We start from the raw sequence: 67,734 nt of genomic DNA, 5'->3' as shown, positions 1-67,734 counted from the left end.
CTATATGAGCAGAGCGGGATCGAAAAGATATTCGTGCATACCAATAGCCGCTATCGTTGCGCAATAATTTTGGACAGCTAAGGCCAGTCGGATAACAGTGTTCAAGTTGTTGTTTTATTGCTGGCTCCTCTCGTAGCTTTGCTGCAGAGCGGCATGTACTATTCTAGAGTGGCTATACAACTTTCGCAATGTGCCTATAGCATGCGGCACTGTAGCTGGAATCATAAGTTTTCCACGCACCGCATCCAGGGCTTGCCCTCTGAGGCACTTCTGAAGCCTGATGAGACTTTCCTCGTTGCTGAATCCACATCTCTCTGTAGATTACTCATAATTGCGGATAAAGATCAACCATTCCTCTGGCTTGCCTGTAAAAATTGGTAAATCTTTGCTGATGGCATGTCGGGCACTGACTTGCGCAGATGTCACCGATCCATTCCACGGCGTCGCAATATTACAATGCACATTGTTCAATCGATCTATTGAGCGCTCCCAGACCTTTGTGGCCCATGTACGCACCAGTACTGGGATCCATAGCCTGGTTTAACACCGCCGTATTTGTTGGATATGTACACTCCAATTTGCCGCAACCTGTTTCTGCTTGCAGATAACGGTCTGGAATCCCAAAGGGTCGAAGAATGCTTCCTCTTTCGCGGATCTTTGCTGCATCGGTGTTGAACTTTCCCTTTGGCCAGTAGCTGCAGTCGACGTAGACGGATAGCCAATATAAATTTCCATATTTGCTGCTCCGTTCGTTTTGAGATTATGGCAGCTTTGTGTGATTCAGTATGTGAGTCTAACTCTTGTACCACGTGTCAGTCTATCTCTTTGTGCGGCTCATGTTGTGAGTTTTCAAGTCGCTTGCTTCGCAGAAATCTCCATCGTAGCAGAGAATACCTCAGACACTCTCCACTGCAGAGAATATTTCAAAATGTTGGCACCGAGACTCGAGCCGGCGCGCGTATTTGGCAGGGATTTCTAGCGTCGAAAAGAAAGAACTATTTTGCTAGTACGCTGTACGCTTCGATTCGATTCGATGTACGTTGAAATCTTTAATATCTTTCCATTCTTTAACAATCTATATATTACAAGTTTATGAGACTAACATTCGTGCTCGGCATGCGCTTCTGTTCTCTTTTTCCCTTCTGCTAAGCTGCAAGCTGCAAATGACGAAAAGGTAAATTGTGCAGCTGCGTGCGATCGACTTTTGTATGTACAAACTAATTCTAACGGTGCGCTTCCAGGGTATGGAGCGAGCGCTGCTTACAAAAAAAATGCGAAACCCAGTAATGACAACAGATATACTCACTAAGATAAAAGGCCGAAATGGGATGCAAAGCAATGTGGTTTTATATAATTATAAACGGAAATTGGTGGCTTTAAAAGTAAACGAATTTTATGTGCGCTTCGTGCTGAACAGTTTCGTATAATTTGACAACTGACAACTACAAGCTACAGAGACGAAGCGAGGCGAATTCGCTCCCAGAGCGAGCGACAAAGCTCTATTTCGCTCTCGCTCCGCCCTTAACCTAACTTACACTAGACTTCAACTTTTTAACCAACATCTTCTTTTATTGAATTTTAGGGTAAAAGTAGTTGTATCGAACGTTCTTTGCATTTAACCATCTTCAGTTCGAACCACTCCTTTCATTCTCTTAAACTTTCGCTGTTTAGGTAAGATTTGTTCAGCTAATGCTCCACCGATAACGCTCTTATTGGCTCCACAATCCAATTGTGCCAAGTACGGTTGGCCAAAAATTTCTACTTTTCTGAAAGGACGTTTATTATTACTTTTATTTATCATTACATATACACAAAAGAAGATATTTGGAAACTATTCAACCGATGTATATTGTTCTAAAATGTTGGCATCCGTTCTGCGGAACATTTCCTGGGATATGCATAGTTCTTAGAGCGATCTATTTTTGAATTGAGCAAATTATATTCTTCTAAAAGTATGTACAGTGGCCTAAAGGGGCTCATTTTGGGACATGTGGTAAGTCAAGCGACATTTCAGAAATAACTGGGTTTTTTATTTTTGGTTCCGAGACTAATGATGAGCATCCGCTCTCCGAGGCCGACGAAAATCCGATGCAAAGTTTTCCGAAAATGGCTTGCATTTTACACAGGTTGGCTTGTATATGTTTGGAGCGTATTACACAAATCACCTCGACGTTCTGAGGTTCTAAGTCGAAGACTCTTTAATTTCTTCATCAATGAAACCTTCATTGGCAGCACGTTTCACAGTATTAAAACGAGAAAATTGCTTCGATCGGAGACTATTAATAAATTCTTCATGCTTATGACGATCACTTCGCAGTATGGCCACGTTTCACAGTATTAAAACGAGAAAATTGCTTCGATCGGAGACTATTAATAAATTCTTCATGCTTATGACGATCACTTCGCAGTATGGCCAGGTTTGGAGTAGCTACATGTAGCAGCTCATGTTGTAATTCAGACCTTAACTTCTATCGCTATATCGCTCTCGGATATAGACTCTTTTAAAGTTTCAGCTATAACTAACATTGCGTCTATAAAATTTTTAAAAATTAATAGCTTACGACGCCGCATAGCATTCTTTATTTCTTAAACAGTACGCTGATCTTGATATCTTTCCCTAAAAAGATATGAAGCAACCCATATTTTCTGAGGCCTGATGGATTCGCTAATAGCAGGTTTAAGCAGAATTAATGCAACATCTCCAAGTTCCCAATAAGACACTGCGAAGTTAAACAGTTAACCCTATAAATAAAATCTTCAATAGTCATATTTTTTAAATATACATAAGTTTTCGGCAACATCTAATATTTGAATCCTGGTCACACTTAAGGGTATTGTTTTTGCTTATTCATATTCTTAGGTATGTCATTGTTCTTCGCTTACGAACCATCGAACGATGAATAAAAAGAAAAACCATCGAATCCGCTACAGTTTCCTTATTAGTTCAACGTTAAAAACATTCTATAACAAACAGATTATGGGCCCAGGGCTCTACAAACGAAATTGTGCTATTCATTTTAATTACTGCCTGTTATTATAAGAAAAATTATTTAACATGAGTGGGCAATGGCTATATTACATTGAAAAGTTGGTCAGTGTAAATGAAAAGCATTTTGGTGCAAAACGATCTAGGACGATAGTGTCCGGCAGAATTGTTAAACATGAAGGTGACAGCCCAGAACTGAAGGCTCAGTTTGATACACGGGACGAAAAGGCACTAGCAGACATATTGCTGGGTGTTAAAGCGTCGCAGATTAATTTCATAAAAAATTGAGTGTCGGCCAAAAAAGCATGGGAGAAGCTAATGTGCTAGTGTGTATCAACCGCGCGTGCCAGCAAGAAAAATTGCGTTATTTAAAAGTATGCTAAGATTGAGTATGCCAGAAGGTGCAAGTGTGCAAAATTACGTGAATGAGTTTTCCAACATAGTTTTAAAATTAAAAGAAATCGAAAGAATATAAATGAAGAGATGTTTATAAATTTGCTGCTAACGGGATTAGGCAAAATGTTCGAAAACTTGTTGACAAAGACAGCAAGTGAAGAACGAAGAAGCGGGTAATGGCGTACAGCAAGCATTTGTGTCGCGTACAAATTCGCATAGGAAAGAGAAAAGTATAGAAGGCAAAGAGAGAAACGCTGATATGAAACGAACGTTAGTTATTCTTGTGAATGTGCAGAAAAGCGATAACTTGACAAAATCTACGTGGTGTCTACGTAGATATTAGAGAGCACACAGAGAATATTGCTTTCAGGAGAAAATTTCATATTTGCCGACGACATTGGTACAGTGTGTATTACTGTGGGAAATTTTTGCTTTTAACTGTTAAATGTTTTGTATGTTAATGAGTTGCAAGCAAACTTTATATCGGTATCCAAAACTGTCGAAAAAGTATACAAAGTTACTTTTGATAAACACAGAGCTGTTATGAAAGACATAGATAATCTGAATATACTGAAAGCCTACTAAAGAGGTGATTTGTTCATCATGAATGTAAAAATAAAGCAGTGTATGTACTCAAACACAAGTAGTAGTGAGTTATGGAAATGGCATTTTAAATCTAGCCAGTTTAAGGAAAATAGCAAATGTTGAGATGGTGCATAGCTTAAAATCAAACAATAAATATTTTGAAATAAAAGATGACTTGTGTGAAACCTGCGAAAAAGGTAAAATTAGTGTAAAACCATTTCCAAAAGCATCTGAAAATCGTGCAGTTCGATTATTGAGTTTGATTTACACTGACATTTGTTAACCAATAAGCAGACCGTCTGCCGGGAAGGCACGGTACTTTGCAACATCCATTGACGTTACACAGTTGTGAATTTTTAAAGTCTCGCGACCAAATATTAATCGCGTTTAAACACTTTGTTGTGATGCCGGGACCCAATGCGGCAAAAAGGTAAAAACAAATTGTAGCGATAATAGGCGCGATTACGTTAGCCATGAAAGATTCTTGCCAGAGCACGGAATTAAAAGACATTTGACAGTACCCTATACTCCGCAGAAAACGGAGTTACTGAGCGAGTATGCTAGTGCACTAGGGCGTAGATGAAAGACTAAGGGGTGAGGCAGTAAGGTCTGCGGCATACTCACGCAGCGGGTCAGAAAACAAGACTTACAAAACACCATCTGAGGTTTGGACAGGTTTGAAACCGTCTGTTTCACATTTTAGGGTTTTCAGCTCAAAAGCAATTGTCTTTAATAAGCAGCACAAAAATAAGTTTTGTCCGAAGGGAAACGAATATATAATGATTGGATATTTGACAGCAAAAGCATATCGCTTATCGAAAGCAGAGACCTATTTTTATAGAAAGAAATTTAGTTGGATTTGCAAGCGATAAAAAAGAAACAGTGTTGTTTGATGATTGTGCAACAGTTAATCGGCAGGCTGAGACTTTGCACGCAGAAAGCAGCAACAAGGAGAATGTCCTGCAGACACAGGCAGAGATTGAAATCGGAGGACAACATACTGACGAATATGACAGTGCAGTAAGCGATGATGCAGAGCCGCCCGTAAACTTTGAAACTACTATTCCAGGGCGTCCCCGAAAGATAAAAACTGTAACCGTAAGCTGTATAATTAATTGCCCGAATATAATGAAGGCAGAGGTGATCGTCATTCCTGTAAATGTTAGCGACGCCAATGAGTCAGAAATGAGCCAAGAATGGTCAGCATCGATTCAGAAGCAGATAAAGGCACTTAAAGCTAATAGGATGTGGGAGCTTGTGAACTTACGAAAAAGAAAGCTATAGGCTGCAAATAGGCTTTTGGCATTAAAGTTGACAAGGAAGGCTATGTAGAGCGATTTAAGCCAAGATAAGTAGCCAAATGGCGTGCGAACGATATGGCGTTGACTTCTGTGAGACGTTCTATCCAGTTGTGAGATACTTGTCTGTTCGACTTATTATGGCATTGGCAGTCGAACATAATTTGTTTGTGCATCAAATGAACGTGTCTATTCCCTACCTGAGCAGTGTACTCTCAGAAGAAGTTTATGTGAAACAACCGGACTGATTTGTAAGCGATGAATTCCCTGATTAAGTTTTGAAGCTGAAAAATATCTCTATGGGCTTAAGCAAAGCGGTAGAGAGTGGAACATTAGATTGGACGCGGACTTGAGAAAACTGGGGTTTACTCCATGTGTCAGCGAGCCCTACGTACATGTACGCTATAACCAGTATGTGGAGCAAATACTACATACCTGGGACATGTCGCCGGCCTGTAGGTACACCACTGGATGCAGGTCACCAAGTCAAGTGTGATGACGACAACTGCGAGATGGCTAATGAAAAGAGCTACCAATCATTAATAGACTCTGTAATGTATTTGGCCATAACAACCATGCGGGACATTTGTTAATCCAAATGGCAATAGTGTAAATTAATATAGTGGACGATTTGGAACTGTAAGTGCGGTTTTTGGCCGTGATGAGGAATCTAAGCAAATTTGCCAGAACGCATCCTTGAGGTCTGTTATCAATACGCAATACACCGGTGGTAGTCGTCTAATCCAATTCATTAACAATAAATTGCACTCATTCTTGTTGTTGTTGTTTACTAATTGCTTTTTAAAATGTATTATTTATTAGTTTAATAATACATTTTAGTATTTTCTTACTAATTGCTTTTTAAAATGTATTATTTATTAGTTTAATAATACATTTTAGTATTTTCTTAAATATTATATATATTTATATGAATATAATTTAAAATTTGTATATCCTTATATATAAAACTGTTTCTTCTGACTGACTGACTGACTAAGAGCTAGGAAGCTGAAATGTAGTTACCTTTTGTGATGTGAGGTGAAGTGAGGAAAAATTGCGAAAAACGTGTGTATGAAACTTTTTTGCTTACCATTCGTTCGGCCTCGAACTCATTTTTAAAGATCTTTGTTCAAATTATTTGAGGGGTGTTTCATATTTTACGAAAAATTCATTCCTCCTTTGTGGAAATGGGGGTCAAAGATTTGGTGAATGACGTTTCGCGCTCAAATTCATATCCAAGGATCTATATGAAAAATTATTTGAGACGTGTTTCACATTTTTCTCAAAATCAAAGCTTCCTCGGTGGAAATTGTGAATCAAAGATATTTTGAAGTTTAAAGTTTTCTCCGATTTGCTTCTAACATACTTTCAAACCTCTACATAAGAACTTAATGTATACGTGTTTCAGCGATTTCGGAAATTCCACTTACAACAGTGGTAAACTGGCAAAAAATGGTTGCATGAAAGTTGCTTGTTTACCGTCCGATCAGTTTCAAAATCATTTTCAAAAAAAAATATATATATATATATATATATATTATATATATATATATATATAAATTTACATATGAAAGATGTATCTAATGATGCTTTTAATTTATAAAAATTGTATGAATTCTATTACTTTATAAAAATTCTATTAATTTTAATAAATTGAAAGCATTGAACCCATTATATTATATATTATTGATCAGTATCAAAGCTGAGTCGATCTAGCCGTGTCCGGCTGTCTGTCCGTCCGTCCGTTTGTATGAACGCAAGGATCTCAGAACTTATAAGAGATTTGAAATTTTAGCTGAAGGTCCTCCTAGTGCCCGCGCAGATCGAGTTTGTTCCCGATATTCGATAACTTGCCCCTTAATCGACAATTTCCAAGTAATCGATATCGGAATCCTGTTTTTTGGGCAATTTTGGTAAATAAATAAGAGCTAGAGTCGCCAAACTTGATATGTAGCTTTTTAATAGCATTTACATATATATCAAGTATTTTTAACAAACAAAGCTATAAATCAAGTTAAAAACCCAACTTGTATAGCCCATCAATTTAAGCCACAATTTATATGCAATTGCCTTCTTGAGAATACACAAATATTCTATGGCGCAATAAGATGTACTGTTGAAAATTTCTTTAAGATCGGTTAAGAAATACAAAGGCTATGTGCGCACGTGTTAGCAGCGGCTAGCGCAAATTCTAAGAATTTCTGTATACATGTACACACATGCATTCATGAGCGTCTGCGTTGAATTCTATCAACAGCATTGCAATTGCGATTGTACTGTTTTCTGTTATTCTGTGCTGCTATTTCAATTTGATTTTTTCTGATTAAGACTCAATAATTGGTGAAGCTGTTGGGTAAAGGCGGCGGCAGGTAGTGCGTTCTGATGCAAGTTCGAGACCTACCGAGGACATTTTTTTTTTTTTTGGCTCGTGTAGCTGTTGAGTAGAGGCGGCGGAAAGTAGTGCGGTTAGTTGCGAGTTCGAACCCTGCCAAGAAAACTTTTTTTCTTTATTTATCTTTATTACTACTAAAGCAGACGAGCGCGTAGCCCGAGCTGCATTTGGTGTATAAGTTAACACGCGCAAGACAAACTGTGCTGACCAGGTCATTGGACCGGACGCTTGTGCAACTAAGTTGCCAACGGAACCTGACACCCGCATGCCTGCGTCGAGTGATCGCCGCAAGAACGGTCACGAGGCGCCAAGTCAACGTTCTGTTGCCGGCTCTGCCACGAGCCATGGGCTTGGCTCCGGCGCTGCCGCGAGCCATGGGTTATGTTGTCAGGAGCTGAACTATGTTTAAGTCAGTTCTAAATTGGAAACCCAAGCGCTCAGTTGAGCTCAATAAATATTTACATTTTATATCGAAACTCGGGATTTGTTACTGGCGCCCAACGGTCGAAGTACCCGCGATTAAAATCGAAAATTAGTAATAATTGCATCGTGATGCCAAGCCGCGGTGACAATTAACAAATAAACTCAAAAAAAAATAAATAAATAAAAAATCGTATTGCAAACGCCGCTATACAAACTCTAAAAAACAAAACTAAAGGAAATTTCAACATTTGACCAGCGAAGGCTTTAATCAACGAAAAACTACATAACTGCGCTGCACCCCGCATCGGCCACCAACAGCTGCTAGCATTTTGTCAGACGCGGAAATATGAAATACATGTAAGTGGAGTGCTCATTTTGTTTGCTTAAAATAAAGTATAAAAGTTGTCTAGCAACGTGTGTCCAGAATTAGGGTGAACCAGTTAAAAAAATTTTCTGTTTATTTTAACTTGGTTAGAAACTTAATGTGTGTAAAATTTTTTACAAATCAAAAATTTGCATAAGGTTTTTATAAATCAAAAAATTTGTGCAGAATTTTTATAAACCAAATAATTTTTTGTGTGAAATTCTTATAAATAAAAAATTTTTTTGTACATATTTTTATAAATACAAAAAATAGAAAATAAAAAAAAATAAATAAATTATTTTTATAAATCCCGTAAAAACATATAAAATATCATATAAAAGTTCATTGCTTGACAGATATTCTGGGACTTGATGTTTAGAGTTAGAAGACAGACAGACAGTAGCGACGAAGAACTGATACCTTCATACCGAGAAAACAGGACAAATAACAATATGAGTGAACAACAGCTAAAAAATCTGGAAGAGCAGATGCGTGCAAGCCTTGCCTGTCAAGCACAGTTATTTGAGCAAAAATTAGCAGCAGTCACCCAACAGTTAAATAGTCTTAGGGCGGTCGCGCCGGAAGTGGAAATTTACCAAGCTACCGAAATTATTCAAGGGAAAAGTTGCGACGAACCGCTAGACATAGCAAAGTCTCTTCCTGAATTTGACGGGAAACAGGACAATTACGTCTCATGGAGACAAGCGGCTATTACAGCCTACAAAGTTTTTGAATCCCACAATGGGAGTTCTAGGCATTATCAAGCCATAGCCATTATTCGAAACAAAATAAGAGGCCCAGCAGTGCTTGCATCTTTTAATACAGTACTTAATTTTAGAGCAATTATTGCAAGATTAGATTTCACGTATGCCGACAAAACACCGGTACATGTGATACAACAGAACCTTAGTATCATAAGACAGGGTGATTTGCCCCTCTTAAAATACTATGAGGACGTAGAACGAAACTTAACTCTACTAACAAATAAAACACTCATGACTTATGACCCAGCCTCAGCAGCGATTTTAAACGAAAAATATAGAATCGACGCGCTCCACACGTTCGTTTCGGGACTTAGAAAGTCATTTAAGTGGGCCGTTTTTCCGGCTCAGCCGCGCGATCTGCCAACAGCCCTAGCATTAGCACAGGAGGCAGAATCAAGTAACGAACGAGGAATTTTTATGAGGAAAAATCTCACAAATCAATCGGTCAACGTTCCCAGGGCTCACGTCAGCAGGAAAACGATTATAATTTTCAGGAAAAGAGTCCAGTTTTCCAAAAAGGGCAAAAAGAAAACCAGGGACAACAGAAAGCAGTTAGTTCAAAGCAACGCTTTCACAATCAGAAAACACAGGGACAAGGTCCTGAGCCGATGGAGGTAGACTCATCTTCGCGTTTTAGGCAGCCAACTCAGGCACAGAATGGCAAAAAATCCCAAAAATATGGTGACCAATCAATGCGAAGTCAGCAAAAATTAACCCATTTGCCTCAAGAGCGAAGTAACGATGATTACGAAAATCATTCACAATCGGAAGCAACAGCAGTTGACGATGATTTGTCTGGGGCTGAAACTTGTAATTTTTTAGGGGTAGCTCCCTGCTTCCGTACATCACACGTACAGTAGCAGGTTATACCATTAAGCTCCTTATTGATACGGGCGTTGACACACCATTTCAAGTAAAGTCCTTAAACGGACACACAAAAATTGAGCAGAAATTGCCCATTCATTTATTTAACGTAAAGACATATTTCTTTATTTTGAAAGACCTTAAGGAATTCGACGGCATAATTGGCCTCGATTTATTAAAACAGGTAAATGCAAATATCGACCTTATAAAAAATATTTTAAGGTACGATCACGGTTCGGAACCGATAAATTTCTCTAAATGCCAAAATGTAAATTTTATACAAATCGATGATGCGGACGTTCCCACCGCAGTCAGGGAATCTTTTAATAAAATGATAGACCAGACGATTAAGGCATTTGCAGACGTTAACGAGTCCCTACCCTACAACATAAACACTGTCGCCGTTATCCGTACGGATGCCGAACCAGTGTATTCCAAGTTGTATCCATACCCAATGGGCGTATCCGAATTTGTCAATGCAGAAGTTAAACAACTTCTAGCGAATGGCATTATAAGACCGTCCAAATCGCCTTACAACAACCCTCTGTGGGTCGTCGACAAAAAAGGTGTCGATGAAACAGGCCATAAACTCAAGCGATTAGTAATCGATTTCCGTAAATTGAACCAAAAGACAACAGACGACAAGTACCCGATCCCAACCATTTCGACAATACTGTCTAACATGGGTGACGCCCAATATTTCACAACATTGGACCTCAAATCTGGCTTCCACCAAATAGAATTGGCGGAAAAGGTCAGAGAAAAGACTGCATTTTCTGTCAACAATGGGAAGTATGAATTTTGCAGACTCCCCTTTGGGTTAAAAAATGCTCCAAGCATATTCCAGAGAGCAATAGATGATGTTCTCCGGGATCAAATTGGGAAAACTTGCTACGTCTATGTAGATGACGTAATAACTTTCTCCAAAAATAAGGAAGACCACATAAAACACATTGAATGGGTCTCGAGAAACCTTCGTGACGCAGGCATGAGGGTCTCCCAAGAAAAGTCTAAGTTCTTCAAAAAGAGCGTAGAGTATCTGGGATTCATTGTGAGCAGAGGTGGAATACAAACATCACCTGCAAAGGTACAGGCCATTAAGGATTTTCAGCCCCCAAAAACACTGTTCGGTCTCAGGTCATTTTTGGGACTGGCTAGTTATTATAGGTGCTTTATAGCAGGATTTGCCTCTATCGCAAGACCCCTAACGGACGTCCTAAAAGGCGAAAACGGCAAAATTAGTGCCAACCATTCAAGAAAAGTTAACCTTGAATTGGCACCAAACCAACTCGAAGCTTTTAACAGGCTGAAAGAAGTACTAGCTTCCGAAGATGTGATACTAACTTACCCTGACTTCAAAAAGCCATTCGACCTAACGACAGATGCGTCAGGCCATGGTCTCGGAGCTGTGTTGTCTCAGGGCGGGCGCCCCATTACACTGATTTCGCGAACATTGCGCGATAATGAACAAAACTTTGCCACAAATGAAAGAGAACTTCTAGCCATTGTATGGGCTTTAAAAAACCTCCGAAATTATTTGTACGGAGTCAGAAACTTGAATATCTTCACGGATCACCAACCCCTGACATTCGCAGTGTCAGACAAATACCCAAATGCGAAAATAAAACGCTGGAAAGCCTTTATTGACGAGCATAACGCCAACATTATTTACAAGCCAGGTAAAGAGAATTTCGTGGCAGATGCCCTGTCCCGCCAGAATGTAAATTCCTTTGAAGACTCTATAGATTCAGACGCTGCCACAATGCACAGCGAAGAATCTCTGACATACACTATCGAGGCAACTGATAAACCGGTTAATTGCTTTCGGAATCAGATAATCATTGAAGAGAGTAGCATACCCACAGTAAAAACGGTTATTCTTTTCAAGGAAAAGGTTAGGCACATTGTTAATTTCTCTGACCGAAACACTCTCTTGCAAACTTTGCAAGACGTAATAAAAGCAGATGTCGTCAATGCAATACTTTGCGAATTGCCTATACTAGCTTTTATTCAACACAGGCTAGTCGAACTGTTTCCCTCCACCGTGTTCAGATATTGCAAGAATATCGTCACAGATATAATCAAGAACACAGAACAAAGAGAAATCGCCACTGTAGAACATAATCGAGCTCATCGCGCAGCTCAAGAAAATGTGAAACAGATACTTCGGGATTATTTTTTCCCAAAAATGCGGCGATTAGCAACAGAAATAGCCGCAAATTGCAGAATATGCGCTATAGGGAAATATAACCGCCATCCCGTCAAACAAGCAATAGGCAAAACCCCAATACCGTCATATGCAGGCGAAATACTGCATGTTGATGTTTATTCCACAGATAGGAAATACTTTTTGACTTGTGTTGACAAATTTTCTAAGTTTGCAGTGGTGCAAGCTATTCAATCACGCGCAATCGTAGATATTAAAGCCCCGATTTTACAACTAGTAAACCTGTTTCCGAAGACAAAAACAATATATCGCGATAATGAAAAATCGCTGAAAAATAATTTTGACATTCAGATTTCAAATGCGCCTCCCTTACATAGTACTTCTAACGGACAGGTCGAGCGTTTTCATAGTACGCTTGGAGAAATAGGTCGTTGCCTGAAATTAGAAAAACAGTTAATAGACACTGTGGACATAATTCTCCTTGCGACTATAAAATATAACATATCAATACACTCCGTGACCGGAAAAAAACCAATAGAAGTTATTCACTCAACTCCCATAGAACTCGCAGCCACATTGAAAACAAAATTAAATTAGCACAGGAAAAAAGTCTTGAACAAACGAACAAAAACAGAGCCCATAAAACCTATCAAGTAGGGGAGAAGGTATTGTTGAAATCAAATAAAAGATTAGGAAATAAGCTATCACCCTTATGCTCAGAAGAAATAATAGAAGCAGATCTGGGCACAACGGTTCTTATAAAAGGGAGGGTGGTCCATAAGGACAGCCTAAAATAATCCCCTTACTTAATATTTTTTAAAACTTTACATTTTATTTTTAATTACTTTATATTTTTGGTTTTACCTTTTATTTTGACTACCTAATACTTTCTTTGTATATTACATTTTATTCTTACCTGGTTTAAAACTTAGATATATCACACTTTAATTTCGTTACAGCTTGGGATATTTGCTCGGACTGAAACTGACGTTAATGACTTTAACGACTGCAACATCAAGACTTACTGACTACTCTCACGCTGACTACATTCCCGTAACGGACGGAGACGTGACTATTTGGGACGAGTACGGCTACCTAGGACATACAACGAACATTACGTCATACGAAACCTACACCGACGAGACTAGAAAGACACTGGACTTATTCACTAAGGACCATATGAAAAACCTACTCAGCACGGACCTCGGACATATAGAATCACTAATAGACACACTGAAGGTTCACCACAGACACGCTCGTAGCATAAACTTGCTGGGAACTGCACTGAAGGTAGTGGCCGGTACACCGGATTTTGACGACTGGGAACAGATTAAGTTTCGGCAAGGACAGTTAATAGAAAACGAAAACAGACAAGTTGAAATAAATACCAAATTTCAAACACGACTTAATGAAATTACAAAGACTCTGAACTCGATTCATAAAAAGGAAGACGCGGATTATGAACATTTATATGCAACCATTTTAGCCAAAAATAGAATAATTATTACTCACTTGGAAGACCTAATATTATCCATAACACTAGCAAAAGTAAATATAATTAGCCCCCTCATTCTGGACAGCGTAGACGTCAAAGAAATAGCAAATGAGCACTTCACAAATGTTAGCGTAGCAGACATTTTAGGTGTAGCCAATATTAAAGCCTTTCAAAATACCGATATGTTACACTTTTTGATCAAATATCCTAAACCTAAGTTAGTCTGCAAAAAAATTAATGTTTTTCCCGTTCAGCGTAAAAAAATAATCTTAGATTTAGAAAACAGCACGGTAACCGATTGCGGTGTGCAAATCTTCGCCGTCTCTGGGTGCAAAGCCGCTACAAGCTCCACTTTCTGCAAGAGGTTGCAGAACAACTTGCGCCCAACAACTAATGTCCGGCTCCATTGCACACTGTGCCACTCGCCCTGGACATCTAGAACCGATAACAGTGGTTGACGAGGGCCTTATTATTATCAATGACGCGACCATCAAGGTCGAAGATAATAATGGCATCAGTCAGCTGGTTTCTGGCACACACCTGGCAACCTACGACGACTACATTACCCTGAATGGCACACGATACGTAAACCGTCGAGGCGTCCTTAGGAAAAAACCTGCGGTGTCCGTCACGTCACAAATCAATGTGACCAGCCATCGAGAACACCTGAGTTTGCCTTTCCTCCATGACCTTAGTGTGAGAAATCTTCAACGAATCGGCGATTTCCAATCTGAGCTGATGTCAAAGCCGCTGTTGAACTGCTGTCTTACTCTCGCCCTTGTCTTGTTGTGTCATCTCGGCATTTGGATAGTTCGTCGACACTTGGCCCTTAAACGCCGAATAGAACAAACAGCACATTTGGGTAAATCCGAGGACGGCTCCCACTTAACCCCGGGAGGAGTTAACACGCCCAAGACAAACTGTGCTGACCAGGTCATTGGACCGGACGCTTGTGCAACTAAGTTGCCAACGGAACCTGACACCCGCATGCCTGCGTCGAGTGATCGCCGCAAGAACGGTCACGAGGCGCCAAGTCAGCGTTCTGTTGCCGGCTCTGCCACGAGCCATGGGCTATGCTCCGGCGCTGCCGCGAGCCATGGGTTATGTTGTCAGGAGCTGAACTATGTTTAAGTCAGTTCTAAATTGGAAACTCAAGCGCTCAGTTGAGCTCAATAAATATTTACATTTTATATCGAAACTCGGGATTTGTTACTTATATAAGAATAAGAGGGTTCAGGGTATCCCCTAGTCGGGAGCTCCCGACTAGAACCTCTTACTTGTTGTACCCTGAACCCATTAAAAATGGGTAATCAGGGTTTATTGTATTTGTGCAAATGTATGTAACTGGCAGAAGGAAGTATCTCCGACCCCATAAAGTATATATATTCTTGATCAGCATCAATAGCCGAGTCGATCTCGAAATCTTGTTTTTTGAGCAATTTCGGCAAATAATATGAGCTAGAGTCACCAAACTTGACATGTAGCTTCTAGAATAGTATATATATATCAAGTATCTTTCATTTTATACCTATCGCCACCTCAGCGCTACCACCGCAAAGCTATAAATCAAGTTAATTATCCAACTTGTATTGCCCATCAATTTAAGCCACGATTTATATGCAATTGCATTTTTGAGAATACACAAATATTATTTATTCTATTCTACAATAACATGTATGGTCGAAAATTTCATTAAGATCGGTTAAAAAACACAAAAGTTATGCGCGCACGTGTTAGCAGCATAGCTGCTGCGCAAATTCCAAGAATTTCTGTATGCATGTACACACATGTGTAATACATGTAATACATGTATACAGAAATTCTAGGAATTTGCGCTTGCTGCTGCACGTGTTTGCAGGCCAAAACACATTTTCTTTCGTGTTTCTTAACCGATCTTAATGAAATTTTCAGTAGTAGATATAATTGTACTATTAAATATTTGTGTATTCTCAAAATGACAATTGCATTTAAATTGTGGTTTAATTAGGTAGACAATACAAGTTGGTTTACTAACATGATTTATAGCTTTGTATGGGTAGCGGGGAGGTGGGGATAGCTATAAAATGAAAGATACTTGATATATATATATACTATATTAGAAGCTACATGTCAAGTTTGGTGACCCTAGCTCTTATTATTTACCAATATTGATAAAAAAAAAAAACCAGGATTTCGATAACGATTTTTTTAACAATCCTAACAACAATTGTAACAATCCTAAATCTTATGAACCCCTTATATGTACCAGATTTACGTCAAAATCTCTTGTCAGTCTCAAAGATCGGTGACCACGGTTTCAATCATCTGTTTAAGAAAAATTGTGCCCAAATCAAAAGGGCATCAAATGGGCACCGTAAATAAGACTTACATTATAAAAGAAGTAAGCGAAAGTAGTCAGTTAGCCACCGGAAATCACTGTTTTGATTAAAGAATAGCGAAAGTTTCGTCACCTTACTCATACAAAAAGAAAGGATTAGAAAGGATGCAGGCATCAACATAAATGAAAATCTACCAATTTGCGAAGTATGCATTAAGGATCAGCTGTCCCAAAAGCCGTCCCCAGTGTCCACTTCCAGATCAAAAGAAGTACTTGAATTAGTACATAGTCACGTATGTGCGTGTGAATAGTAATGGTAGAAGCCGATACTTTTTGATATTTATCGATGATCATTCGAAATGGTGTAAACTTTACATACGAAACAGATGTACATCTAAAAGCCAGTATGCGGAAACACCGTTTAAGTTGTGGAATAACTTACGTGCTCGATAAGCTGTAGTAATGAGTTTCAATTTGTTGTTGTTTTATACATTGGAGCTTCTACTCCAATTGTAAACTTTATTAATTGACTCTTCGGGTTTGAATAATTCGTACAATCTTTTCTTAGGTGCTACTTAGCTAAGACCGCGCGAACGGCGCTGCCAGCGACGCCGGCAGCGAAGCGGGTATATTATATACTTATATATGTATGCAGCATTGAGAGCCGCGCTGAGAGAGAGTATGTTATGTGCACTTATGTATTGTAGTGCGCAGCCGGCTAGCGTGGGAACGCTGACGCTGCGTTGTTGCCTACACACATATATGTGTGGTCATATTACATATGTATGCACTTGAAGTGTGCATATGTAAACACTGCAACAAAGTGTTACAGTGTGACAGTTTTATATATTTTAAATACAGTGCATACTCTTATGTGCGCATATCACATCTCCCTCCTTTTGAAAAATAACTTAATATTATGAAGTTATTTTATATATTATATCATTAAATGTGTATATATTTAGAATTAAAATTTTTTTTTTCGTTTTGCGAATATGTATTTGCATGTAATAATATTTAAAAGGGTTTTCCATTTTTTTTTTTGTTTTTGTATGTTTTTTTTTTGATATTTGAATAAAAGAACATTGAATAAAGAACATAAATGTTTTATCTAAAATTGTTATATTTATATGGTTATATAGTATAGAATATATATATACATTTTTTTTGTATATTTTTTTTTTGTGTTTGTATGGCTATACTACAAAAATGATTATGTATTAAAAATTTTTAACCTATCCTTATGTACTTTTTGTTTTTTATTTTTAGTATCTGATATTACTATATTATCTCTATCCTCTATACCAGTGACCTTAAATGGTCCAATATAATTAAAATCTAGCTTATGACCTGTTTCGTTTCTTAGTAAGATCTTATCTCCTATTGATATTCCTATGTCATTTACTTTTGAATCGTATAACTGTTTATTCTTTCTTTTATTTTCTTCGATCATTACTCTTGCGCAGCAAAGGCTATATTGTATAATGGACTTATATTACTTACTGAATTAAAATAAGAATGCAAACTACTGTGTTTGCTGAAAACTAACTCATATGGACAGTAGTTATGTGCCATAGAGGGGGTCGTGTTGAAACAGTAAACAAAGTATTGGAGCCATACATCCCAATCAGTTTTATCAACTGATATATAAGAACGTATGTACTCGTTGAAAGTTCTATGACTTCTTTCTACCGTTCCAACTGTCTGGTGGTGGTGTGCTGTAGACGTTAAATTGTCTATCTTTAAGTATTTGCACAGGTCATTAATAATAGAATTTTTATATTCAGCTCCCATGTCCGAAATGAACGTCTTCATCGGATTAAACTTCAGTTTAAAAGATTCAAATATTGCTTTTGCAGCGGATTTGTTTGTTACTGGAATAGCTTCAAGATATTTCGTTAAATCGCATATCATTGTAATTGCATATCCGCTTCCATTTTCGGATTTTGGTAGTGGACCTATAGTGTCCACTATCACTCTGTCGAACGCATTTATCGGCGTTTCTGTAATGGTCAGAGGTGTTTTTGTGTGTGTCGTTGTTTTCGACTTTTGGCATTTAGGACATCTACGTATATATTTGGTTATATGACGTTATTGTGGAAATATCGCCTTGTCTTTAATTCAATTTAACCGTTAGAGCTGTGCGCGGTTTTTATAAGATTCAAACTCACAGTAAATAAAGAAAAATCTAATTGGCGCAGTCGGAAGGATAACAATAAATTGTGGATCCTGATGCAATAGCTAAGTTATTAATTCTTGTGTCCCGTTTACTGTTATCCGCTAAAACAACCAACGCGAAGGCAACCCAAGCAACGGTCAATATCGCGTCAAGTTTTTATTAAACCTCGACAGTGACGTGTACACCAAAATTCGCATATTGTCAAAGCAGCGGATTGTGCAAAAAACTTGAAAAACAATTCAAGAAGACGCGATAGAATTCGAAGAGAAAATAATTCCAGAAACTTCTGGTTATCTCAAAAGACTCGACAGTGCTATCTGTGCAAACCAATCAAACATTTTAAACTATAAGTTAACAAATTAAGTGAATACAATAAAAATATAATCAACAACTAAAAGAAACTGAACCTAAAATAAGAGAAGCTGAAGTGAAACAACAAAAACTAAGAGATAAGAAAAATTAAAAATAAAACCAAGTAAATAAAAAATAATTACATAAAAAAAAACAAAAAATTTATAATGGAAGGTAACGCAATAACACCCCTGACCGATGCCAACATGGCACAAGTGATCAACCAACTTAAAAACGTTGAGAAGTTCACTGGAGATAAGAACGCTTTGTACAAGTTCATCAACCGGATCGACTACATTTTGGCCCTCTACACCACCAACGACGCAAGGCAGAGGTCAATTTTTGGGATTGTGGAACGCTGCATCAGCAGTGAAGTGATGTTATCCCTTGGCGTAAGCAACTTGATGACCTGGACGGATCTTCGGAAGCAACTAATACTGAACTACAAGACGCAAACTAAGAACCACATCCTACTGGAGGAATTCAGGAGCACCCCGTTTAAAGGCATCGTGCGAGCTTTTCTGGAAGAAGCAGAACACCGTAGGCAGACACTAATGAGTAAGCTAGAACTAGAAAATAACATTGACGAAAAAACATTGTATGCGCGACTAATCAAAACTAGCACCTTATTCAAAAATTACCCACAAACATTTGCATTCGAATTATAAATTGCGAAATTCCCGATTTAAGATCTCTAATTAATATTTTGCAAGAAAAAAAATCGAACCCTGTCTTAATCCAACCTCAAATAAAGTAAAACAAGAAAAATATTTGAAGCCATTGTATCAACCAAACCCAAATATTCAAAGATTCCCCACTTTTCTTCAACCAAATCAACCCTATGTCCCATATCGACCCCATCAACCTTACATTCAACAACCATATCATCAACCATCACCCAACTATAGTAACAACAACACTTTTAAACCTAATAATTATTCACCTCAACCAATGCAACTTAGTCCAGTACTTAGTCCAATCAGACCAACCTACCTTACACCCAGACCAAACTTCCGACAAACCCAATTCGACAACAATCGTTTCGGACAAGTAACCCCACAACAAAACTCTTTTAATAACTCTGGCGTAGCCAACCAACCGACTAAACGAGTTAGACCTGCAGAAAGTGGACAGAGTAAGATGAGTATTGACGATGAAGCTAGAAATCAGGAAGAGCTAAACTATCATGATTACATGCAACAAGAATACTATAATCAATGCGCTGCTTATCCTGAATATTATCCACAATATTATCAAGCAGAAAGTTACCCACAAAGCACAGACTTTACATACACACAATCAGCCGAACACGAGATAGAACAACCAAATGGAATAGAAATCGAGCAAGCCGAAAATTTTCAGCTTCCAGCCTTGGAAACCAACAGTACATAGTAATCACTTATAAAGGCAAAAATCTGAAATGTTTAATAGATACAGGATCTACTGTAAATATGATGACATCAAATGTTTTCAATTTACAAGTTCATGACACCGACTGTTTCATTCAAACCAGCAACGGACCTTTAACTATCACAAAGAAAGTTAACGTCCTTTCTAATAACCTATTCAAGGGTAATAATGAATTTCTTCTACACCAATTCTCCTCAGACTATGATCTATTAATTGGTAGAAAAATGCTTTCAGAAGCACAAGCCGTTATAGATTATAAAACCCAAACTGTTACTTTATACAATAGAAGGTATAAACTAACCAACGATATTCCAATCACAAATCAGAGCCACTTCTTAGCCCAACCAAATCCTGAAACTAATCAACAGTTTAAAAATCCAATCAGAGAAATTTCCGATAACCAAGAATCTGCAAATTCAAGCCCTTACCGATTAGATCATTTAAATGAAGAAGAAAGAATCAATTTAATCAGTTTGTTGAAACAATATCAACACATACAATATAAAGAAGGCGACCAAGTTAGTTTCAGTAATCAAGAAAAACACATTATAAATACTACCCACAATTCAGCCGTACATACAAAACCATACAGTTATCCACAAGCATATGAACAGGAAGTTGAACATCAAATTCAAGACATGCTCAATCAAGGTATCATAAGGCCTAGCAATTCTCCTTATTGTAGTCCTATATGGATCGTACCGAAAAAGCAAGATGCTTCAGGTAAAAAAAAATTCAGAATCGTAATTGACTACAGGAAATTAAATGAAGTAACCATAAGCGATAGGCACCCAATACCAAATATGGACGAGATTTTAGGAAAACTAGGTAGATGCAATTATTTCACTACAATTGACCCTGCAAAAGGATTCCACCAACTTGAAATGCATCCAGATTCCATTCAAAAAACAGCTTTCTCTACTAAACATGACCACTATGAATATCTTCGTATGCCATTTGGATTATAAAATGCACCCGCAACCTTTCAACGTTGCATGAACAAAGTTTTACGACCGTTACTAAATAAACATTGTCTGGTATATCTTGATGATATAATTGTATTCTCAACATCCTTAGAAGAACATTTGCAATCACTCCAATTAGTTTTCGAGAAGCTTTCTGAAGCAAATCTCAAATTACAACTTGATAAATGCGAGTTTCTAAAACAAGAAACTTCATTCCTAGGACATGTCATAACTAAGGATGGAATAAAACCCAATCCTGATAAAATCAAAGCAATTCAGAAATATCCAATTCCCACAAAAACCAAAGAAATAAAAGGTTTTCTTGGATTAACCGGTTACTACAAAAAGTTCATTCCAAATTTTGCAGACATAGCCAAACCAATGACAGCAGTACTTAGAAAAGACTCAAAAATCGACATTAAAAATCCTGAATACATTAGAGCTTTTGAAAAATTAACACAACTAATTTCTAATGACCCAATTCTAAAAATTCCAGACTTTAAAAGTAAATTCGTTTTACCCACTGACGCAAGTAATGTAGCTCTTGGAGCAGTACTCTCTCAAGACGGACATCCCATTAGTTTTATTAGCAGAACTCTCAATGACCACAAAACTAACTACAGTGCCATAGAAAAAGAGCTTTTAGCTATTGTATGGGCAACAAAAACTTTTAGACATTACCTACTAGGACGACATTTCGAAATCAATAGTGACCATCATTATGTTGGCTGTACAAAATGAAAGAACCAAATTCAAAATTAAGCCGATGGAGAGTTAAATTATCTGAATATGACTTTGACATAAAACATATAAAAGGAAAAGAAAACCACATAGCTGACGCTCTATCACGAGTAAAAATAGAACAGACTTATTTCGGAGAAGAAACACAACATAGCGCTGACGAAGACAATAGTAATTTAATATTCACTACAGAGAACCAATAAACACATTTAAAAGACAAATTATATTTTCTAAAGGCATTTCAAACATAAAAAAAGAAAACTACTTCAAAAAATTATTAATTCACATTACATACGATAACATGACTAAAGATAAAGCCGAAAAATATTTAATAGACCATTTTTGCACAAAAACCAGTGCAATATTTATAGATTCTTCGAAGTCTCATTTAATTAAAAAACATTAACTCCTATGCCGAATTCAAAGAACATATTTTGAAAACCCATGAAAAACTCCTACATCCCGGAATTCAAAAAACAAATAAACTTTTTTGTGAAACCTATTATTTCCCTAATAGCCAAATATTAACACAAAACATAATAAACGAATGTCATATTTGCAACTTAGCAAAATCAGAACATAGAAACACAAAAATGCCAATGAAAATTACACCCAAGCCCGAACACTGTCGTGACAAATTTGTAATTGACATTTATTCTTCTGAAGGCAAACATTATCTTAGCTGCATGGACATTTATTCAAAATTCGCTACTCTTGAAAATATTAAAACAAAAGACTGGATAGAACGCAAAAATGCATTAATGCGTATATTTAATCAGTTAGGAAAACCAATATTATTAAAAGCTGACCGAGACGGTGCATTTTCCAGCTTAGCACTAAAAGAATGGCTTGAAAGTGAAGGAGTAGAAATACAATTAAATACAACAAAAACAATAAATGAAAAAATCAGAATAATTAACACTTTAAATGACGAAGAAAATAAACTCAGCAAAATAGAAACAATTCTTTACATTTACAATCACAAAACAAAACATGACACAACTGGACAAACTCCTGCACACATTTTCTTATATGCCGGACAACCAAATTTAGATACCCAAGAAAAAAAAGAAAAAATAATAAATAAAATTAACAGTGACCGACAAGAATACGAAGTTGATACTAGATATCGAAAAGGACCATTACAAAAAGGAAAATTAGAAAACCCTTTTAAAGCTAATAAAAACGTTGAACAAACAGACCCAGACCATTATCATATTACTAACAGAAATAGAATTACACGCTACTATAAAACACAATTTAAAAAACGAAAGAAATTTAATCAAATCTCAATACCACAGGTCTATTAAATACAATAGTGATGTTAGTTCTATTAATCACCACATGCCCCACAAATTAAAATAATTAATTTGACAACAATTAACAGTACAACTAACTGCAATAGAATACCGGAATAACCCTACACCAAGAAAATAGACAGAAACAAGGACTGTTTAACATAATAGGCTCAGCATAAAAATATCTTTTTGGCACACTCGACGAAAATCATCGAGTGAAATTCCAACAAAATTTAGAGACCGTTGCACAAAATTCGATCAGATTCATGAGCTAAATGACGTAATACGAATGATGAAATGCAAACAATAAAAAAATGTATACCAATTTGTAACTTTATACCAATACAAACAACAGAAATGATTGTAACTAGAAAATTAAGTCAAATTGTCAAAAAAAAAAAAAAAAAAAAAAATATAAATAGATTTCACACCTCTATACTTGAATTAACAAAAATAAATATCACAACATCATTGTTCATATAATTTTCCGTGATAACTAATTATATTATACTTATACCTACCATATGTAAAATTAAATCCAATTAAACTTTTGTAAAATGATGCAAACCAAGGTGCAAAACCACAAAATGTAATGTTAACTAAACAACACTACCTGTATTGTACTAATAAGTCCCTGCTGAGGCATAGACTTCTCTATAAGGGAAGGGAAGTGGCATATTCGCACGTATGCACAGTTATAGTGACAAATATAAGAAGGCAGCATAATTGCAGCTGCGAATCTGCAAGCGCCTATCGCTTGCAAAACCATAAATACAATTAAGCAAAGCAATAAAACATTATTCAGATAATTGCAGCTGCATCCATAAAGATAAGCAAAGCAATTAACAACTTACTTAGATAATTGCAGCTGCACTTGTACAGTTACACAAAGCAATAGACACCTCACTCAGATAATTGCAGCTGCGCGTCTTTACGTAGAAATAAGCTTCTCAACATAAAATAAGTTCTACTGAATTTTTAGTCTTAAGTTGTTCTTCAATAAATGAACTCGACGTGAAATATCGCCTTGTCTTTAATTCAATTTAACCGTTAGAGCTGTGCGCGGTACAGTGCGCGCACAGTAAATAAAGAAAAATCTAATATATATATATATATATATATATATATATATATATATATATATATATATATACATGTATATAGATATGTAGTATCAGATCGTTCCCTGGTCTGGCAAGTTATTACAGAGTTTTTGTGAAAGACTTCGAACGTACCCAGACTTTCAACAACCCTTTGATTTAACTACCGATGCATCCGCAAATGGAATCGGGCTGTCCTGTCTCAAAGAGGCAAACCAATAACAATGATTTCGCGGACACTAAAGCAAAGTGAATTGCACTATGCAACGAATGAGAGAGAGTTATTGGCCATTGTATGGGAATTGAGTAAGTGCACAACCGCGCACAAAGAGATGCTCAGGAAAATATCAAATCAGTCCTTCGAGACTATTATTTTCCAAAAATGTCCAACTTAGCGACCGAAGTGCTGGCACACTGCAAAATATGTACTAAAGCAAAGTATGACAGACACTCCAAGAAACAAGAACTTGGAGTCACACCAGTCCCATCATATGTTGGAGAAATGCTGCATATTGACATTTTTCCACTGATAAAACACTATTTCTAACTTGCATCGACAAGTTTTCCAAATTTGCAGTAGTACAACCATTGGCGTCTTGAACAATAGTGGATGTGAGAAGTCCTATCACCCAACTTATAAATTAATTTCCAAACACGAAGACAATATACTGCGATAACGAAGCACCTTTCAAGTCTGAAACGATCACATCTTTATCTAAAAACTAAAATTAATTAAAATTGAAAAATAGAGACAGAATAGAGTATTTGAAGTAGGAAGTAGGAGGAAGAAGTAGGAGCTCCCGACTAGGGGATACCCTGAACCCTCTTCTTCCAACGGGCGATAAGTATAAAATGAAAGATACTTGATACATATATACTATTCTAGAAGCTACATATCAAGGTTGGTGACTCTATCTCATATTATTTGCCGAAATTGCTAAAAAAAAATAGGATTTCGATATCGATTCTTATCGATTACTCTCAAACGGGGCAAGTTTTCGAATATAAGAAACAAACTAGAGATCTTTGCGATCATACATACGGACGGACGGACAGACAGACGGACATGGCTAGATCTACTCGGCTATTGATGCTAATCAAGAATATATATACTTTATGGGGTCGGAGATGCTTCCTTCTGCTTGTTACATACATTTGCACAAATACATTATACCCTTTTTACCCATTTTGAATGGGTTCAGGGTATAAAAATAGAAGACTACGTAATAAACTAGCCCCGTTTTGCACGGAAGAAAAATACAAGCAGACGTGGGAACGTCTGTTCTCATTAAGGGGAGGGTGGTACATGAGGACAACCTTAAATTACACTTGCCTTAGCACACCTAGTTCATAGTTTTACATTTTATCTTTTACAGGCGTATGCTAACGCTACTGTCTCTCCTTGCAGTGGTTAACGCTCGGATGACCGATTATTCCCATTTCAACTACATCCCGGTAATTGAGGGAAAGTACTGGTATGGGAACAAAGGGATTTCATTAGGCATTTAAGTAACTTAACAGAATTTTAAATAATAGGCATGTAGTGATTAACTCTGAGACTCAAAGACAGATAAGTCAGCTAACTGAAACAGTAAATGAAATAATTAAAGCAAAGCGAAATGAATTAGTTGACTCTCCCCACTTGTATGAAACATTATTAGCTAGAAATAAAATGATAATAACCGAAATTGAAAATCTAATGCTCACAATCACTCTTGCCAAATCAATGATAATAAATCCTTCTATTTTTGACCATAACGATGAAGTTCGTACTAGCCGAGCATCCCACAGAAGTCCCGATAGTTAGTTTGATAGAAGCCTCTAACATAAAAATCTTTCAATCTGAAGATATTGTTCATATATTAATTAATAAGCCTAGAATTAAGTTCATCTGTAGGAAAGTTACTTTATTCCCAGTATCCTATGACCACATCGTATTGCAATTGCAAGATGACACCGAAGCAGAATACGATAAGGGCGTGTTGGCGGTCAGCAACTACGGGACATACCTTTGGCAAATTATCACTCCATGACACATGCGTGCGGGGCCTTCATGCGGGAAGCATAGCCAACTGTTATACCCAGCCCAGCCATCTAAAACCCCTCACACATATGGACGATGGTGTGATAATTATCAGCGAGAGTCCAGCTCGAATCAGCGCAGATGATGGCCCCGAGATCAAGACCAAGGACACGCACCTCATCACCTTTGAGCGTTTTGCCGTCGTCAATGGCACAAAATACCTAAGCCAACGAGAGGCCTTGAACAAAATTCCAGGCATTGCTGTGTCTCCGTTACTGAACATCATCAACCATGATCCCGCTTTGAGCATGCCGCTTCTCCATCGGATGAATGATCACAATCTACATGTCATCCAAGAGTTCAAGGATGAAGTAGAGGCAGCTGGATCACAAAAGGCTTGGTTTGCAGGCGCTGTCGGATTTGTCGTCATCTTCAAAGGTTCAATCGTCCTCTACCTGTATTCGAGGAAAATACAGAGAATACCCTGGCCAACGTGGTAGCCTGATCCCTTGCTTAACCGCAAGAGCAGTGTTATCATTTATGATGAAGTAACATTTATTCATGTAGCTTAAGTATGTGTAGTTCTTCCTTTTGTAGCTTTTGCCTTCAGCCACTAACTATACAATGCATAGATATGTCAAACAACAGAATAATCGCCACACAATAAAACGAAACGACTAAGCCCAATGGGTGCCCGAGCCCATTTAAGTGTGCCTAGATAGAGTAAGACTGCTGAGAGTGGCAGCCGAATGCCGGCCTCGGAAGCCGAACGTTCAGTATTAAGCTGCATATCGCTCAGCGCACAACGTCGCTGCGGCTGATGCCTTTTCATAATATATGTACATATGTCAGTTTTTAATTCCAAAAACATATGTGTGTAAGCATGTGCAGAGTGTGCCTCGCTCTCACTCATTGCTTTCGCACTTGTGTGCATCTCTTTCTCCCAGCATAGCTTTTCAAGAATCCCGTACAAGTAGATCGCGGCGTTTGTCGCGAGCCAGAGATTTTTTCTTCAATTGTATGCCCTTTGTGCCTGTGGTGGCAAAAGGCACACACATTCAAATGCTCTATCATGTATTTCTTCGTCTAGTCAGGCATAATGAGAAGAATCTGATTTATTTATATTTAATAAAAACTTAAATGACCCAAATGAAATATTTATATTTTATATTCTAATATTTATGTTTACTGTGGGGACCTATTTTGCTTAAAATAAAAAAAAACTAAGTCGTATTTCTGCAAGGGTAATTAGTCTTCGGCTTGTCGATTCATTCTGAGAAAAGACCAAAAATTTAACATATTCAAATTTTGCGACTTGCTACTTGTGCACCCGCACACTCTTTCGAGTAAGCAGTTGTCCGATATCATAAAAGGGTTTGGCCTGTTTATATGCAAAATTGCTTTTTCCATGCTTATTGTAAGGGTAAGGGTACCTGGCATAAGTACATGATAACTTTTTGGGCCTGCCAAGCACACACTTACGCCCTTTTCTATATGCATATGCATGAAAGCATTTATGCGTTTGTGTGCGTGTTGGTTGCCTGCCCGTTCGATGCAAATTTTAATAGAATTGAAGTTTTTGGCATTTCTGAATTTCGAGCTTTACACACACACACACAACTGTTTGTCTCGAAACAGAGATATTTTCATCAATGGGTGCGTAAATATTGGCGACGGGCCAAAAGGCCTTGCGGCAAAAGGCACAAATGTGTAAACCGTCAATGACAAAAAGTGATCCCCACTTGTCACTCGCTCGTTTGCACTATGATATTGAAAAGGCAGTTAACGATCAGAATGTCTAGCATGCGTCTGGGTCCATATCATAGTTTCGAGTTAATAATTGGTTAATAAATGGTGGCGTAGAAAGAGTTAAAGAACATATTTTTTGTTAATTTAACAAACTATAATAACCGCGAAATGCGCAATCTCGTATGCCTCAATTTGCTAACATTTACCCTGTTATTGCAATGGCGTTCAGTTTATTTTTAAATAATAGATTGATCTACTTAAATTTTCACTAATATATTTCATATTCCTCACTTTATGCGCAGTTAGCGCCGCCAGCGTGAATTAAACAGTTTTAAAGGTAACGGAGCCAATTGCATCCATCGGCGCCATGCAAATCCTTCCCCAAATGTAAATTTGCCGACAAGTGCATGTATTTGCACCCAAAGTGTAAATTCAGTGTGCAACGTATGACAATTATTAATCTTATTTAATTGGTTTTAATAAATTTTAATAAATTTGTTTATATTGGTAGCCTCGCATGTGATACCTGTGCAAAACTACATATCAGTATCCGGACCGGTGACGGCGACCATGGCAAACATCAGGTGCAAATATTATCCCGATTGCACAAAGGCGCGTTTTACTAAGCCTAAACAGCGCCTGCTCTATGGCTTTAGCAAACCTTTGTTTTGTTTGTTAAATTTTTAAAGCATTATTTTAACTTTTATTTATATATAATATACTAGCGGGTATAACCCGGCTGAAAATGATTTTGAAACTGATCGGACGGGAATCAGACACCTTTTATGCAAATCGGACAAAACTTAAAATTCACCAAAAATATCTTTGAAATGCATTTTCCACCGAAGGAGTTTAGATTTTGCGAAAAATGTGAAACACGACTCAAATGATTTTTCTTATAGATCTTTGGAAACGAATTTGAGCGCGAAACGTCACCCACCAAATCTTCGACCCCCATTTGCACCAAGGAGGAATGGATTTTTCAAAAAGTGTGAAATACCCCTCAAATTAATTTGAACATAGATCTTTGATAATAAGTTTGGGGCCGATCGGATGGTAAACAAAAAAGTTACATACAAACGATTTTCGCGATTTTTCCACACTTGCGGGTGGAATTTCCCGAAACCCCGTCTTAACGTGCACCTAAATCACATAAGGGAACTACATTATTATCATTATTTCAGCTTCCTAGCTCTAACGGTTTGGGCTGTGCGTTGATTACCAGTAAGTCAGTCCTTTATGAGAAAACAACTAATTAAAATAGCAGCACAGAAAACAATACAATCGCAATTGAAATGCTGTTGATAGAATTTAAAGCAGATGCGCATTAGTGTGTGTGTGTATACATCTATACAGAAATTCTTGGAATTTGCGCTTGCTGCTGCTGATACGAGGAAAGCCAAAACACGTTTTCTTTAATAATGTATTTCTTAGCCGATCTTGATGAAATTTTCTACAGTATCCACATCTTATTGCGCTATTAAATATTCGGGTATTCTCAAAAAGTCAATTGCATACAAATTGTGGCTTAAATTGATAGGCAATACAAGTTAGATTATTAACTTGATTTATGGCTTTGCGGTGGTAGCGGGGAGGTGGCGATAGGTATAAAATGAAAGATACTTGATATATATATACTATTCTAGAAGCTACATGTCAAGTTTGGTGACACTAGCTCTTATTATTTACCCAATTTACTAAAAAATCAGGATTTCGATATCGCTATATATCGATTGCTTGGAAATGGAGTAAGTTATCCAATATCACAAAACAAACTCGATCTGCGCGGGCACTAGGAAGACCTACAGCTACAATTTTAAGTCTCTAGCTCTTATAGGTTCTGAGATCCTTGCGTTCATACATACGGGCGGACGGACGAATGGACAGACAGACGGACACGGCTAGATCGACTCGGCTATTGATGCTGATCAAGAATATATATACTTTATGGGGTCGGAGATGCTTCCTTCTGCCTGTTACATACATTTGCACAAATACATTATACTGTTTTTACCCATTTTTAATGGGTTGTGCAGTCCCGATTCTATTTCAACTTTGCAGCGTTAGCTACGTCAACGTTAGCCGACAGACCCATCCAGTTGGCCGGTTCAGCTGTGCTGGCGCCGGAGCCTGTTTCGACGCATTTACCTCCTGATAGAAAAGAAAAGTGTTAAATAACTTTAAACTTTAAAAAATCAAACTCTAAATTTTAAATAGTTTATCAAGAATGGTAGAGGGTGAAAATTCAGTCGCTTCTTAAATTCAAATTTAAATGACTGTCGAGTTTTATCAGTCCAAAAATCTTTCCAAGATTGGACTTCATTTGTCGTAGCTATTAATGTATTATAAAAGTCATAGCCCAGTTTCTCACAAAATATTTCATTTATTCAAGTTTTTAGACATCAACTTTCACCTAGAAGAGAATCGATTAAATAAGTGTGCACGATTAAAAGATACCCTGTTTCCAAACCCGTACAAACAAAGTCGATCGACTTACGGCGGATATTTCTTATACGAGGTTTATTTTCGTATAGCTTACCACCGGTGGTATAGTGCACCATATCCACCATTTGTTTATCTGCACGCAGAGCGCACGTGTCTCCATATAACAGTTGGCCTTAATAATGTGCACAGAGCCATCACTGAAAAGAAAGTGGAAATGTTTTAGTGTCTATCGTGCAATTCCATGCCACAGGCGCTGTTGCCACTCAGTTGAAATGATAATTGTAGCCGGCATTCCTCATAAGTGAATGCCAGTGTCATGGACCCTTGAATATAAAAATATAAAAGAACACAAAAATGCGTAAAAGAGTAACCGATATTTTAATTAATCACTTATTTTCACAGGCTGTCAACTTTGTGTTCTTGTATGCTAGCATAATCATAAGTTGGCAGTATCTAAAAAATTGGCGCTTAGTGTATACAAAAATGCAATTCAAGTGATATACTGCACAATTGCCATGCTAGATGGTTCTAGCTTTAATTCCATGCATTTTAATCTTTTTCCCAAGCTTGCGGGAATTTCTAATCAATTTTAATAAAAAAAAGTACTTAAAACGTTTTTTTTTTATTGTTATTTTATTTTATATAGTTTATTAATATAAATATAATATATATATACATTTATAGTTTTTTATTGGGCCATGTATTCGTATGCCACGTAACTGCGTCCATGGCTACTGTGGCTGTGGCATCTGCTGTGGCTGCATCCATTGCTGCACCCATGGTTGCTGCGGCTTCTGTGGCTGCATCCATAGCTGATGCGGCTGTGGCATCTGCTGTGGCTTTGGAATTTACTGTGGCTTCTGTGGCTGTGGAGCCGGTGGCATCTGCGGCGCCTGTTTTGCCTTTAGATTTGCCACCTCAGCCGTAAGGCGCTGAAGCTGCGCGTCCATTGTTATACCCTGAACCCATTAAAAATGGGTATAATGTATTTGTGCAAATGTATGTTACAGGCAGAAGGAAGCATATCTGTCCCCATAAAGTATATATTTTCTTAATCAGCATCAACAGCCGAGTCGATCTAGCCATGTTCGTCTGTCTGTCCGTCTGTCCATCCGTCTGTCCGTATGTATGAACGCAAGGATCTCAGAATCTATAATAGCTAGAGACTGAAATTTTAGCTGTATGTTTATTTCGTCATATAATATGAGCTAGAGTCACCAAACATGACATGTAGCTTCTAGAATAGTACATATATATATCAAGTATTTTATATTTTATACCTATCGCTTGTCGGAAGAAGAGGGTTCAGGGTATCTCCTAGTCGGGCCGCTCCCAACTAGAACCTCTTACTTGTTTTATTTTATTTTTTGGTGCATTTGGTGTTGAAAGAAGAGGGTTCAGGGTATCCCCTAGTCGGGAGCTCCCGCCTAGAACCTCTTACTTGTTTTATTTTACTCCGATGAGCCCTTATAATGCAGCATAGCTTATAGTTTTGGGCTGGCAAGGCTTAATTAGCCGAGTCCTTTTTGTTTTAGCTTGTTGAGGCATGCTTTTGTTGGTGACTCGTCAGGTCCATTTCTCAATTCAAAATATTGCCAACTTATTTAGTTAAGCACCGTTCCAAAAAAATATTGCCACCATTTGGTAGATATATGTTGAAATATTGCTACCATTTTAACTAATAATAATGTTCAATAAATATTGTTTGTTTTGCAATAACATAATAATATAATGAGCAAAATAGAAAAATGAGAATTTCTTAAAAACTACCTGGACGATTTTCTTAAATTAAAAAGCAAAATGATTGATAATTCGCAGTCTTTATGTTAACCAACCGTGCATTTACGGCCATGATCGGAGAAATTAATAAATATAGGTTGAAATTAGTTGAAATATTGCCACCATTTTAATGAATAAAAATGTTAAATATTGACAGCTAGTTTTTTTTTGCAATAACATAGGGCATAATGAGAAAAGAAGAAAGATGAGAATTTCTTAAAAACTGGCTGGACGATTTTCATTAATTTAAAAAGCAAAATGATTTTTAATATGCGGTCTATATGAAAAACTACCGTGCAGGGCCATTATCGGATATTATCGGCACATATTGCCCCCTTTTTGTTATAATACTGTATATAAATAAATATATGCACTGTTGCCTTCTTTAGCAGCAGTCTTGGCCAAAAGATAATGTTTTATTGTATGTCAATTATTTTAAAGTCTTCATTTCTTTCATATGTTGTATTTGACATTATTGGCAGAATTGATAGTTTTCCTAGTTGGCTGCGTTCTTTTTTAACTGCCACGCCGATATATTTTTATCGTAGGAGCAGAGTAGCAGGAGTGAAACCGGGCACACAGCGGTGCCAATTAATTGAAAAGTGGCAACGCCCGGCTTGCGATACACTGCGCTGGGAGGGGTTACGACATTGAGCGATCATGATTGGGCAACCGATCCGCTCATAGAGAGATTAGGGGGAGAGCGGATCGGATGCTGTTGCTGCCCAAACGTTCAGCAGGAGTTCGATTTTGAAAGCGGTCAACGGCGGGCGTGCCGTGCTCGAGGCGAATTTAAAGTTCTTCTTTTTACATGTCGGCTCCATATAAAGATATTCTAGAAAAGTTATCTAACCGGCCAGCTGACTAGACGCGTACAAATTAAAATTAACAATGAATATTTTTGCTGTTTAATAATGAAACATGAATTTAAACATTGTGTCACGATATACAAAAATTAAAAAAAAATTAAAACTTACATGCGACACGGGACGAACAAATAAAAAAAAAGAGACAATTAATAAAAGAAACGACCCACGGTTTCGGCAACGAAGGGACCAGCTCTCGGACCAGAGAGGCCAACATAGTTACACCCAGGCCAGGTTTCGACGCAGCGGCACACGTCAGCCATACCTTCGGCGTACTGATCATCGACGCTATCCAGGAGGATAGGTTAAGAAGCGGCCACGGGTGAGACCCCGCCAGCATCATCCGAGTGAGTCAGTTCTATGTCATCCTTCTTCGCCCCGAGTAGCAGGCAGAGTCAGACGTAAACTCATGTTCGAGACCCCTGACTAAGAAAAGGTTTTTTTTGCCATCATTAGTATTAGTTCTCTTGTATAAATATATACCTGTACTTACGCCTAGTTTCACTTAAGAAAATTTCCGAAAGTGTGAACAGTGAAGGAAAGGCCCCAAAGATTATTACGTCTGCCAAATAAATAAAAAAAGAAAATAATTAGATTTTTGTTAATTCGTGCACGAGCAATATCCGCTTATATGTATATATATGTCATGCACCATATGTGCAGATTACCCATTATGATCGGTCACTTGCTCTCCAATTGGTGCAATAATTGCCTGGTGTTTGTATCTTCCCCTTGTTTTTTTTTTGTTGACTGGCAATAACTTCAGCAGTGTTTTCGTCGCCTGTTCAATTTAATGTTGTTAAAAAACGAATGTATTCTGTAAGAAAAATTAATTTTTAAAAATTAAGATCAATTGTGATAATTATAAGGCAAAGCAAAGAATGAACGCACCTGTTGACGAGCTGAAGGCAGCTTGCTTGGAATCCTAAATTGCAGAACGGGGATACCCTGGGAAAGTAGGAGATAAGAGATGTTAAAATTGTTAGTAATTATAAGAAACGCAACCAATTATACGCACCTACTGAAGAGAGAAATGTCCGGCTTAGTCTCAATTGATGGGGAGAGGGGGCATGATAGCCGACGGGCTGATGCAGGCCATCTAGTGGCCAAAATGAGGGAGACGAGATCAGGTGATCGTCTCAGGTAAGGCGTGTACGCTGGGTCCGGAACCGGACATTGTTTACATTTTCTTGTTGTTACAGCTGTTAGTGTTGTTCATTGTCAATAGTTCCGGCTGTTTGTTGTTATCGATTATGTGGTTCATTTTGAATAGTGGTAGGTCTGTTTTGCTACAGACGTTGTAGTTTTGTTGATATCCATTGTGCGGACTGCGGGCAAGGGATGGGACTACACCCAGAGGACCGATGAGCCAGCCGGCGCGGCCCACAGAGAAACAAGCAGTTCCGTAACACATATATACAAATAATTTGAATTAATTTGTTCCCGGTCAATACTGCATAAAATTATTTAAGACTGATTCCAAGCAGTGGTTCGGGTCCCGTTGGAGCTAGTAATTTGATAGGCCTTTTGAATGAACAACAAAGGTGTGTTCACATTTTATTATTTTTCTAAATAACTGGCTGATTGATTTGTTTCGAATTAATGCGTAATTGTATGGGGTCATTTTGTATGGGGCTAGCAACGAGGTTGCTGCACTGTTTTACAAATATCTTAAAGATCTTTAATCGTGCTTATAAGGTTTTCGGGGCCATTATCCCTGAATTAAGATACCTAAAAAATGGTGGAAACCTAATTTTTCAACCCCTTTGTTTACCCATATTATATGCTGAAATTAAAAAACAAATAAAGGTATGCAGTAAATAATTGAATTTTTTGCAATTCTGCATTTAAATGTATTTAGTTTGTGCTTAAAAAAATAATTACAAGCATTTAAAAGTAAGTGATTCGTTTTCCAATACCAAGTACCAAAAATCGACGCTAATTCACCGCCACTAATTAGACGCACATTGCGGCCTTACGGTTACAATGAGGATGATATCGATAGTATCAGTTAAATGTTTATTATTTTTTTTATTATTTACAATCAACGGCCTATATCTCAGAGGGTACAAGGGAACCGCTCGACCTGTCCGTTAGAGGTTCAATGCAGAGGTGGTGCCATTTAGACCTGAATGTTAATATTGTTCATCGAAATTCCGGGAAGAAGAGCGGAGAGTGGATGACTGCCGGCCGGAGGAAGCGTATGCCAACGTACAGGAAACGGAGTATCTCAAGCTCGAGCGGAATAACGTCAGGTTTGACGGCGAGGACGCCATGAACTTCGTCGAGGACATTGTGGTCCGAGTGAAGTTCCTGCAGAGGCAATATTAATGCCCGATGAAGAAAATCCTGCGTGGTTTTCACCTACTCCTAACTGGACGTGCCCGCGAGTTGTATTGGATTTAGACCTGAATGTTAATATTGTTCATCAGAATTTGCCTTACGGTTTCGGAATTTGGCAACTTCATTGTCACAGTCAATTGGTTTAATAATTGAAGGATCAGAACTTAAATGTCCACGATTGTACGTGAATCAAAAGCTTGGGCTACTCCAAATTAAGAAAAGAAGTCAACGCAGGATAAGAAAAAAATATTTCCTATCCGTGGAATAGACGTCAACATGAAGTATTAGTCCAGCATTGGAAGGTATTCGAACTCTGCTCATCGATTGATGAGGGTGACTATTGCATTTATTCACGGTACAAACCCAAAAATATGCGGCTATTTCCGTTGCTAACGGGTTCATTTTAGGGATAAAATAATTACGAAATATCTGTTCTGTGTTCTTTTGAGCTGCGCAATGAGCTCAGCTATGCTCTGTCGTGGCAATCTATGATAATATTTTTAGAGGATCTGATTGTGGTTGAAGGGAATGCTTCAACTTATGTGCTTGTTTTGGGTTAAGGCTAATACTGGCAGCTCGTAATGTATCGCGTTGAATACATGCGCTTTCACAACGTCTTGTAACATTTGTAGGAGTCTTTCGGTCTGAAATATTGAATGACATGACAATTTTTTTTTAAAACAAGTAAGAGCTTCTAGTCGGGAGCTCCTGACCAGGGGATACCCTGAACCCTCTTATTCCAACCCCAAATGAAGCTTGCGCAACTCTCTCGTTTGCTTTAGTAGTAAGAAAGATAAATTTAAAAAAAAAATAATTTCCCTTGGCAGGGTTCGAACTCGCAACAGACAGCACTACTTGCCGCTCCTACTCAACAGCCACACCAATAATTGAGTCTTATTGAGAAAAAACGAATTAAAATAGCAGCACAGAAAACAATACATACGCAATTGAAATGCTGTTGATAGAAATTAAAGCGGACGCGCATGAATGTGTATATGTATACAGGAATTTTCGCTTGCGGCCGCTGATACGAGGAAAGCCAAAACACGTTTCCTTTAATAATTTCTGTGTTTCTTAACGGATCTTGATTACAGTACATCTAAATGTGCCATAGAATATTTGTGCATTCTCAAAAAGTCAATTCCATTATTATATTTGCTTATATGGGTGGGCAGCATAGATTGGTCTATTTACTTGATTTATAGCTATGCGGTAGTAACGGGGAGGTGGTGATAGTTTTAAAATGAAAGATACTTGATATATACATATAAATGATATATGTATATACTATTCTAGAAGCTACATGTCAAGTTTGGTGACTCTAGCTCTTAGATTTACGCAAATTGCTCAAAAAACAGGTTTTTGATATTTATTTTTATCGATTACAAGTCTCTAGCTCTTATAGGTTCTGAGATCCTTGCGTTCATGCATACGAGCAGACGGACATGGGTAGATCGACTCGGCTATTGATGCTGATCGAGAATATATATACTTTATGGGGTCGGAGATGCTTCCTTCTGCCTGTTACATACATTTGCACAAATACATTATACCCTTTTTACCCATTTTTAATGGGTTCAGGGTATACAAATTAACTTTTTACTGAACGGGTGCTATTTTCTTCAATGACTAATGGGATCCTAAAACAGTTTACCGGTTTTCTGTTGTCACTATCGTGTTTGAAAGAGATTCCTCATTGTGGCCACATCTGAGTCTGGGGCGTTAATTTCTGGCGGGAGAAGGCGTCTGCCACGAAAATCTATTGGCTTTGGCTTTTTCGAGTCTTGGAAGGCTAGTATCTCCTTCATTTAAAGTTTAAAGGCTTCTAGTTGTTCTATTGTTGATTTTTTTTAAATGATTGACTCTAAACAACGTTTTTATCGTCTGAATCTTCGCAGGAGAAATACAAATACTAAACACTCTCATATGCAGAAAGAGCTCTCAGTTTGAGTGTGATTAATGTGCTTTATTTGTGCTCTACAATTTTTATATTTTTTTTGTGTTTCTAAGCCTTTATTTCAGTTATATATCTCTAGTTTACGTGCTTTATTTAATGAAATAAAAAGGATTTGAACCTTGTGAATAGTGTTATCTGTTGTGCAGGGTAAGTTTGTAAATTATTACATATATCAACCGTGGTGTCAGTCTAGCGTCGTTGTTAATTTTGTTTTGAGCATTTTTCTTTTTTTTGGCGCTCCCCTGGCATGCACTTGCTTGTGCGTATGTTCGCTTGTGCATATTCTTCTTGTGCATCGCGCTCTCGCCAGATTTTGGTACTGCTTGTTCTATTTTTGTTCGCCGTTATTTGTTTTCGTTTTGCGCTCTCGCAGCTTTCTTTTCGTCAAATCCCATTTGCCATTATGCAGTGCTGCAATAAACCTTGCACTTTTTACATAGTCGCAATTTATTAATTGTTGGTTGTATGAGAATATGATCCATCCTAAATGTGAAGGTCTCACTGGCCGTCGTTGCGACAAGATCTCTACCATTGCCAATTTGAGTCGGATCAGACCTTTAATGTCCTATCATACCTATCACACCTATCATACCATCCGGCATCAGAGAGTCCAGCGGGCAGCCTTCATGGAGATGATGAAGGGCATCATCGATGTGCTCAGGACGCCAGGGAGCCATGCCGGAGAGCCCAACGCTGCGCCGGCGCAACCGAGACCCATCGTGCCGGATCCGAAAGCGGGCGCCATCGAAGGATCGCGAAGGTTTCCAGAATTGAACGTTTTCACTACGTTTTCGGTGGTACCGAAGCCACTGAGGCAAGGCACGCATGAAGCAGATTATTCGTCCAGCAGCCCAGTCTTCAACACAGATGGCAAGGGACTGCCTAACTCTAATAATCGTCACTTCCGGGCAGAAGAGCGGAGAGTGGATGACTGTCGGCCGGAGGAAGCGTATGCCAACGTACAGAAAAAGGCGAACGGTATAACGTCGTTTGACGGTGAGGACGCTATGAACTTCGGCGAGGACTTTGTGTTCCGAGTGAAGTTCCTCTGAACTTCCAATGCCCATTGAAGATATTCTGGGGAAATTTATTCATCACCTTAGACCACTTCTCGAAGTTTACGTTCCTGAAGGCCATGAGAGAAGACAGCGAAGCAGAAGTTATGAACATCCTGGTGCATGAAGTGTTTTTCAAATTCGGCATGCCTGAGGTGATCCACCCGTATAATGGGTGGCAGTTCATATCCAAGTCATTTGAGGCAATAGAGGCATTAGACATTCTCCCCCGTGTACTCACCTCAAAAATCCGAACGGTACAGTCGGTCATGGAATATATGGATCAGAATCATAAGGATTAGGATGCGCACCTACCTGAGGTGGCGATTCGGAATGCGGTTCATAGCGCTACGGGGGTGACTCCCTTCGTCGCGGTATTTCGTCAGCACATGTACTTGAATGGTTCCAGCTATAAGCTGGTAAGAATCCTGGAATCCGAGGTCAAGTTACCTGCACACTGCATGCGATCGAAGTTGCCAAGCCAAGTTTGCCCGGAAGTTTCTAAATAGGCGCGTCGTTCGAGCTGTAGGCGCCAACGCCTACGATTTAGAAGAGCTGCAGAGACGCGTGTTAGGAGTATTTCACGCAAAGGATTTACGGCTATAAAACTAGTATGCTCACCTCCTCGTCAGAAGTTGGCAGTAGCAGTGCCCGCCTTTTGTTCAGTGCAGCGTTTATTTTTGTCTATGTCTTTACAATAATCTGGTGTTGTTTCATTTGATATTATCGGCAGCGTCGGGGTATTGGGAGTAAAATCGAATAAGCATTCAGTAAAAAAGATTGTGTCGGGCAAACAGATAAAACTATAAAAAAAACCAAGATTCGTTTTAATAACTCAAAATGAAAACACAAAAAGTTTAAGCGGCGCAAAAAGAAAGACAATGATGCGAGCTGCAACGGGCGGAACCCAACCAACCCTAATTGAGTGAGTCCGTTCCGTTAAGTCCTTCCATTGGAAGGCATGACTGCCGACGCAGGCTGATGTAGGCCAATATGAGGGAGACGAGGATTAAGAGTCCGACTCAGGCAGGGCGGGCATGCCTGAGTCTGGAGCCAGGAGTCTGGAGAAAACTAAAATGGATTAATAGTGTTTTTTTTATTACCTGAACCCATTGAAAATGGGTAAAAAGGGTATAATGTATTTGTGCAAATATATGTAACAGGAAGAAGGAAGTATCTCCGACCCCATAAAGTATATATATTCTTGATCAGCATCAACAGCCGAATCGATTTAGCCATGTCCGTCTGTCTGTCCGAACGTCCGTCCGTCCGTCTGTCCGCATGTATGAACGCAAGGATCTCAGAACCTATAAGAACTGAAATTTTAGCTGAAGGTCCTCCTAGTCCATGCGCAGATCGAGTTTGTTTCCGATATTCGAGAACTTGCCCCGTTTCCAAGTAATCGATAAAAATAGGTATCGAAAACCTGTTTTTTGAGCAATTTTGGTAAATAATATGAACTAGTCACCAAACTTGACATTTAGCTTCTAGAATAGGATATATATATCAAGTATCTTTCATTTTATAGCTATCGCCACCTCCCCGTTACCACCACAAAGCTATAAATCATGTTAGTAAGCCAATTTGTATTGCCTATCTAATTAACCACAATTTAAATGCAATTCTCATTTTGAGAATACACGAATATTTAATAGTACAATAAGATATACTACTGAAAATTTCATCAAGATCGGTTAAGAAACACGAAAGAAAATGTGTTTTGGCCTGCAAACACGTGCAGCAGCAAGCGCAAATTCCAAGAATTTCTGTATACATGCACACACACACATTCAAGCAGTGGATTTTACGGTCGTTTTGTATGGGACTAGCAATGAGGTTAGTGCACTGTTGTACATAAATCTCAAAAACGATCTGATCGATTAAATTGGTTTTTAAGATTAGTTAGGTAAAACTATAGGCTTTAATCGGATGCATGCGGTTTTTGGGGTCATTATTCCTGTATTAAGTTATTTAAAGAATAGTAGAAACACAATTTCTTAACGTGTTGGTTTTTCCATAAAATATGTTGAAATTCAAAGACAATTGATATGAATAATTTCGTTTTGTATAATTCTACATTGCAATTTTCAACATCTTATTTGGTTGTTTGCTTCACAACAAATAAATGCATTTCAAAGTGATTGATTCCGGTTCCGGAACTAAGTTCCAAAAATCGACACTAGGTCACCGTTGCTAATTTGACACACGTGCAAAAAAGAACAGGAGTCAAGAAACATGTTGAAATCCAACAGTTAAATTTTGGATCAGTAGTCCGCACGTGTTTTATGAAATGTTTCGAGCTGGTGATATGCTTAACACATTTGCTCAAGAGGACCAAAATGTTAACCCAAATGTGCTGGACCAGAATTATAACGGAGCTGTGAGTTTAAAGAACAAAGATGAAAACATTTATGGAAAAACAATTTTATTCTAGAGCGCGGCATCGCAGGCTCAATCAATTACTCTACTGCTGCTCAAAACCAAAACTCGATCGATCGGATTGCGTTTTCTTATAAAATATCTCAACCAATTCCCAAATATTTTTCACGATAAAGCGAATGTATGGTTGACAATTATAATTAGAACCTGTAATTCAAAAGAAATAAGTTTATATGGCCATCTAATATTTGAAGCTTTGGGTACGTTTAAACATTATTTAGTGTATGTATGTACATATCATAGTAACCAACTTCAAAATTATTGATAAATTTGCGGACTTTTTCGAACGATGCGTTCTATAGAGCTATATGATCGTTCCTATTGCAGCTTGTGATATAATAGTTTGATGATGGTAAAATTTTAGTAAGCTGTCCAGTGTATTTATTATTTTGCTCATAAGCAAGAGGAGCACTGTTGGTGCTAATCAAGAATGTATATAGTTTATGGATCGGAGGTGTCCTATTCGTTACCCATTTAATGACAACATTAAAAAACCCTCTACAATGGTATAAAAACAAGGCAATAACAAAGCGCGTTCGAATTGGATAATTTAGCACCCCATCCTTGCATTTTGTCTGCTCCACTTTTTACATGAAAATCACAAAATATAATACGTCAGTACGTAACCACTCTTCAGAAGAACGTATAGCATAATATTGCAATGCAAAAACGTGACCATTGTAAAGAAAAGTTTACACATTTGTACAAGTTAGGCTTGGTCCTTTTAATTGGTATGTACATATTTGTAAAATTTTGCACAGATTTTTGGCGAGGATTTTAAAAATGTTGACAACATTTTAATACCCTCTACAAGCGTGTATCAATTATGTTTGACATGACGAAGACTTAATACTCTAGCAAATATATAGCAGATGTGTTGTATATTTAAATTCTTTACAGTGTTTACATACTGAAACTTTTTTCTTCCGATTTTTTCTTTCGGATTTATTTAATACAATAGTCCGAAGTTGTTAATCGAAGGAGAAAGAAGGGCCATCATCTGCACGTCGAAGTTTCAATACCCTTGCAGACCCAACCTATTAATAATACTCATAATGCTTTGCCCGTATCTTTGAAGCCCCCGGAAAATAGTTAATGCCAAGTATGGTTAAAATATCTGGAAAGAGAATAAGTTTTTCATTCAAGAAACTAATTTTCGACCGATCGTTCCTAAGGCAGTTATATGATATAGTACGCCGATGTAAATAAGATTTTGAATAAAATTAGAGAGCACAGTGGAACTTATAATTGCCGAGTTTGGTCAAGGTTCCTATGGCAGCTATATGACAAAATTATAATACCCTCTGCAATGATATAAAAACTCTTCTTTAGCTCCAACGATATTAAGATATAAAGTTCAATTTTGATAATATTTTGATTTCAAATATTTCATTTGAGACGTGTTTCATATCTTTTTGATAATCCATCCCCCTGGTAGAAAAATAGTGGTCACAGGTTCTAAATGCGAATAAAAACGTATTAACTACGGGATTTAGTAATTTTGGAATTTTTTTAACTTTTACCTTACCATCTGACCGGCTTCAAACTAATTTTTTAAATATCATTGATTACTTAAGGCAAATTCCGTCTTTTTTAAATGAAAAAAACCAGTCAAAGGTTGCATGAACAAAAGTAAATTTTTCGGAAATTCTATCAACAGCATTGCAATTGCGATTGTATTGTTTTCTGTGCTGCTATTTTAATTCATTTTTTTCTCATCAAAAGTCAATTATTGGCTTGGCTGTTGAGTAGAGGCGGTGGTAACTAGTGCGGTGAGTTGCGAGTTCGAACCCTATCGAAAAGACAAATTTTTTTTTTTTGGCTGGTGTGGCTGTTGAGCAGAGGCAGCAGCAAGTAATGCGGTCAGTTGCGAGTTCGAACCCTGCCAAGGAAACTTTTTTTTTAATTTATCTTTATTACTACAAGTGCAAACGAGCGCGTAGCGCGAGCTGCATTTGGGGTTGGAATAAGAGGGTTCAGGGTATCCCCTAGTCGGGAACTCCCGACTTGAACCTTTTACTTGTTTATTTTTATGCTTGTAATTTTGGCGCGTAGCTGCGTCCGTCCGTATGTATGAACGCAAGGATATCAGAACCTATAAGAGCTAGAGGCTTGAAATTTTAGCTGTGGATGCTCCTAGTCCATGCGCGGATCGAGTTTGTTTGAGATAATCGATAGCTTGCCCAATTTCCAAGTAATCGATAAAAATCGATATCGGAATCCTGTTTGAGCAATTTTGGTAAATAATATGAACTAGTCACCAAACTTGACATTTAGCTTCTAGAATAGTATAAATATATCAAGTATCTTTCATTTTATAGCTATCGCCACCTCCCCGCTACCACCACAATGCTATAAATCATGTTAGTAAACCAACTTGTATTGCCTATCTAATTAAGCCAAAATTTAAATGCAATTGTCATTTTGAGAACACACGAATATTTAATAGTACAATAACATATACTACTGAAAATTTCATCAAGATCGGTTAAGAAACACGAAAGAAAATGTGTTTTGGCCTGCAAACACGTGCAGCAGCAAGCGCAAATTCCAAGAATTTCTGTATACATGTACGCACACACATTCATACGCCTCTGCTTTAAATTCTATCAACAGCATTGCAATTGCGATTGTATTGTATTGTTCTGTGCTGCTATTTTAATATGTTTATTTCTCAAAAACACTTAATTGTTGGTGTGGCTATTGAGTAGAGGCGGCGAAAAGTAGCGCGGTCAGTTACGAGCTCGAACCCTGCCGAGGAAACTATTTTTTTTTTCGGCTGGTGTGGATATTTTGTAGATGCTGCAGCAAGTAATGCGGTCAGTTGCAAGTTCAACCCTGCCAAGGAACTTTTTTTTTTTATTTTATTACTGCTCTTTATTACTGCTAAAGCAAACGATCGCGTAGCGCGAGCTGCATTTGGTGTATACAAGAAGAAGAGGGTTCAGGGTATTCCCTAGTCGGAAGCTCCCGACTAGAACCTCTTACTTGTTTTTTAAATGAATTGTTGGTATGGCTGTCGAGTAGAAGCGGTGGGAGGTGTTGCGGTCGATATGGTTTTAAATGTCAATGACTGTGTTATTTTTGTAGCACCCGTGTCGATAAATAATTAAATTGTTTTACCTGACTCCGACAACGTAATGTTATGATATTCTTGTATGTCGTGGAGAGATAGACTTCTTCATGTGAAAAGTGATTGACCCTTTGATGTGTTGGTCCTGTATACCCAGCAGTGCGACTGTTTTCCATTTTTGAAGCCTGATTTGGAAATAATACGTACACGGGACATTTTGATTTGTTTGTGGAGTACTTTTTCTGAACCGCGATGAACTGTCAATTTTGTGATTCTGAGGGTTTTATTTTTAATATGGCATTTTACGCTATTGTGGGCTGTTATTGAAGTTGTTCGGCATCGTTAAATATTTGTATCTCGTGTACGGTCACTGATGTGTTCGAAAATTTATTTTCTAGTTTCGTTCTCTATTTTTTGCGGATTATTCAGACCGTCATAATCAATCTAATAATAAATTATATATTATTAAATGTTTCCACATACGCGTTTCGGCGTCCAGTCGCTCCTTTATCAGGGAGTTAAAATTTTTTTTTTTTTTGGTTGAGGTTGCCATACGTATCAAGCGTGGGATTATTTGACCTAACCGCGGAAATTGCCAATTCTTGGTATGCAGTGTTATTTTCTTTTTGGAAAAAATTATATAAGTCATTCTTCGATAATAGGGAGATCTGGTATATATCGAGATCTACATTGTTTATAAAGTTTATAAAGTCATTTAGCTCCAAAATAAAGTTCCTAAGTGTTGCATTTTCCTGATTGCTGTTGCTCGTGTCCGTTAGATGTGCTGAAAGTTTTGCACTGTGGGCATGGGCATTGACCTTTTTTGTGCACGCGATCGCAATCGGGGGAGACCGGCGTTTGAAGTAGTGGACTAGCGAACGAAGTAGTGGATAGTTGGTCCAGAACTGACTCAGCGCTACTGCAACAGCTCGGAGTTCGACCCCTTCCTTGCGTACGGTTTGAAGGAAAGGTGGTCCCTATTGAGTGGGTTTGGCGCTTGTTTGGCAAATAGATGGGGATACCTGTGCCTGCCTTCAGATCTAGAGAGGATTTCAATGGCCATGCATTTGTAAATGGCAAACTCTTTTATGCGGGCGTTGCATAACTGATAGGTGGCCACGTGATCTTCCTTGCAATTGACTCAGGCGGTGTTTGTGCACAGGATGTTAATTCGGTGTGCCACTCCGCATTTGTAGCACGTAGAGCTCCCCTTGCATCCCCCAGATGTGAGTGGGATGTTGAAGATAATTCCTGCCTTGAACAGGAGCTGCCTGAAAATTTTCGTATTCATAACTATATATGAATGCATGTTGTGCACCTGCATTTTTAAGTCGATTCAAATAAAATAAAAATACAGGTTTTTTACCGAGCCAACCTCAGTGCACAACATGCATTCATATGTGAATACAAATTTGAGATAAATCATTGTCAGCGCTAAAAAACTAACAAAATTTATTTCTTTGCCAACAAAAACCAGAGCATTTCCAAAGTAACACATGTATACATATTGTGATGTAGTTATGCATGCATAATGCACACATCAAACATAGATGCGGGCACGCTTTTGGCTGAGACAAGAACTTCTCTCGAGCACACACTGTCCAAAAACAAAAGTAAAATCAAACTATGTGTACTGTTTTCTTTACATAGTTATTGCACAAGATGCACTTTGTGAAAAAATTTTCCTGTAAACTTTGTCGTTAGTATCTAGTATAAATAATACATTAGTATTATTTAAATAAAGCATGAATTTCATGGATAAAGCAAAAGTACTTTGCGTCGATCGTAAGCTCAAAACTTTTTCGCTCAATGTACTTCGAAAACGAAGCGACGCAAAGCACCATCTACAAGCTTTGCTGAAGGCAGGCTGGCGACTAACTTCGTTGCTCGTGTCAGCATCAGCAAGTCGCAACTTCGGCCTTCGTTCGTCTGAACGAACAGCAGTCGGCTGGCAAGTCGTGTGAAGTCGTAAAAGCCAGATAGGAAGCCAGGCTAGAAATTTTGCGGCGCATGCAAATGTATGCCGTTACTCATCTTAGTGTTCATATTGTCTTTGGCATTACTGTATGTGCCTGGTGCGCTTCCATCATTGGCTGGCTTTCGCATATTTCATCCAATTTGAAAACTTTTGTTTGAAGCCGCACAGCTGAGATTCTAGACATGATCCAGAGAAACTCATGGCGTCATATTATTTCCAATGACAATCCAGTCGATTGCTCATTTTGATGCATGTTGGTGCCCGATTTACTTAATTTTGCGCTTTGATGGAACGGCTTATCGATACTTCATAGTAAATGTGTGTACAAGACGCCTGTAATCTCTGAGACCGGCTCATCACTAGCACTTGAAGGTACTAATAAAACACGCTCATTATGCCTGCGACACGGCAATCGTTGAACAGGATCGCTAAATCCGAATTTGAAATGTCCAATGGCAATTAGCTCTAAGCTGAGTATGTGGTGGAGTTATAAACAAATCGGAATTACCCTTCTGTGACATAGGTAAATGATACAGAAAAAATGATTGGTCCGTATAAACATTATTCGTTAACCTGATTGGATTTTCGGTACACGAAGTTTTGTTAAAAAGTCGACTTTTATGTACTTGTCTAACGTAATTAACGGCAGCAGCATACTAATCCACTTGTGATGCTATTACATTTAAAGTCGACCACATAAAGTATGTATTCTTGATCAGCATCAATAGCCGAGTCAATTTAGAAATGTCCGTCCGTATATATAAACGAGTCGATCTCAGAACCTTTAAGAGCTGAAGACTATAAATTTAAACTTCAAACTTATTTTCAAAGCTCTACATAATAGCCTAATGAATACTGGTTTCTGCGATTATGGACGTTCTACCCACAACAGTAATTAATTAGCGAAAAACTGTTGCATGAAAGTTTTTTGCCTTCCATCCGATCGGCTTCGAAAACATTTTCAATGCTCTTGGTCAAAATTCATCTGATGTTTCGCAGTTTTCGAAAAATGAATACCTCCTTGGTGGAAATCGGGGTCAAAGATTTGGTGAGTGACGTTTCGCGCTCAAATTTATTTCCAAGGATTTCAGAATCCAAGTTTATAGTTTATATATATATTAGATAGGTAGATTTCAATTTTCCACGGGTGGTACTTAGTGGATAGGTAATATATAATATGTAAAAATATATTGAAATTGAAGTTTTTCATAAGAGAAAGATCACACCTTGGCGTCTTTGTTGGCGTCAAACAAATGAGAAGTAGATTGCTACAAACAGTCGACCAATACCCAAACTCTCGAATACTGCTTTGCTCGACGTGGAGTTGCGTATTAACCAAATTTTGTACAATTGAGGTTTAGATCGGCCTCAACCCCTACCAATGGAGAAATGTATTGTTTTGCCCAACATGTATTCAATTGAAACCGAAGGGACACTGCGCATGCAGGCGAAGAAGGGCCCACCAAGCCTAAATCGGTAGTGGTGTGGCCTTGTGCTGTATATTTGGTACCGCGGGATTAGATAGTACCCGAGTCTAGCCAAATTGAGGCTGGCACCCTACTTGGGAGTATTGTGGTGGCTGTGGTTTAAGATCCAAATGTGGGAAGAGTATTGACTCGGCGTGAAGTTACGTGCCAACCGTAACTCTGTACGCAGAGACCAGCAACGGTTTAAGATTTGCCCCTCACCAAGGTGGAATGTCATGCTCGACTAAGATGCAGTCAATTGCAGTCGCCAGGCGACGCTTTGTTTCGGTCCGCATTATGGCACATATGTGGATAGTAAGCCTCCGCGGGGTACACGCCACGTTGAACATATAGATTTTCTGTACCGTCCGACTTGACCAGAGCCACAGCAGAGACTCATCATTAATTTTACAGGATGGCCTGGCGAGATTGCCGTCTTAAAGTACCTTGAACACTCGCTAGTCATCCATCTTAAAGTGTTTTTGAAAGAGTTTAAGAATCCTTGGGCGTGGCTAATTTTTTAAACGCATTGGCTGAACGATCGGTATCGCAGGCTGAAGCCAGCGAGCATACGAGCACAAAGGTAGTGGCCCGCTACTCTTGTCCATAGCTACGGAAAAGCTATCCTGCAGCTAGTTTTATATTAACATCCATTAGCCTTGGAGAAATAAATTTTTATAGGAATAACAAGTGTATACAAAAGTTATTATAATATAAAAAGTAATTTTTTATAAAGCAAACTAACTGGTTGAAAGTACTTTATACGATTTAAAATATTCATTTTCATTCAATTTTCAATACCAGCTAGCTATAAATAATGTTGGTACTAGCAAACTAAGTAATTACTTATGACTTTTTACAGCATTGCTTGTTATTCAAATTCAAGTATCACCTGAAATTGTAAAATGGTTTGGATCAACCTGCATAGGAAAGATTTATGAAAGTTTATGGCTTTTGGAAAAAAATACAACTACATGCTGTAAGATTTCAGCACTAAAAGCCTTAAAACAATGTTTAAAATATTACCCTGGACCTAGTAAGTCGGGAAAGCTTCTAGTTTTGCGATATCTTCTAACATTAGTTGATTGCTGTAACCCCGAAGTGGTTTATGAAAGTGGTAATTGCTGGTTGCTTTTACAACAAGTACGCGGTAATTTTAACAACGTTGGATGTAACACCGATAAGTCTCAATGGGAAGATTTACAAATAGGTTTATTGGGCAGTATTAATGACCTATTAAACGAAGTATTTCCCAATTATAAAGATGAAAACATCGCTATAAAATACAGACTGGAATGTTTTACTTTGGTATTAGAAGGAGATCCAATTAAAAAAGCAGCTCAAGTATGCAGGCGATTCTGCAATCTCATTGATTTCCTTAAGATTGCGCTAAGGTCAGTGAAATCATATACACTTCATTTTCTGTTATTATAGCTAAAATATTTTTAACAGCGAACCATATTCTTCAACAAAATTAATATATCCAAGAAAAATCCTAAATCTTGTTCAACATGGACTAGGATCGAGTTATGCAAATTGTGTAAACTATGAAAATATGGATGGTATGTGTTTTGGAAATCTTGTACCTCAAATGCATACTAAATTATTCGAACTACTGGAAGTCTTGATAAACATGTAAGTAAAGGAATATTTAAAAAAAAAAATTAAGAAAAGTCTCCGAAATGGAATTTCTTAGTTTAAAGTGCTGTTATTTGAAAGAAATATATAAAATATATATAATAAAATATAATAGTTATTTATATTTAATAAACTTTTAATACCCGTTTTGAAGATTTTTAATTTTACAGTGTTTGTAGACATGTCCGCCTGCCTGATTACAGTTATTGTATTAATGAACACGTCTTTCTCGAAAACCTTATAAGCTAGAGACTTGAAATTTTTGATGTTGGCTGTTAAAAACTTCTGAGAAGCCAGTTTTGCAAAATAATATGTAAAATGAATTTTGATTTCATATTTTTTAACGTTGCTTGCAGGGTAGAATTTTGTAATAAACAGATGCGACTATCAAACTTCATGATCAAAATTAACTAAAAATTTGGTTCTCTGTAAAATGGGGGTTCTTGTGTTGCAAGATATACGCAAGTATATAGCTTAAAACTTTTTTTAATCAATTTTCAAAGACAGGCCGTTTTTTTTTTTTGGATTATTATTTCAAGTGAGCTATAGCACACTAAAAAAATATTTTAGTTGTGGCTTTCTTAAATTTCAGTTCTCAGTGTTTAGCCGACTGGAATTTAAATAGCCTAGTTGTTCTATTAGCCAATTTATTTCCACTGCTATCCGGCATTCTTTTTTTAGGGATCACTACAAATGTCACAATTATATAATATGATATATTGATATAATAATAATAATAATAGTAATTATAATAATAATAATAATAATAATAATAATAATAATAATAATAATAATATGATATTATATATAATATGAGCAATGCAATTTTTTTATTACACGTCTGCGTTGTCGACGTGAAGTTGAAAATTAGTTGTTTGTTTGTCAATAGAATTCTCTATATGTGTGAACAACTTTTCGAGTCGGTTGATTTAGGTATATTTCAAGAGTGTGGCGTTTAAGGTAATGTTCTAGTTGTCATGTTGTTGTGCGTTACTAGATCTGGTTTGTTGAAATTGTTATTAGATGTCTGAGTTTGCTATCTAATTAGGGTTACGATCTTCGTGCCTTTTCGATTTTGTTGATCATACTTATTTTCTTACTACATCTTCTGGTCAGTCATAGGGGTTCATATATCGGCGATCTGCACGTTTAGGATTCTTGTAGTTTCTCTTTATTAGCTCTGGAAAGTCAGTGCTTATTACTATGTCCTCTATTTCGTCTGTAATTTGAATAAAATGAATAAAATGCATTAAAATGAATAAATAATAATTAAAAAGATATGATAGCTATTTATACCCTGAACCCATTAAAATGGGTTAAATGTATTTGTGCAAATGTATGTAATAGGCAAAAGGAAGCACCTCCGACCCCAAAATGTGTGTATATTCTTGATCAGCATCAATAGCTGAGTTGATCTAGCTATGTCCGTTTGTCTGTCCGTCCGTATGTATGAATGGCAAGGCTTTTAGAACCTATAAGAGATAGAGACTTGAAATTTTGAACGTAGGTCCTCCTAGTACGCGCAGAACGAGTTTGTTTCCGATAATCGATAACTCGTCCCGTTTCCAAGTAATAATCTGTCAAAATCGATATCGTGTTTTTTGTTGCAAATCTCTTAAGTTTTTAGAGCTAGAGACACCAAACTTGACATGTAGTTCCTAAAATAGTATATATATATCAAGTATCTTTCATTTTATAGGTATGAATTTCACTAATTTAATGCAATTGTCATTTTTAATATACGAATATTCTATAGCATAGTAAAATCGACTGTTGAAAATTTTATCAAAATCGGTTAAGAACACAAAAGTTATTAAAAAAAAACCTGTTTTGGCTGGCCCTGTGTTTTGGGGCAACTAGCGCAAATTGCAATAATTATTGTATATATTTACACACATTCACGCGCGTCATTATTGAATTCATTGCATTGCAATTGCGATTGAAGTGTTTTCTGTACTGGGTGTATGTGCTGCTAATTTAATTCAGTTTTTTTCGTTTGAATAATGTTTTTGGTATGGTTGTGGAGTATAAGGCGGTGTAAGAATTTCGATCGTTTGAATTTAGTTATACGAGTTCGACAGCCGCACATGAAAAACAAAACTTTTATTGAGAACAGACAGATCTGCGAAGAAAAATGCAAGTAAAGGATTAACGGGTTTTAGCACAAAGGGATATAATATTATATATGCATATATTCTCGACAAGATGCGAAAATTCCAACAGTTTCTGTATACATGTACACACACACATTCATGCGCGTCTGCTTTGAATTCTATTAACCGCACTGCAATTGCGATTGTATTGTTTTCTGTGCTGCTATTCTTATTCTTTTTTTTTCTCATTAAGACTGAATTCTTCGTGTGGCTGTTGAGTAGAGGCGGCGGCAAGTCGGTCTGTCACGAGTTCGAGACCAATCGGAGAAACTTTTTTTTTTAAATGTATTTTTTTGCAGCTGACTTAAACGAGCGCGAAGCGCGAGCTGGATTTGGTGTTGGTAGAAGAGGGTTCAGGGTATTCCCTAGTCGGGAGCTCCCGACTAGAGCCTTTTAATTGTTACTTTTCTGTCATATATAAAACTTCATAAAACTTAACATTTTTCTCTCTACATTTAGCTGCCACACTCATCTTAGAATGCATTTTCGATTAATATCAAGTATTCTATTGGAATCGTTGAGGAAAACGAAATGGTCAACGCCAGAAGGATTTCCAATCCAGTTAATGTAAGTAGTATTTACTTTCGCTTTATAAGGAATGTGATTCAGAAGGCAAAGTCCGATCGATTTCAAACCTGTTTTCAAAGCCGTAAATAAGAACCTGTTCCAGCGATTTTGGTTTCCCCCCACAAATTTACGTGTTTCACACATTCTTGGAATAAAAATGGTTCAGATTGTTCAGTTTTTGAGATCGACGCTTTCAAGTGAACGGACACAATTGGATCGCTGATTATTAAGATGTTTTCTTCTGCATGTTATATACATTTTCGCAAACCCACAGCTTATTACTAGTTAATTTACTACCCTGCTGATTATTTTGAGATAGGGCATTTTTGTCCAAATACGAAGTCTATTTTCTTCCTCCACGTCTATATTTTATACCCTTACAGGGGGTATTATAATTTTGCCGTGAAATGTGTAACGCATAGAAGGAGACATTTCCGACCCCATAAAGTATATATATTCTTGATCAGTATCACCAGCATAGTCGATATAGCCATGTCCGTCTGTCTGCTTCTATGCGGACTAGTCTCTCAGTTTGAAAGCTTTCCAGAAATCCCTCTTTCTGTTGCAGTACATATGCCGGACCCATCGATCGAAAAGTAGGTTCTCTATACAAAAATTATTTGTTTATCAAGATATCTTGACTACACTCGGCATTTATTAGTTTTACTATTCTCCCCATATATATGCAAAATCCTACTAAGATCAGACCACTATATCATGTAGCGGCCATAGGGACGATCGGTCTTGAGCAATCTCGGCATTTATTAGTTTTACTATGCTCCTCATATAAATGCAAAATCCTATCAAAATCGGACCACTGCCGTGGGAACGATCGATCGAAAATTAAGATGTATGGAAAAATTGTTTGTTTTTCGAGATATTTTAACCATACTCGTCATTAACTATTTTCCCTGGTCTTCTTAGATTCGGGCTAAGCCCTATGAGCATTATGAAAAGGTTGGGTCTGCAAGGGTAATTAATCTTCGGCGTGCCGAAGATAGCCCTACTATCTCGTTATAAAATATCCATACAATATATATATTCTTGATCAATATCAACAGCAGAGTTGATAAGGCCATGTCCGTATGTCTGTTTTTATGCAAATTCGGTTTATTTGTTAGTTTTAGTCATCGGAACACCATATCATTTATCTGCCATAGGAGCGATCGGTCCAAAAGTAGGTTCTTGTATTGAGAAATCAAAATCAATATTTACGAGCATCACATTTCTCACAGTTCTGCAAAACCATAAAAGAAAAGTACATGGGTTTTCAATTTTCGGTGCACTGATGAATTGTAAGACCGGGGATCGGGCCTTAGTGCTCCCAACACTAAATTGAGGCATTTCATGTTGGGGCCCTGCGTTTGATGCCGCGCTTTGCCGAGGCCCGGATGGTTCCCCTATGTCAGGCATGATTCATTATTCGCTGACCCGAATATCCCAAGGGTTTACGAACCCATTTTTAACACTTGTGACCGGTAGTTGCACATTCTACCGCCAGTCTAGGCTACTTGTCTGACCACTACATTTGGGGTGGACCTGGTCCCTGTTCTGACGAACTGGTCCACTCTGCTTGGCTTTGTGCTTGCTGAGCCTCTTTTCGATATTGAAGGCGATTTTCTATTAGTTTTCGCACAATTTTCGTTGGTACAACCCTTATAAGGGGACTCTAGGGAACGCATAGCATCTCCACGTGTCCTTAGAAGCACTCTGTCCCCCTGAGATTGATTGCTTGAAGTGGTGTGTTCGGCTCGATGACGCAATAAGATTTGGACACTGAACGAACTTACACTGCCTTCTTTCTGTTAATGTCCGAGCATCTGCAAAACTATCCCATAACACTCCAGGATCAGATCCGTACGCTCTTCACAAGATGAAGGTCATGACGAAAACCTCGGTTGATCAAACCACCCGACGCCATCGAAATGAGCCAGAATCGGGAAATCATAGGCAGACATACCCTTTTCTACTAATTGCGTGAAATCTTACTTTGCCGCTCCTTTTCTGGCTTGAGCTAAGGCTATGCAGAAATGTATCTGGTAGTAGGTGTTTGTTCTCCGAATACTAAGAGGAGCCTCTTGCGCCTTCTAATCTCACCATTTTAGCGACATTTGGTGGACTTCGATGTGGGAGGAATGTTGCGTTTAAGGGTGCGTTTGCACCTGATTAAGCCGTCTATCTTATATAAATACTCCTACTCCGTACGGGCCCAACGGTATCAGTCTTGCTCAGTAAGTGCCTCACGTTGTCATATTGTTATATTTTTAGCCTGCTACCGCCATAACGTGTTTGCATATAGAGCACATTGCTTTTGCATGGCTCTCTATGACCACTTCACCCTTCCTGCAGCATCGGCCGACATTTTTCCCACCAACGTTGAGTTGAGTTTTGTGGCATAAGGCTTAGGTAACATCGAAAGTGACACGCTACCCAGAAAGTGCGCCGATGTCAAAGCATCGAGATCGCGGATTATTGATCGTCCCAATATGGCATATAAAAGTGCTCCGCAATCGATAGCGATCGCGGCAGTGCCTTAAAGTAACACATATCTAGAGTTGCGAGCACAAATTCAGTTGTTTTCAAAGAACAACCGACAAATAAGCAAATCTATCAGTTTCATAATTTTGAATCCTTTTTTCTTTCATTTTATTTTCTAATTTTTTTTTAATGTTTTGTTCTTATCACGTCGGGTTCACTAAAATGTAGAGTTAATGAGCTCTTTCTTCATTTACTTAAAAACATTCATGTTGCATATTGTAAATGAATAGAAATGTATTGTTTTATTGAAATATTTATTATTTATATTTTTTTCCACGAAGGTTTGATAGAGCTACTTTTCTTATTTCTTTGAAAACACGCAGACTAGTAAGCGATTACAAACGATTACATTGGTAGGCAGATCAAATACGATAGTCTGGTTTCGACGTGACGCTAGATGATTTCGACCAGGGAGACAAGATTCTCTCGTGTGATGAAGGAAACACTAATCAAATATGTACAAACTAAAATAAGAAAAAGATAGAGTGTGTACAGCTATCGTTAGAATAGTGTTCAGGATCTTCATTACTCAATAGCTTGTATTATATGTTTTCAATTGTTTTTTTTTTACACAAACTCATTATGAGTGTTTTCAATCTCAATATTTGGTACTGTAAACAACTACAGGCATTAGATTCGATCACTAATCTCACAGTGATTTTGCAATCAGGTTACGTTAGATTACCTTGTTTATTGGAGAACCGGCTAGTATAACTGAAAATAGTGCTTCTTATTACTTGGGTTGGCAATGGAACAGTGCCTTTGGGATGGATGTGTGATGAGAATGTTGATCAAAATGCCAGATCCTCCGTTAAGAAAATGGGAAAAATACCTTGTTTCTTACCCAATGAAAATTATGTATAATGGTTTTGAGCAAATATATATGGCAGGCAGTAAATATATAAAACAAAACAAAACAGTAACAATCTCCACGTCAAAAAGCGCAGACGTGTAAAATAATTGCCCTGAAGACGGTTTGCCGATGTGCAACCGAAATATATCGGAAGCAAATTAAATAAAATTGTTTTCATTGTTGGATTCAATTGGATTCAAACCCGTATCTTTTTATTCTATATATAGAACTACAATTTTGATTGTGTTGTATGCTTTGCCTGTGTTGTGTGTATGTGTTGCTATTTTAGTTTAGTTTTTTTTTTTGATGCAGATGTTTTTACTATGGCTGTAATGTATGAGGCAATTACAAATAATCCTCTCGGTTGATGGCAGTTCGAGTACGACACTAGTATTGAAAACAAAATTTTCATTTTTTTTACAAAATATAGCCATAGGAACGGTCGAAAATTAATTTCTCTTGTGAACTATTTTTTTGTATAGTAAGATATTCTGACCAAACCTGGCACTTACATATTTATGAGCCTGAGCTCATCAAAATCTTACTACTATATTAAATAGCAGTATAGGAAGAAGAGGTTGTAAAGCAATTGTATAAAGGTATTCAATCTTTGATGTTCTGATGATATTTATACTTTCTTCTTTTTATTTGATGTTATCTGCTTATATTTCTTCTAGTAACTTACGCATTCAGGTATACAAAGTTACAAGTTCTTGGCTTTCTACTTTCGCTGAAGGAAGCGGATGCGATTTAATAGCAGAATATTTTGTTAAAGATCTATTGGAAGATGTAATAATACGTCGAACAGATATATATGTGCTGGTAACTAATAGCATTTTTCATATTTTTTTTTTGTAATTTATAAGCTTTTTACATTGTAGTCCATAGCTCAACAAAAAAATATATCCAAACGAAAATGTAAGAAGAACAATCACACAATATTAGAGCCATATTTTCAAAGCGGATCTATTACCAATAAAAACAAAGGTGCTCTTTGTAAACAAGCCTTACAATGCATTCAAAAAGTTCTGGAGGCAGTTGGTTTTCTATTAAAGCCGCAACTTTTAAAGGTAAGTAATGTATAGTTACAAAAATATAATGTAATTTTCGAAAACATAAACATAAAAATTGAATTATACATCCGAGTTATGTTTTTGTCTTTGTTTGCAGTTAATAAACGTAAGATAAAGTTATTAAGGAAATATACTTAACTAGCGTTTATTATTCGACCTTGTATTGCCGTAATTATAAAAAAAAACCATTCACCCGCCTTTATCAACCAAGAAGGACTATTTTTTTGCAAAAAGTGTTAGACACGTCTAAAATTATTGTTCACAAAGATCCTTGAAAATGATTTTGAAGTTGAACGGATAGTAAACAAGAAACTGCCATACAACCGTTTTCTGCCAATTTACCACAGCTGCGGATGGAATTTGCAGAATTGTCGAAACGCGTATTCATTAACTTCTTAAGTAGGGTTTTGAAAGTAAATTAAAGACCGATCGGAAGAATCTTTTAAATCGTTGACCCGTATTTTCCTTTGAGGAGGCCTGCATTTTCGAAAAGTGTGAAACATTCCTCCAACCAATTTTCATATGGATCTTTACGAATCAGCTTACATCCGAAACATTCCCCATTCAACTTCTGACCCGTATTTATCATCTAAGAAGAGTAAATTTTGAAAAAAGTGCAAAACACGTCACAAATAAATGTTCACAAAAATCTCTGATAATTATTTTGAAACCGATTGGATGGGATATTTGGATATTTTAATTCAGAACTTTTCGCTATTATTCCATTTCATTTCATTCCAAAATTTAGCTGCGTTAATCACTAATCAGTCAGTCAGTCTGACAAACAGTTTTATATATAAAGATATGGGATAAAGATATAGTCCAAAATTCTCAGGTTTATAAGCTCTAATTTATAAAAGTATGTTATGGTCCTATCCAAACGTATGTAACAGGCAAATTAATAGACTAATTGCACAATCAAAATTTCTTACATTTGTTGCGAATGTTAAACAATTATAATATGTGAGATATGTTGCCTGTACGTTTGCCCATGAGAAACAGCATATTTCACATTCGCAGAAAAAGTAATATTTTGCAAAAAATGTTGCTAATCGACTCGAGTTAATCGTATTTTTTGTGATTATTATGGGATTATGGGTGTCATAAAAAATTTAAAACTAATATTACCACAGACCGCTGATATAGCAACGAAGGTAAGCGGAAACTTCCAATTATACCAATCCTACAGTACTTAATATTTAAAGATGATCAAATCTCGCAAAGAATCCATTAAATGGACCACCTACTACGAGGCCGTATTATATGACTTTTGGGAGCAAAACTGCGGCGCTCAGGTCTGCAAAAAAGAACATGCACATATACTAAAGAATGGGCGCCAAAAGTTCATGTTACCGGGAAGTGACCTCTGGTGGTTGCTTTTCATACAGTGGATCATTAGTACTGTTTTTGTATAATATTTTGATGTCTTAATTTGAAATCCGATTTGTGTTGGGTTATCATTTTTTTTAGGTAGACATCGAGCCAGCTAAATAAAGTTTTAATATATTTTAATATTTATTTTATTTTATATACTTCATGTTATTTATCAGGGGCGAATTGAAAGCTGTTAGTGCATCTAGACGGGGCCATCATGATAGACTCGTTTTTAGCTACATAGTACATGTAAAGCATTTTTTAATCCAAATCTTAAATCAAAATGGAAAACGTTGTTTAAAAACCTTATTAAATTACAGGTGAGCCAATTGTTTTGAAAAGAAGATGGCTTTCAAAATCATACTGCGAGTGCGCCATTGGAGATCAGGTATAGCACTCATCGCGCTTCCATCCCGCGTTTCAAGGGCTCAATATGAGGTATTTTCTCCGTCCACCACAACGCATTTTGCAAGAGAAACAATTTTCAAAAATAAAATGAAATTAGTAATTTTTTTTTAGTGGCTGCATCAAGTCGTCTATATTCTGCATAAAATCGTCATACTCTTCCCACTCTAGTATTTTGCGCTCTAAGTTTTTTTTTGGGTCAGTGGAGGCATGTAATACAACAGAATGCATTGTTTCCGTGTTTTCGACAATTGCTAATGGAATCGTAGAATGTAGAGTATGTAAATGTCAGAATGTTGAGCATAGTGGAATCAGGCAAGGCATAACTCAGATGAGGGCTTAAACTATTGTAATTATAAGTTCCATTATAGACTCTTTTATTCATTGGAGCTTCTGCTCCAATGCAAACTTTATTGTTTAGCTCTTTGTTTCTGAATGAATCTTACAATCTTTACTTAGGTACTACTTAGCTAAGACCGCGCGAACTACGCTGCCAGCGACGCCGGCAGCGGAGCGGTTATATTATATACTTATATATGTGTGCAGCATTGAGAGCCGCGCTGAGAGAGAGTATGTTATGTGCACTTATGTATTGTAGTGCGCTGCCGGCTTGCTTGGGAAACGCCGACGCTGTTGCCTACACACATATATGTGTGGTCATATTACATATGTATGCACTTGAAATGTGCATATGTAAACACTGCAACAATGTGTTACAGTGTGACAGTTTGATATATTTTGAGTACAGTGTCTACTCTATATGTGCGCATATCACACTATATCTCAGATATACCAAATATTCAAATTAAATAAAAAACATTTTGTAAATAAGAAATTTTTACAAAATGTAGACCTTGTATATCTTAATATAAACCGTTAAGAATCTTTTTCGATCGTTTTAAAGATATTTAATAGTCAATAAATCACAATATTTGGATAGCTAATTCTTGGAGGCATACAAAATTGATCACATAAATAAAAAGTCAGCAATTTTTGCTTTCATAGATTCGGTCAGATTTTAGTTGCATTTGTCAGAACTTTATATTTTCACTATTACTCCGCTTTGCTTCAGTAGCTCGAAAACTGTGCTTGCATAGGAGTGAAAACATTATTAAACATTTAATATGTGTTGAAATAATAAATCTGAAATCTGCTGTGATTTGTAGAATTTAAGAATTCTTAAAACGTGAATAGTATAAATCATGCTTTTATAAGTACATCTAAAAATATAACATAAATTTTGGCAGAAATATACCTTTAGGCCGATAATAAAGTGCGCCTATAGACAACGCACGTAAACTATTGAGTGAATTTAATTTAAAAAAAAATAATCATTAAATTTAATATCGTAAGGCCAAGATATAACTAAATAAATTAGAGTAAGTAAGTCTACAAAACAAAACAAGCAAGAGGTTCTAGTCGGGAGCTCCCGACTAGGGGATACCCTGAAGAGAAGAGGGCTTCTTCCAACACCAAATGCAGCTCGCGCTACGCGCTCGTTTGATTTAGTAGTAATAAAGAAAAATGAAACTCGCAACTAACCGCACCACTTACCGCTGCCTCTACTCAAGGGCCACACCAATAATTGAGCTTTAATGAGAAAAAAACCAATTAAAATAGCAGCACAGAAAACGAAACAATCGCAATTGCAATGCTGTTGATAGAATTCAAAGCAAACACGCATGAATGTGTGTGTGTACATGTATACCGAAATTCTTGGAATTTGCAAAGCAGCTATGCTGCTAACACGTGCGCACATAATTTTTGTGTTCCTTAACCGATCTTAATGAGATTTTCGACAGTACATCTTATTGTAGAATAGAATAAAGAAGATTTGTGTATTCTCAAAAAATCATTTGCATATGAATTGTGGCTTAAATTCATGGGCAATACAAGTTGGATAATTAACTTGATTATTAGCTTTAAGGTGGTAGCGGGGAGGTGGCGATAGTTATAAAATGAAAGATACTTGATAGATATATATACTATTCCAGAAGCTACATGTCAAGTTCGGTGACCCTAGCTCATATTATTTGCCGAAATTGCTAAAAAAAAACAGGATTTCAATATCGATTTTTATCGATTACTTGGAAACGGGGCAAGTTATCGAATATCGGAAACAAACTCGATCTGCGCGGGCATTAGGAGGACCTACAGCTAAAATTGCAGTCTCTAGCTCTTATAGGTTCTGATATCCTTGCCTGTTTAACCATTTTTAATGGGTTCAGGGTATAAAAATCGGTATCGGTGTTTAATACGTACGGAAAATCAGGCGCTCGGACAAACGGACACAACAAACTAGATCGACTCGTCTGTCGATGACGGGGAAGAATATATGCATATATTTAATGGCAGTGTTTGAAGAGAAATTGAGTAAGCGTGGGTATAAGAGTTTTACAGAAGGCGGAGAAGCACAGAAAAACAAGACAAGAGTCATATATCATTCTATAATTTAACCAAAGATTATGAAATACTATAATTGGAACATCTGGGCAGTCTTTCTCAAAGTGGGTGATACATCGTTCTTATGGGCGCTAGAGTTCTATAGGGGCCGGCAAAGGGTCCGAGAATATATAAGAACGTAATCTTATATCTACTTCTTAATTTTTATTTATGTTTACATTCATTTTAATTTTCCCTTGTTTTCGTCACATTTTGAACTCATCATTGTTTACATATTTATCATTAACTGTATTATTTTACGAATTTTTAGTATTTTACTGACTTTTGAGACTTATATAATATTCTATATTTTTTCACTCCCTGACCGCACTACTTAAGATTCGTTCTGTGTTGGGTGGTCACTTGTATTAAAGAATCTCGTAATATTTTTCATTGCTTCAGCTCTGTCCGTTCGTTGCTCCGCTTCGCTCACGAGATCGTCTGTCAAACGCTCCGACACCCCCTTCCCACTTTTCCGGCGTAAAGAACCTGTGGCCTTTTGCTAAGCAGACTGTGTACCCCTGGGCACAATTCACCAGGTAGACGAGCGGCTTATATCTAGTGTGTGAAAGCGTACTTGGCGTTTTTAGTTCATTGTCATTGTCATTGTTTTTGAATCGTTATTGAGCTTCGCTTCTCTTGCACGATGCACGTCTGAAACCAGCCCTCAGTCCAACCAAAAAGTCCGAGTATTGCAGGCGATAACTGGTCGATACTACGACAGCGCTACTGAGGCCAGCGGTACTGGCCTGCCCGGTGTCTACACAGTCGGTGGGCTCTGTCGGGTCCTTGTCGTTGTCCTGCGGCATCCTTGCTGTTGAATTTTGACTAGTGTGCCAGGTTTCTACGGGGTCGGCGGGCCTGTTCGAGTTCTTGTCGTTTGTCTTGTTGTTGAATTGTAATTGGTTCAGTTCGGCTCCTATTTCCGTGTCACGCTACTTTGGTTATGACAACGTGCAAAATCAAACGGCAAGTTAGCTGCAGATACGCTAGATCACATTGAATCCTTGCTTGGATCCCGCAAAGGTAGTCAGCCGCACCTAGGCCATTACCACCTAACTTTTTTCGGGATCCATCCGCTAAAGTAATCCGCTTCCGGACGTTGCGACTATTTCCTTCCATCTCCAGCACGCCTACCCCTCACCCGCTAATGAAGGATCGCGTGTCGCCCGTGTCTAGGGTGGTCACCAGTGGATAGCCTTCTAAAATCATGAGTTCCGCGATCCGTACACCTTCCAAAGATGGTAGATGTCATCACGCCTGCATGTTATATTCTCTCGCGGTCTATTAGCTGATAATTAACTGGGTCAGTGTGGTCAGCGTGACAAACTTGTGCCGTCTTGTGAATGACTTGTATTCCGGCAATACTATCTCAAAGATGCGATCAGCCCCCTTTCTTCATCATCAGACGGACGTAGACTTAGTAGTCCCGGATAACTTTTCCGGTGCGGAAGTATCAGAGGAATTCCTTGAATCCTTCCCAGGACTAGTTGAGCATATGAAAAGTCGTCTCTGGTTTATGACTATCGGCTCCGGCAGCGATAAATTCAACTGATATCCTTCCTTTTCTGGCTTTCAGGCTCCGAGGATTCAAATATTAGTTTTATCCGTTGTCCCTACTCTCTCGTTAGACCCGGTTTATATTGACTGCAACGTTCTGGCAGCGCGGTTCGGCTCTCTTCTGCGGCTGCCGACTAGCCACGCGGTCTATGACGCTCTCTTCCTCGCGGACCTGTTTGTTTGGAGGAAACACCAAAAATCCGCCAATCTCTAAATCCCTTATCTTGCGCAAACTATAAGGAAGTTTTCTTGGGCAGGTGTGAACGTCAGCGTGCAAAAACGAAACCTGCCGGTCTCTGAGAGCAAAGGAAGCCCGTGGCCACGTAATGCACCGGGGCTGTTGTCGGGATTCGGCAGCGGAAAGTATGCACCATAACCGCGGTACACGCTTTGGGGCTCTTGCCGGCCACTGATTATGAGGGAGGAGGTTGTTAATGGACCATTCTGGGATTTATTCTCCAGATAAATTTTACCCGTTGATTAAATTTTTTATTTCATTATTAATTTTCTGGTCTTTATTTACATTCTATTTTACTCCCAAACCGCACCGCTTAAGATATGAAGCCTCGCTTTATTGAGCTCTAATGGCTAGCCTCTATCAAATACTTCCGCGATTTTTTCCTTTAGTTCTAAGCCCTTCTGTCCATGGGGTTGTCCGTTTTGTGTTCCCAAACTATGTCATTCTTTACATTTGTGCAGACCCGGCAAGATCGGCACGCGCTGAGCATATGTCTGCATGTGGCAGTGCGCGTGGTAGGTCGCGGGGTATTTGTCTATATGTGACCGTGTGCTGCGTAACATGTAGTTTATCTGAGCGTTGGTCCAAGAATACTCTCTATTTCTATTTTTTTAAATTTAAGCCATATTTCTTATCTTTAGAATTAGAGTTTCCCCTCATAATCCTCCTGTTCGTTTCTGATATAAAATCTCTTCCGACACAAATATCCCATAGATTCATTCTTCACCACCTCAATTTTAACAACATTTTTATTATTTCTTTTAATTTGAACTTCTGATCCATTTGTTCCGTAATACTTTATTTTATTTAAATTTGTGTATTTTGTAATGAGTCCTATGGAATTTCTTGTATTTCAAAAACACTTAATGTTAACGGCAAAATACAATTTTGCTGTGATAAATATGAAGATTTCTACCCCATTCCTTGTTAAATCTTGTTTGTCGAAAAGTAAATGTGACAATGACGCAGTGGTTGGCTAAAATCAGGTTTGTAATCAACGGCGTGGAAACATGAAAAATTTTTCGCTGATTTTATACTACCACGTTATATAAAGTTTCCACCGATTATTTTCGAACTAAACACACAAAATATTTTCTCTAGCAATAGTCGCAGGGCTTTATAGTTTAGGGCACTAGCTACAATTATGAAGGACCTTTTACACAGTTTATGTTGCTATTACACTGTGAAAAATGAAGAAAGATTATTGGGAAACAAAATATTAAATAAGTGCTCTTGCTATCACTTCGTTACGCGTAGAAATATATTTCGCGACAGTCACGCTATCCATGCACAACCTTAACAGTAAGAGTTCAGATCGATGTTATCATGCAAAAGATATCAACCAAAACTAAAATGTATATTTTAAATAAACATATATTTATAATTATTAATTTTATTTTTTATTTACAGGTTATGTTAACCAATTTATTGGAAACTAGTGTTCAAATATTTCAGAATAGTATGAGAATACAAAATCCTTACAACGAGTGGGACTGCCGCCTTGAGCTATATAAGACATTATTACACTTTTTTAAATTGAGGAATATTCCCTGCTATCTTCCGACGGACATAATTTTGTACGTACTTCAAGAATCTTTAAAAAAGGATCCAAGCTCTGATTTACGCCTTAGCTATAAATCTTTGATTGCTTCAGTTGAAATAACAGTACACCCTCAGAGAGAAAACATAAATTTGAAGGTGGATACACAAAACAGTAGACAACAAAATTCAAAATATATTTATGAAAATCCAAAAAACACTCAAAAAGTTAATAACAATTATACAAATATCCAAATAAATAAATCAGAAAATAATCTTACGTCCCTTCAGATTCAACAAAAGAAAGAAGAAACTACTGACAATATGCGTGGTGAAAATGAAAACACTACGAATAATGCAGCAATCAATGACATTCTACCAACTACGCATGAAGACGGTAAAAAATTAGAAGTGTGTTCAATAATATTTGCAGACCATTCTGATCAGTACAGTAAAGCGGACTGGATCGCGAATGATGTGAAGATCAATAAATGCCATGATGATGATGATTTTATTGCTGAGTTAAAGAAAGCTTTTGTTGATGAATTTAAATAAAAAGAAACACATTTTAATTTAAGTATATATGCATGAAATTACACTGGGTTTTCCTGGCGAAAGGGGGGTGTACATTAATAATTTACTGAGCGTTAGCGGTAGTATTATTGCCTGTTGATTGATAGCGGACAATAAGATATTGAACTGGTTAGGTATTTATTGCACCACAAATACGTGCACTAGTGGATGTAAAAATTGAATTAAATTTTCTATAGTATTGTCTATACAATAGATTTTAACAGCTAGAGTCGGCGGAGCCGACTTCGTGCCCGAGATAACGCTGAGCTTGCGCCTTGTGTGGGCTATAATATTACAGACAGCTCCAACAAAGCTGTCTACGCAGTTGCACTGCGGAGATTTACTTGTTAACTAGTCCTCTTATATGTGCATCCTCGTCCGAGACAAATGTTGCCATCACCTCCTGTAGCTCTTGGACTTCCCGCCTATTCCATATGCGGAATAAATTGGATTGGGATTAAGATTGGGCTGCTGACGTACACAAATATTATTAATGCCACCGTTGCTGGGCTGCTACAACAAAAAGCATAGTCGTTTTTGGTCTGCTGGATGACATGCATATTCTGCTCGTTTAGCCAGTGTAGAAGAGGGAGACTCAAGACAAGAAAAGTGTCCGTAACAGTTACCTCTGGGCCATTGTCGACGTTTATCTTAGCCGGGTGGTTGTTAATGATGATTACCACGTCTAGGGCAATCCTAAAGGGTTACAGGTGGCTGGGTGGAGATTGGCAGTAGGCGACGTTTCCTATATGTAAACAACGAGCTTATGTGTCGCGTGCCGTTGTTTCGGAGAAAGTCGAATAGGACGTTGAGACGCAATTTGTAACTGCTAGGGCATTACTTCCATCACATTCCGCTAAGATCCTGTCTGCGATTAGCAAGACTGTATGATTATGAATATTTGGATTTGTTTGTGACGTGATCTAAGATGGTTGGATTTATTATCTTTGCCTTTGATATTGTAAGCATGAGCTTGTAAACTCCGGTAATTAGAATTGTTCCCAGCCAAAAATGTTTGGTAAAGATGACTGGTGTCAATCTGATCCTTCTTTATTGCTTTAAGGGCTTCGCTTATGGTGTTATTAATATGGTTTATTTGATGTTGTTTGATTCTATGAGTTTTGAATCATAGACTTAAGCAATGTAGAAGGGGGATTAGTTCTCATATGACGCGCACCTGTTTAAGTGAAGTAGTGCCCGCGTCGTATAATGTCTTGAAGATTCTGTTAAAGTCCCTAACGTGACCATCTTTATTTACTGAGAGTATTATTACGTCATCCCGCAGGACATCATCAATTGCCCCTTGGAATATATATATATATATATATATATATATATATATATATATTCCAAGGGGCAATTGATGATGTCCTGCGGTATATATATTAAGCCATTTTCCATGAAAATGAAACAATTTGTACACAAGAAAAGGGTACGCGAACAATAGAGCTCTTTAAGGTAAAGCTGTAAAAGTCTATAATTCATAAAATTTCTCCAAATTTTTTTTTTAATAAAAGTTATTGCGATAGTCCGATTGAAAAAGGCCAGGTCAAGGTATAAAAATGGGTGGAAAACAATCCAAGGCAGATGATAACACTGCCATTAGTGAATATTCTTCTGAAGATATATCTTCTACACAAAAAATCAATGAGGAAGCGTTACATGAGTAGGGCTAACGACCTAGACAAGGTCTAAGTTTCTGCTTAAATAAAAATATTTAAGTAGGTGAAGTTCCACATGGAATCGTCCCAAATAGTTGAGAAAATAAAGCTGCATAGGTCAAACTTTGATAAATCGTATAAGTGCCTAAATAAAAGCGCAGTTTTGCGACCAATCATAATCAAACACACTGAGATCCTTGTATATGAATACAATGAAATCAGGAATTTAGTTAATGAATGTCAACATAAGTTCTCAGTTGAGAGTGATTGACGTGTTTTACTTGGGCTCCAAGATTTTTATATATTTGAGCGGTTTAATCCTGCTTTTTATTTCTAAATTTTGCATTTTTTGTGCTTTATTTAAAAAGCATTTATAATTTGTGCAAAGTGCTATCTGTGGTGCAGCGTAAGTCTGTTAATCATTGCATTTATTGAACGCGGTGCTACCCTGTGCATACACTGATTTGTGCGTTTGTTCGCTGGTGCATATTTCTATTGTGCATCGCACTCTCGCAAACTTTTGCTGTTGCCTTTCGCTCCAAACAATTTTTTTGTGTACTAATAGTTATTTTCAGCGTTTACTTGCCCTAATTTTGTGCACCTTGTTTCGTTTCGCTCAGCGGTCTCACAACTTCTGCTTATCTTTTAACGCTGATAGAAATTATGTCGTGCTGTAAGAAACCTTGCACATTCAAGCAGGCTGATGATTCTGCACAGCCGCAATTTGTTAATTGCTGGTTATGTGAGAGTAAGATGCATGCTAAATGTGGAGGTCTCACTGGACGTGATTGCGACAAAATCGCTGCCATTGCCAAGAAGGGCTGCGACGGCTTGCGTTGGTCGTGCCCGAATTGCATCGACAAACAAATTGATTTCTCCAGAATGTATAATTCTGTGAGAATCGAATTCTTAAAACTTAATAATGTGGCCAAGCAGCTCTCGAGTGACTTATACTCAAGCTTTGAGTTGCTTAGCAATTACCAATTCGAATCTCCACCCAATCGCCGGTTAGAGCCTCAATTTTTGCAGTTGCCCTCTCCGTCTGTCCATACACCTACGCCTCTTTTGTCCCTGCCTAGCAACTTGGATCAATATCTAATGTTGTCATTATCGCCTTCTCCGATCGATTGCCTTATTATTACCCCGGTTGTATCCCCAGTAGTAGTTGAACCAGCCCCAATCAGCGAAACTGCTTCAGCCCAGTCAACTTCTGGCCGCAAAGGTAGACCTGCGCGAAATCTAGCCCAGATTGCCTTTGGCCCCACCAACTAGTGAATTACCTTCAGCCCCATCAGCTCCTATGCTGACGGTTGTTGCCCCTCGTAGGCAAGTTTTTGTGTCTCGACTTTCGTCTGACACCACTTGTAAGTCATTGGCAGCCTATATTGCTAGCGAATCTTCTCAATAACTAAATTTAATTTCTCCACCCCTCGTGATATAGCATCATTCAAAATTAATGTTTCACATGATATGTTCCCAATCATTTGTGATCCTAAATTTTGGACTCCTCACATGATTGTTCACGAGTTTAAGCAAAAATCGAAACCCTGTCACCCTTCCGGTCCCCTTGATACAATGTACCGTTTCTGCCCCAAAAAACTAAATTCGTCTTCTGACCTAGTTTCCATTCATTATCAGAATGTCAGAGGTCTCATTTCAAAACTTAAAAATAAGATCTACTGATGAAAATTACATCGAAATCGGCTAAGAAACACAAAAGAAAATGTGTTTCGGCTGCCCACGTGTTTGTGTATACATGTACACATACACATTCATGCGCGTCTTCTTTGAATTGTATCAACAGCATTTTAATTGCGATTGTATTGTTTTTTGTGCTGCTATTTTAATTTGT

General features: G+C 37.6%; 2 protein-coding genes and 1 long non-coding RNA gene across 14 annotated transcripts; 1 reads left to right on the top strand and 2 right to left on the bottom strand.

Moving 5' to 3' along the window:
* Window positions 1-33,130: 33,130 nt before the first annotated feature.
* On the bottom strand, window positions 33,131-34,394 carry LOC135441245 (uncharacterized). Its single transcript, XR_010438438.1, has 5 exons — window positions 33,976-34,394; window positions 33,849-33,905; window positions 33,626-33,774; window positions 33,451-33,519; window positions 33,131-33,383 (listed from the first exon to the last, which is right to left on the bottom strand). It is a non-coding gene; the product is annotated as an uncharacterized LOC135441245 (long non-coding RNA).
* Window positions 34,395-37,452: 3,058 nt separating this feature from the next.
* LOC135441242 (uncharacterized) lies at window positions 37,453-39,694 on the bottom strand. 8 transcript variants are annotated; one of them, XM_064700779.1, is made up of 4 exons: window positions 38,934-39,694; window positions 38,629-38,867; window positions 38,554-38,573; window positions 37,453-38,383 (listed from the first exon to the last, which is right to left on the bottom strand). In XM_064700779.1, exon 4 carries the CDS (start codon window positions 38,322-38,324, stop codon window positions 37,815-37,817), a length of 510 nt encoding a protein of 169 aa, XP_064556849.1. In that variant the 5' UTR covers window positions 38,325-38,383; window positions 38,554-38,573; window positions 38,629-38,867; window positions 38,934-39,694; the 3' UTR covers window positions 37,453-37,814. The 8 variants fall into 8 exon arrangements, with proteins under 8 accessions (XP_064556849.1, XP_064556848.1, XP_064556844.1 ...); XM_064700778.1 differs by having other exon boundaries at window positions 37,453-38,462; window positions 38,554-38,867; window positions 38,934-39,692; XM_064700774.1 differs by having other exon boundaries at window positions 37,453-38,721; window positions 38,763-38,867; window positions 38,934-39,692.
* An 824-nt stretch (window positions 39,695-40,518) lies between these two features.
* LOC135441243 (proline-, glutamic acid- and leucine-rich protein 1) lies at window positions 40,519-64,241 on the top strand. 5 transcript variants are annotated; one of them, XM_064700783.1, is made up of 9 exons: window positions 40,521-40,692; window positions 40,747-40,951; window positions 48,131-48,662; window positions 48,721-48,903; window positions 51,519-51,626; window positions 55,695-55,839; window positions 55,899-56,087; window positions 63,520-63,686; window positions 63,940-64,241. In XM_064700783.1, the coding sequence occupies exons 1-9, from the start codon at window positions 40,603-40,605 to the stop codon at window positions 64,055-64,057; spliced, it is 1,737 nt and encodes a 578-aa protein (XP_064556853.1). In that variant the 5' UTR covers window positions 40,521-40,602; the 3' UTR covers window positions 64,058-64,241. The 5 variants fall into 5 exon arrangements, with proteins under 5 accessions (XP_064556854.1, XP_064556853.1, XP_064556851.1 ...); XM_064700781.1 differs by having other exon boundaries at window positions 63,520-63,876; XM_064700780.1 differs by having other exon boundaries at window positions 63,520-64,241.
* The last annotated feature ends 3,493 nt before the right edge of the window (window positions 64,242-67,734 follow it).

The sequence above is a fragment of the Drosophila montana genome, unplaced genomic scaffold, assembly GCF_035044405.1.
Source record: "Drosophila montana isolate Dmon_TW-CO22-7 unplaced genomic scaffold, ASM3504440v1 contig_189_1, whole genome shotgun sequence".
NCBI classification, from domain to species: Eukaryota; Metazoa; Arthropoda; class Insecta; order Diptera; family Drosophilidae; genus Drosophila; species Drosophila montana.
Note: the sequence above shows the minus strand (reverse complement) of the source record. Positions and strands in the feature narration are given on the sequence as shown.

Coding starts and splice junctions, on each gene's coding strand:
- LOC135441243 (XM_064700780.1), top strand. CDS start 40,603: ATGTTTCGAGCTGGTGATATGCTTAACACATTTGCTCAAGAGGACCAA. Junction 40,693..40,746: donor ACCAGAATTATAACGGAGCT/GTGAGTTTAAAG, acceptor ATTTTATTCTAG/AGCGCGGCATCGCAGGCTCA. Junction 55,840..55,898: donor GAACAGATATATATGTGCTG/GTAACTAATAGC, acceptor TTTACATTGTAG/TCCATAGCTCAACAAAAAAA.
- LOC135441242 (XM_064700779.1), bottom strand. CDS start 38,324: ATGGGCATTGGAAGTTCAGAGGAACTTCACTCGGAACACAAAGTCCTC.